The sequence below is a fragment of the Lactuca virosa genome, chromosome 1 (assembly GCF_052849685.1).
Source record: "Lactuca virosa cultivar CGN04683 chromosome 1, Lactuca_virosa_CGN04683_v6, whole genome shotgun sequence".
Lineage (NCBI taxonomy): Eukaryota > Viridiplantae > Streptophyta > Magnoliopsida > Asterales > Asteraceae > Lactuca > Lactuca virosa.
In genome coordinates, this window is record NC_136426.1 from 194,327,282 (window position 1) to 194,399,370 (window position 72,089).

Here is a 72,089-nt window from a genome sequence, read left to right on the forward strand (position 1 = left end):
CTTACTTGCTAAAGATCTTGGCTTTATGGGACCAAATTACAGCATCTCTGCTGCTTGTGCGACATCCAACGTTTGCTTCTGTGCTGCTGCTAATCATATCCGTGAAGGGAAGGCTGATTTGATGATTGCTGGTGGGGTCGATGCTCCCATTATTCCTGTGGAATTGGGGGGTTTTGTTGCTTGTCGAGCGTTGTCTCAAAGAAACGATGATCCCCAGACTGCTTCAAGACCATGGGACAAAGACAGAGATGGGTTCGTTTTGAGCGAAGGTGCTGGTGTTTTGGTAAGTTTAGCACCCATCTTTTCATTAGATACACTTCTATCTTTTTAGTTGATCATGTTGGCTATATGTGAACGTTAATCTCCTTTGTTTGTAGGTAATGGAGAGTTTAGACCATGCAATGAAAAGGGATGCTCCAATACTTGCGGAATACTTAGGAGGTGCGGTTAATTGTGACGCTTATCACATAACTAATCCGAGACTGGATGGGCTGTGTGTTTCATCTTGCATTCGAAGCTGCCATGTGGATGCTGGTGTGTCTGCAGAGGAGGTACTTAAGTTTTATGTTACTTATCTTTCCTTTAAGAAGGTTGAAAATTAAAAGAGCTTCATACATTATCTTGTCGATCGAGCTAAATCTTGTTGTTAGGTAAATTACATCAATGCACATGCAACTTCAACAGTGGTAGGAGATCTGGCAGAGATTAATGCTCTCAAGAAGGTGTTTAAAAGCAAGGAAGGGATCAAAATGAACGCTACTAAGGTGAGAACGTCCATAGTCAACATTGTCTCCTTAGTGTCAGCTCGATATTGACATTATCTTATTTTGTATTTTTGTTCAGAGTATGATTGGGCACTGTATGGGAGCAGCTGGAGGTCTGGAAGCCATTGCTACAATCAAAGCTATTCAAACAGGATGGTTGCATCCCACCATTAATCAATTTGTATGTGCTACTTACATTCATGTTTGTTTGCCTTTTATCATTTGAGTTTGATCTTAACGGCCTCATTGCAACTGTAGAACCCAGAACCTGCAGTTGAATTCGACACAGTTGCAAATGAAAAGCAACAGCATGAAATCAACGTTGGTGAGTTGGTTTCTCTTTATCCATGGTTCAGATGTCATGTTTAATAAAGTTAACTTATTCAATCGCTTTTGTTATGCATGCAGCAATTTCAAGTTCGGTTGGTATTGGTGGACACAACTCCGTAATAGCATTCTCTGCATTTAAAGCATGATATGTTCATCCATAATTTGTCAAATACATCATGGCCTTTGAGGCACTTGATAAACTTGTCCAATGTGTCGGTGCATATTTACAGAATATAGATTTTTCTTAAGTATATGTAATTATGATGTTGATTCAACCTCACGGATATAGGGATGTTACTCGGATCGGTCCATAATTTGATTCTCCCTACGTCCCAAAATTATAGTCCATCTTTCCTTTTTGGTTTGTCCCAAAATAATAGTCCACTTTTAAAAATAAATAACATTTTTACCAAAATACTCCCTCATTATTACTTAACCAACTAAGCATTTAATGGAACATTAAATGCAAAATAAGGACAAAACTGTCATTTTATTAAATAAAGTTAATGGTAATTAATGTTTTTCTTAATATGTGTTTTTTGTCTGTGGACAATAATATTGGGACGGAGGGATTATTTGCCAAAGAAATTTTGGATGAAATTTAGCGACAAATTTGTTCACCATTTTGGTATTTTCTCGGAAATTTATAATCAAAATATTATTTGCTAAAATAGTTATATAAACAATTTTTTTTTTGAAACAACAAACAAATTAAGCAAAAGCCTGACAATATTTCAGCGAGTACCCCGAGTACCCCAGGTTTGAGCTCGTTTATAGGGCAAACACAACCCCATAGAGATTTCAAAGAAAAATTAATACATTCTTTATCAAATACACACCTTATTTAATTTTTTAATATTTAATTATTAAACACACAACTTTTACTAATTATTGTACCCATGATTTGATATTTTATCAAATAAAAAAGATCGTATAATAAATAAAAAGTGTATGAATCTTTATAATGCATTTATAATGCTATAATATTTCCATTTCAATTTGCCAAGTTCTCAAAATTCAGATTATGAAAAGGGATGTCGTAATCATAATCGAATTTTAGAACGCAAATAATGGACCCATATATAGAATTTCCTTATGTTGAGCAATTCCAACATGAAATTCATATATATATCCTTGATTAAATACGATTAAAATCTCAATCTAAGCTTTTAGAATTGAAATGAAGTATAATTTCCTCTCCCTTAATTATAGCAAAACAACTTTTTCAACCCCTGCAACCTCACGAATTGAAACTTTTGTTTTCTATAATTAACATTGCTAACTTGCAACCTTTGTCATAATTATCATGCTCCCACTAACATGATGATTATTAGCATAACACTTATGCTCCCACTAGCTTTGACATGTACTCAGAAATCAGCTGACTTTCTTACCAAAGTTCAGATTTCTGATACTAGATTGTTTTGATAAAACTTTATCAAAATCATACACCTCTCTTAGATAGCGCACATGTGTGTCTAAACAATTTTAGAACTATGAAAAGGGATGCTGTAATCATAGTCTCAATTGTTTAGACATTTACCACTTCTCACAAGTCCATGTTAGTGTGCCGATAAACCACACACGCTCCACTAACGACTTTGAGAATGCAAATATCACAATTGCTATCTAGCTAAAATCTACTTAGTGAAAGTGTTTCCTCACCATCATTTTCATGAATTGGAGAGAAACCTTATGACACTTAGATTTAATAGTGTATGTGTTCTTATCCATGTGAATTTGTCAAAACCATAATCACAAGACAAGGTTAGTGACAAATCCAAACTCATATTGATTAAACTTGTGCAATCTTAAATTCTTGCCATTTGGCAGCTCAGGTGCCTGCCATTGCTTCCAAGTAGTTGTGCAACCAATTGAGAACTCTCAGAACTCCTATGCAAAGCCAACTTGAATAGGCACAAAAATTTCAACATGATAGGTTATAAACCTCAAGTCGTGTGCTAGTGAAGGACTTTAGGTTTTATTCTTGATTAAGTCTTGAAACTTTCAAGAGCTTTAAGACTCCCACTGTCCTCTTGACATATAAGACTCCCTTGTCAAATATTCAAGAGATAGGGCGGATTCTTTATCAAGACTAACACTTTACACAATTGGCCTAAGTTGGTCTCTGTTTTATCCAAAACATCACAACTTACCAATTTCAAATGTACAAGAGTAGATAACCTTTTGACTCTTACATTTGACTAGTGTTAACAAACCCTCTTTAAGATATGTCACTCAAGTTACAATCTTGGAGTATGACTCTAAGAATTGTTTTGGAACGAAGTATGACTCATCTTTTTGATTTAACCATTTCAACAATTCATGACTCCTCTTCTTAGTCATAAGAATGCACTAAGATGAATTTAGAGGACCAATTGTGATATGGTATCTTAATCATTAAAATGATCATAAACATGATACTAAAGTACTCTCCCATCTTTTCAGATTTGAGAAACTTTTATCTTTCTGCCATACTTTGATTCTTCTTATTCGTTCTGTCTCACATTGAAACTTCTCCAATGCTACAGACTTATACTTAAACTTATAAGTATAACCATATTTACTGAACTTAAGTAAATCATGACGAATAGTCTTCTTGATCTTTTGTGGTGGACTTAACCAGTGCACAAGAATGTGTACTCGATCCCTTAGTCCTTTCCTTATTCACATAAGGAATTAGTCTTAATTTTCCAAGCTGAAAGTTCTCATTCATCATACTATACAACTTGCATGATTCCAAATTTCGGTCCAATTGAACCTTGGGTGATGAGAATCTTTCTTTATTTGGTAATATTAGACACTACCACAACCGAAAGAATCAAATCCATTTTTCCAATATTGCTATCAATGGAATCTTATAAGCAACAACTTTTCACAAATGTCATTGTAAGGATACTTAAAATAAATAAAATCAAAACATTTTTTCTTTTATTTTAAAACTTTGCGGAAAAACTTATCCTTACAATCCATATGAAAACCTTGTTGTTATCTATTCCTAAGCAATATAAATATCATAACTCTTAAGTAATAGCCCAAAATTCTGATCACCGAACCATGCGATTGAAATCTATCTTCGCGATCAGAATCAGCATGTACTTAATAGAGTTAGACAATGGACTTTACCTGAAGTAGAGCCAAACTTATTGACTTTAACATCCTTAGGTAAATTTGGCAGCTTCGTAACCAATGCCCCTTCCTTTGGCAATAGTTACCTATGGACCCTTGATAATGGGACTATCTCAGACTTCGCCTCTCTCTTTACCATTGGGTCAACCGAGTTGACTATGGCCGATCCCTTTCCATTGGGAAGAGAGAGCTTTACTGGATATCCAATGTCATCATTGTCAATGTCCATAGCGTTTTAGGAAGTTGATCTTAGCAAATAGATAAGATCATTAAGGGTCTTGTCTTAGTCTGTTTCATAGGATACCCAAAAGAACTCACTATGTGACTTAGAAAGTAGTTGAGCCACCAACTTTCTCAAGACTTTGACACCCAACTCTCCCGGCTTGTCAATATGTGACTACATCTCCAAGATGTGATCACACCTAGACCTTGCCTTGCCAATAGGGCTTGAGTGACCTTAAACTTTTTAGTAACTTGTAGGTTAGGGAGAATAATTGGAGGAGGTGAAAGAAGTATGATATCCATGGGACATCATCTTCATTTAGGAAAGCTTGTTTCAAGAGATATGGGAAGATCATAAATGTCTAGACCAGACATCTTTTTGGGAGATATGCAAGATAGTTGATTTAAAGTCCTTAATATGACACCCAATATGAAATATTAAGGCTAGGACCCAACAAACGATTTTATAACTTAGAAGAGAGATGCCATAATCCAAACTATAAAATATTTGAAGGTAGGTAAATGACAATTCACCAATTTCCACCATGAAAAATGAAATAATTTATTAGGTTTTAATTGGATTTGAAAGTCCTAGATCTTTGAGATTCATTGAACTGTTCAAAGGCATGTTTCAATCTCGAGTGTGCCCTTCAGGTTTTGTGACTGGGATGCCGAGGATCACAAAACAAGGTGTGAATAACCATGCAAATATACTTGGTACCCTTAATATTTACCCCTTAATCAGTGTGCCGGTTAACCACACACGCTCCACCGATACTATGATAAATATTAAGTTACCCTTTGCCTACCTTGTTAAGTCCAGGTTAGTGTGCCGGTTAACCACACACGCCCCACTAACGACTTAAGCAAAGTGCAAAGTGTAATTTCATGGGTTAGCACCAAATTCACATTTTCCTAAGTAACTAAGATTGGGTATTAATAAGAGTTTAGTTACTTAGTATTTATCATTAATACTTTTAATGAAAGGAGAATTATAGTCCTTGTCCTACCCGTTCGGCTAACGACCCTCCACCAGTCAAGGAAGCGGTGGGTGAGAGTGGACACCCATTAAACTGCCATTTTATAGGCAGTAACCTTATACCCCCCTTATAGACCGGCTTCGTGAATGAGGCCTACTAACGGTAACACTGACTTTACTCTTATACATACATATAAATATTATTAACTTATAATATTATAAAGTATAATGGTTGAATTTTAACTTTTAAAATTCTAAGGGCTAACTTGGAATTAAAGTATTCATAAGTGAAAACTTTTCAAATTCCAAAACTTGAGGGCAAGTTTTGAAACTATTCAAAACTAATTAATTCCATAACTTATGAGTTTAAAGTAGTTTTAATTAAAAAAAATAAATAAATAAAATAAATAAATAAATAAATAAACTCTTCACGTTCCATAACTTGAGGACAAGTTATGGAAGACTTTAAACTAATTAATAAAAAAAATAACTTTTTTTTATTGTAACTTATGGAACTAATTAAGGTTACACTTTTTTTTTAATTTAATGAAGAGACTCTTGAACCTCCATAACTTGAGGACAAGTTATGGAGTCATAAAACCATTTAATTAGAACTAGACTCTTCATTTTGTAACCTTTGCCAACTTTTATGAGTTTTATGATTCTTAAATGTGACTTTTCATATAACTTGAGGAAAAGTTACAAAAACACACTTTGGAATCAACTCTTAGATTAAATGGATTGAAAACAACTATTTCACACAACTTTTCTATTAATCTAAGAACCTCATAAGAACAAGATAATTCAAATCATCAATCTTCAAGAAATTAGCATGAACATACAAACTAATACAAATCTTAAAATTATGACAATTATCTTAGAAATTGGATTAGCCTGAACATTACCACATCCAAAACAAGTTTATAAGTCCAAAAACATCTTAGGGTAATGTTCCTAGTCCAATTCCAGCCAAAACAATCGAATATATGCATCCAACTCGATTTTTCAGCTACTTTTGCAAGTATAACAAGAAAACAAGCCTAGGCTCTGATACCACTGTTGGGTTATGAGCATTCTAACACTCCTAAGTGTACATGCAACCCTAAATACCTTGGATCTATGTTTTCTCTATTATACATACAATTATGAACATCCAAGGTATTATCCTAATCTAGCATACAAAATAATAAATATAACAAGATAGAATACATACCTCTTTGATGTAGAATGTCTTCACGAAGCTTGAGTGCCTAGTGCCCCAAGTGTGACACCTCAAATGGTTCACACAACACCAAATACACTTGGAATAACTTGAGAGAAACTTGAACACTCCTTGAAATCGTCTAGCCCTCACACTCACACATTAGTGCACGATTTCTTGAGCCATGGGATTCTTTTATATGGTGGCTATTAGGGTTACACCATGTGACTCATAACTTTACCCATTCCTTATGCTCCATGGATTTTAACCTCCATGGAGTATCCATGGGTCACCCCATGGACTTAGTCCAACATAAGGAATCTTGGATCACAAGCCCACATATATAAGAATGAATGATTTACACAATCAACCCATATATTTAATTAGTCTCCTTTTGATCACTTAATTAATTCCAAATTAATTCTTGATCAATACTAATTAAATAACCTTATTAATATATTAGAAATTGTAATATATTAACCAACCTTAAGTGTTATTTCTCTCATTATAGTCTATCCAAATGCATGATGCCATGCAACCCAAATGGACCATGTCGGGTCGGGTCAAGTCTTACCAATTATAGTTATGGACTTAGACATTAATCCAACACTAAGGACTTACATGCATGAACTAGGAACCCCAAAAACGTGTAAGGATGAGACAAACATGAGTTTACGGTTTGGGAAGGTCTCCCAAAACCGTAAACACCTTCTAAGAGTGTTTAAGTGCCTTAAACACCTTCCTATGCTTGTATAAGTGACTAGAACCTTGCATGCATAGCCTAGAACCACCAAAACACAAGAGAAATGGACCAACATGAGTTTACGGCCGTAAACTCCCAAGGGAGTGGTCCAAAGACCGTAAACTCCAAAAAGTGTCCATTTCTAGCCCCAATCACTTCCTAAACCATGGATTCGAGTCTAGCATAATTCCTTGAGTAGTTTAAGACCTTTGAACACCCAATGGCACCATTACCATGAGTTTACGGCCGTAAACTCATGGGGACAATGGTCCAGAAACCGTAAACACACATTAGGGTGACCATTTGAAGTGTAAACTCCATAGTGAGGCCCTACACTCCCTAGATGCAACCTTTGGCACTTCTAGCACTTGAAACAAAGTGTTTTCATGCATTAGAGTGCCTTTACTAACTTAATTAGTGAATAAATAACTAATTAGATTCATTTATACATCCCTATGTGTTGCATAGGATATGTGTGTGTGTTCAAGTCCTCACTTGACACCTAGCATCCTACCCGGCACTTCCATCCACTTCACTCACTGCAGGTGAGTTCATACCCCTTAATTAACCTTTTAAATGTTTTTAAATGCTTTTATGGGGGGGAATACAAGTTGAATCAAATAAGTTATAACTTGCAACCAAAAAGGATTTTCAATATTTTCGACTGCTTTGTCAACCAAACTGCTTCAAATGATTATCAAATTCATTTTTATGTTAAATTGTTATAAAACTATTTTCAAACTCTTGTAAACTCTTTTTATTCTCAAACAATATATACACTAATATATGTATATAAGTAAGACTTGAAGGACTTAGGACTAATAGCTCACCTTATTTCCTGTTCTTGTTTGATTGTGGGCTTAGGGTATTTTGTTATTAGTCCGACTCTCGTTGAATTCTTAGTTATATAACTTATATATTTGTGACAGATATAAAAGTTTTCATATCAGTCCAATGCCTTTGGGTATCAAAGGCATGCAACCAACATTACTATTTAACTATAATAGGTATAGTTAAGGATTACTACTCAATACTACTATTGCCATGACAACTACCAGAGTCAGTGCGGTTATGAGTTAATACATGCTAAATACTATATACAAAGAGAATACTATATACAAAGAGAATACTATACATTATGCAAGAGAACACTCTATACATTACACTAGAAAGTACATTATACATTACACAAGAGAACTTACTAAAATAGAATGTGACATACTATTTCTCGATACGACACGTCTTTGTGCTATCACCGCGTAACCAGAGTCTCCTGGAGGGAGAGCGGACATTATGTGTATAGATCTATACGGGACAGACACTCCCACATCCCGACTGCTAGCTACAGTCCGAGCCGTCTAGGCCCAGGGGTGACAAAATGTCACATTACTACATATGACTCGGAGGGTCAACAGGATTCGATCGTCAGTCAGCATGGTTACGTACGAGTTTACATTCAAACCTTTAATTAACACCTTAAGAATTAAAGGCAAAACAGACTCCCTGAGGTGTGTTGTACATTTAATACTACCTGGAGCCTGCACTTCATTACATGTAGCCGACAGCGATGCTGTTGGGGTAAAACATTATTTTTCCCATCACTGTACATGAATAAAGTCTAAAACTATATTTTCATACTAATAGTTACTGGGAAAACTTGTACATTTTCAAAGGAACAAACAAACCATCGGGTCTTGGTAGAAGACTACTTTTTACTGGAAAACATAGGGTTTTCTAGGATTTATACTATTTTCAAACATCGAAATTCTCTTTTATACTATATTGTCGAGAACATTTTTATACAAGCAATGACACTAAATACTTATGAACTCACCAGCTTTATGCTGATAAACTCTTTCAAAATAACTTGTATTCTCAGGTCATCAGTAGACAGGTACAGATGCAGCTTTTGAGAAGATGGAGCGCATACAAGACTCCTCTTTATTTTGATTATATTTTTGGTGTCTAACAAACTGTACAGAACACGTTTGTATTACAATTATTATCTTAATGCAATGGATGTTGTTGCTTGTCTTTACTATTATGCATTGTTATGATACTGTACATGACATCCTCCACCCCAGAACGTATTCCGCCGTTCTCGGTTTTGGGGTGTGACAGATTGGTATCAGAGCATTGTTTATAGTGAATCGAGTATATCAACCCATAAAAGATATACGAACTATAAACACATCGGGATTAAAACACTCTGAACAAGAATATATACTTTTAAATAATAAAATATTTAACTAAGTATATATCTGTACAATCCATTCATACAAAGGGTCAGTATCATACTAGAACAGAACAAAACTATTAAGATTGTTGAACAGCACAATTGGGCTTAGAGACATATGGTCAAATCTGGGTGGATGTAGCCTGATCAACTACATTTTCCTAGGAGTGACTAGCATGTGCCTAAGAATGGTTGTGGTGTTGCAGCAAGTCTAAAAACATACCAATACTACTACAAGAACATCTAAATAAGAATACTATAGGAGTATTTTGCATTCTATTAACTACATATGTGAGAACTAAAAGGGTCGTTACTAGTAGGGCAATAGTTGCTAAGTGGATACACCACGGTTACCTGTGACTAAGGCGCTATAGACTTAGAATCTATGACCTTTGCTTCATTTCCTGTTCTTGTTTGATTGTGGACTTAGAGTTAGGGTCACTTATTCGAAGGTCTATCCTGCTTCGGTTACATGTAATTGGTATGCACTATGCAAGCATTGGGTCGACTAATAACGATCATCTTATAAGTATCCTAGATTAGCACGTCTATTAACTATTCTCCCCTCTTCTCGCGTAGATAACATGGCTGGTTTCCATCTCCCTGGCGATCCGTACTATCCGAACCAAGGCATTGGAGGATGGCTCGAGGAAGAGCCAGAAGATGATCACCCGATCCCTTTGGATGATCACCGTGCCGAAGACTTTTCGGATAGCTCCAACTCCGAACCAGAAGTCAACAACCTACCCCCAGTAGCTCCAAACCCCAACCCCCATCCTGAGTTTCAAGGTCCCACTCCTATGTGGACAACAACCTTGAATCGATGGAGTGATGAGCAGGGTCAGCCCTTACCTTTCAACGGAGACCGAAGCTTCTACAACATAAGCGAGGGGGGATCAGCTGACCGAGTCCTGCCCATCATGGTCCGAAGGATTGCTAGGAACGTCGAGCAAGGTTATGCGACCATCGGCAGAGTTGTGGAAATTGACGCCAACTCTAACCTCAACACTGTCCGTATCCGTCAACTCGAAGAAACTATGAATAGGACTAGGAGGGCCAATGAGGTTCTGCAGCAACAGCTAGCTGCATCCCGAGCTGAAGTCATGGAACTCCGGGCGCGTCAGAGGACTCAAGAACGACATCTTCAGGAGGTTGCACGCCAACTGGCTGACCTTAGGGTTCGCCCAAGGGATACCAGTCGCCAATAGAAGATGTCAACTCATCTTTCTCTTTTGATTTAGGAATAGCCTTCTTTTCTATGCTCGGTAGAGCACTTGTCTGTAAACATTCCTAACTTTGAAAGTACTCTAGCTAGACTACTAAACTGCCAACATTTTCCTTTATGGTTTGATGTAAGACCTACTGCTAGGTTATTTTTCCCGAACCCATTTGACATCATTAATACCAGTAATATTGGCAGTTATCTAATCTATGGGAATGTTGGTACTCTTGCGTTTCCCTAACCTATTAGTACATTTCTATTTGATAGTTGGACTATGGAGATTTAGTCCAAGAAACACTCTTATCATGTTTACAATCGATTCTTACTACTGTCATCATTTTCATGAACTTTCAGTACAGGATGCCGCCTCGCAAGCGTCCAGTCAGGAAAACACCCACAACTCAAGCTCTACCACCTCCACCACCGGTCCCTCTACAATTCGACCCGGTGATGTTCCAAGCGGCTGTGACCGCAGCTGTAACCACCGCCATGGCACAAGTCAATTCGGGTGGCGCCAGCGGAGGTGGAATGGGCACCGACTCTAGCCACGGTGAAACCCACCTACGTGTTCGGGAGTGCACTTATAAAGACTTCATCAACTGCAAACCTACCTGCTTCAATGGAACCGGAGGGATCCTTGCACTGTCCCAATGGTTTGAAAGAACCGAGGCAGTATTCGAAATGTGCTCCTGCCCCGAGGGAAGCAAGATAAAATTTGCTACTTGCACCTTCACTCAAAGGGCCCTGACATGGTGGAATAGCCATGTCAAATCACTCTCTCTAGTCGCAGCCAATGCCATGGGCTGGGACACACTGAAGGACCTCATGATGAGGGAGTACTGCCCGAGGGACGAGGTTCAGAAGCTTGAGGAGGAACTCTGGAACCTCAAAATGCAGGGTACTGACATCGTAGCCTATACGGCCAGGTACTGCGACTTGGTGGCTCTATGCCCTAACATGGTGCCAACCGAAAGCAAAAAGATCGAGCGATACATCTGGGGTCTGGTACCCCCATACCGAGGGAACATTCTATCATCAAAACCTGACACCTTCGAAAGTGCCAAGGAATTGGCCCAAAGGCTGATTGATCATGAAGTTACCTCTACACCATCAGTTACTGCAACCACCACCCCTGCACCAACCCACACCTCCGACAACAAGAGAAAGCGGTGGGATCGAAAGAAAGGAAAATCAACCAAATCCTCTTCCAATAACCAACAAACGGTGGCTGTCCATGCTGCCACGACTCCTACTGCCCCTGTACCCGCCAAAACATATGCGGGAAATCTACCCAAGTGCAATAAGTGCTCTTTCCATCATAACGGCCCCTGCCATGAGATGCACTGCACCAATTGCGACCGGAAGGGCCATACCGTCCGGTTTTGCAGAGCACCTCCCAAACCCATTTCCCAAATCCCCAGTTCGGGAGCAAGCCAAGCCTGCTATCGCTGTGGCGAAGTCGGACATTTCAAAAGAAACTGTCCAAAGGCTGGAAACGCGGGAGGAGCAGGTAGACTACTTGCTATTGGCCATAATGAGGCTGTAGCAGACCCCACCGTAGTCACGGGTACGTTCCTTCTCGATAACTCTTATGCTTGTATTCTATTCGATAGTGGGGCAGAAAGAAGTTTCGTAAATCAAAACTTTAAACACTTACTCAAACAATCACCGCAATCATTGAAAGAAACCTTCGTCGTAGAAATGGCTAACGGCAAGACAGAAAGTTCTAACGAAATCTACATAGGTTGTACCCTCACGCTAGATAATCATTCATTTCCTATCAACCTCATACCCGTTGCAATCAAGAGCTTCGATGTCATCATAGGCATGGACTGTTGAGTCTCCATCGTACCGATATCTTGTGCTTCGACAAGGCCATCCGTCTGAATCTACCCAACAACGAAACCTTGATGATCTAAGGAGACAAACCCAGTACAAGCCTTCGTATCATCTCGAGTATTCAAGCCCAGAAGTACTTGCGTAAGGAATATCGTGCATTCCTGGCGCATGTCGTGGATACGAGCCGGAAAATGAAAGACCCGAAAGATCTTCCCATAGTACGCGATTTCCCCGACATCTTCCCCGAAGAACTACCGGGCTTACCTCCGCAACGTCAAGTCGAGTTCCGGATCGACTTAATCCCGGGAGCGACCCCCGTAGCCAAGGCGCCCTACCGTTTAGCGCCTGCTGAGATGCAAGAACTGTCCGGCCAACTTAACGAACTGCTCAGCAAGGGCTTTATAAGACCAAGCTTCTCACCCTGGGGAGCACCAGTCTTGTTCGTAAAGAAGAAAGACGGATCGTTCCGCATGTGCATCGACTATAGAGAACTCAACAAGCTGACGGTCAAGAATCGTTACCATCTTCCTCGTATAGACGATTTATTTGACCAATTGCAAGGGGCGAGTTACTTTTCCAAGATTGATCTAAGGTCCGGGTATCACCAGTTACGCATGCTAGAGGAGGATGTCCCGAAGACCGCCTTCCGAACTCGTTACAGACACTACGAGTTCGTAGTGATGCCCTTCGGATTAACCAACGCACCCGCAGTCTTCATGGACTTGATGAACAGAGTGTGCCGTTGTTACTTGGATCAGTTCGTCATCATTTTCATTGATGACATCCTTATCTACTCTCGAAGTAAGGAGGAGCATAGCGATCATTTACGAAAAGTCCTAGAAACCTTACGATCCGAGAAGCTATACGTGAAGTTCTCTAAGTGCGAATTTTGGATCCGAAGAGTCGAATTCTTAGGACACGTGGTTAGCAAAGAAGGAATCCACGTGGACCCATCCAAGATTAAAGCTATTGAGAACTTGTCAGCACCGAAGACGCCTACAGAAATTCGTCAATTTCTAGGCCTCGCTGGCTACTACCGAAGGTTCATTCAGAATTTCTCCCGGATTGCGAAGCCTCTTACGGCATTGACCCAGAAAGGCGTGACTTTTGACTGGGAGGAGAAACAAGAGGAGGCATTCCAAACCCTGAAGCGAGCCTTATGAACCGCACCGATACTATCCCTCCCCGAAGGGATAGAAGACTTCGTAGTATATTGCGATGCATCCAATCAGGGGCTCGGCTGTGTTCTGATGCAACGAGGTAAGGTCATCGCCTACGCCTCAAGACAGCTGAAGACACACGAGGTCAACTACACCACGCACGACCTCGAACTAGGAGCAGTCGTGTTCGCCCTAAAGATCTGGAGACACTATCTGTATGGTACGAAGAGCACCATCTATACCGACCACAAGAGCCTCCAACACATCTTCAACCAGAAAGAGCTCAACATGAGACACCGATGATGGTTCGAACTACTAAATGACTACGAATGTGAAATTCGTTATCATCCGGGTAAAGCCAATGTAGTAGCAGACACTCTAAGTCGGAAAGATTATTCTGGTCGAAGAGTCAAGTCATTAACAATGACTATCCATTCGCATCTCCCCGCCCAAATAAAGGAGACTCAGCTCGAAGCCTTGAAACCGAAAATGTAGCGGGAGAATCCCTGCGAGGAATGGATAAGAACCTACAAGTTAAGGGTGACGAAGTCTTATATTTCATGGACCGGATCTGGACACCGAAACACGGCGGCTTCAGAGACTTGGTCATGATGGAAGCGCACAACACTCGATATTCCGTCCACCCGGGTTCAGATAAAATGTATCTGGATCTCAAGAAATTATACTGGTGGCCTAACATGAAAGCGGATATCGCTACCTACGTAAGTAAATGCCTTACTTGCGCCAAGGTCAAGGTCGAATACCAGAAACCATCAGGTCTACTCCAGCAACCGGAGATACCTGAATGGAAGTGGGAGCGGATCACTATGGACTTCATTATCAAGCTACCCAAGACAACGGGTGGGCTTGACGCCATATGGGTCATCGTCGATAGATTGACCAAGTCCGCCCACTTCCTACCCATCAAAGAAACTGACAAGATGGAGAAACTCACAAGAACATACATCAGGGAGATCGTACGACTGCATGGTGTTCCTATATCTATTATCTCCGATAGAGATAGCAGATTCACTTCGAGGTTCTGGCAGTCCCTACAAAGCTCCCTAGGAACGAGGCTGGACATGAGTACAGCCTACCATCCTCAGACTGACGGACAAAGTGAGAGAACCATCCAAACTCTGGAAGATATGTTGCGAGCATGTGTGATCGACTTTGGTAAGGCTTGGGATACCCACTTACCCCTCGTCGAATTTTCATACAACAACAGTTATCACACGAGCATCAAAGCTGCTCCATTGGAAGCCCTCTACGGCCGGAAGTGCAGATCCCCTATGTGCTGGGCCGAGGTGGGTGACACTCAATTAGCTAAAGGACGAGTTCCTGACAGCGCTCTCACGGGTCCGGAGATCATTCGGGAAACAACAGAGAAGATAGTCCAGATTCGTGAGCGATTGAAAGCCTCTAGAGACCGACAGAAGAGCTACGCGGATAAACGAAGGAAACCTTTGGAATTCCAGGTGGGAGACCGAGTCCTTTTGAAAGTCTCACCCTGGAAAGGCTTGATACGCTTCGGAAAGCGTGGAAAGCTAAATCCAAGATACATAGGGCCTTTTGAGATTCTCGCTAGAATCGGCCCCGTAGCTTACAAACTCAAGCTACCCCACGAACTTAGTAATGTGCATCCCACCTTCCACGTCTCGAACTTGAAAAAGTGCCTATCAGACGAGACTCTCGTAATCCCACTCGACGAGATCGAAATCAACGGGAGCCTCAACTTCATGGAAGAACCTGTGGAGATTATGGACCGGGAGGTCAAACGAACGAAACAAAGTCGCATCCCAATTATGAAGGTTCGCTGGAGCGCCAAGCGAGGACCGGAGTTCACTTGGGAGCGCGAGGATCAAATGAAACTTAAATATCCTCATTTCTTTGCTTAGTTATGTTGTAATAACTTAACTGCTTAAATTCTAAATTTCGGGACGAAATTCCCTCTAACGGGGGGATGATGTGACAACCCGAAGTTTTCTTTGTATAATTTCCACAGTTAAATACGTCAAATAATATTCAAAAACATTTCAATGCATTTTTGGCCGGATTTAAACCCGTTTGATGTTTTATTTTATTTTTCGTCAACCGATTTATTAATTGGAAGTGACGTAATTAGTGACGTGTAATAAACCGGACAACCCGACACCTTAGCTAGGTGTTTACGGCCAAACATGGGGTGTTTGGGCCGTAAACACCCTTTCCCTATGAACTCATGCTTATAGCATGGGTTTACACTCTTGTCCTCACTTTTACCACCTTCCACTCAAGAACACAAGTTTTTCTCTCAAGTATCATCATCTTCTTCTTCCAAATCCGCCCAAAAATGTAAGTTTTCTTCCTAGACCCTTTTAAACAACACTTAATCTAGTGTTTCTACACCTTCTCATCCAAATAATTCTGATTTTTACATAGATCTTCAAAGAATCTTCAAATCTTCAAGAACACCAAGAACACATTTGTGTTTTTGGGTCCTAAAACACCTCTACAAACTTCCTATAAGTAAGTATACTTCATCTAACTAGTTATTGGCTTAGTATTCATGTATTAAACACCCAAAAACCCCAAGAACATGGGTTTACGGTTTTAGAACATTCCCAAACCGTAAACACCCCAAAGAGGGGTTTTGAAGCCCCAAACTCCTTCCAATGTTTGAGTAATGAACTAAGGACTTACATGCATGAACTAGGAACCCCAAAAACGTGTAAGGATGAGACAAACATGAGTTTACGGTTTGGGAAGGCCTCCCAAAACCATAAACACCATCTAAGAGTGTTTAAGTGCCTTAACCACCTTCCTATGCTTGTATAAGTGACTAGAACCATGCATGCATAGCCTAGAACCACCAAAACACAAGAGAAATGGACCAACATGAGTTTACGACCGTAAACTCATGTGTTTACGGCCGTAAACTCCCAAGGGAGTGGTCCAAAGACCGTAAACTCCAAAAAGTGTCCATTTCTAGCCCCAATCACTTCCTAAACCATGGATTCGAGTCTAGCATAATTCCTTGAGTAGTTTAAGACCTTTGAACACCCAATGGCACCATTACCATGAGTTTACGACCGTAAACTCATGGGGACAATGGTCCAGAAACCGTAAACACACATTAGGGTGACCATTTGAAGTGTAAACTCCATAGTGAGGCCATACACTCCCTAGATGCAACCTTTGGCACTTCTAGCACTTGAAACAAAGTGTTTTCATGCATTAGAGTGCCTTTACTAACTTAATTAGTGAATAAATAACTAATTAGATTCATTTATACATCCCTATGTGTTGCATAGGATCCGTGTGTGTGTTCAAGTCCTCACTTGACACCTAGCATCCTACCCGGCACTTCCATCCACTTCACTCACTGCAGGTGAGTTCATACCCCTTAATTAACCTTTTAAATGTTTTTAAATGCTTTTATGGGGGGAATACAAGTTGAATCAAATAAGTTATAGTATCAATCACATGTGATTTATAACTTGCAACCAAAAAGGATTTTCTATATTTTCGACTGCTTTGTCAACCAAACTGCTTCAAATGATTATCAAATTCATTTTTATGTTAAATTGTTATAAAACTATTTTCAAACTCTTGTAAACTCTTTTTATTCTCAAACAATATCTACACTAATATATTTATATAAGTAATACTTGAAGGACTTAGGACTAATAGCTCACCTTATTTCCTGTTCTTGTTTGATTGTGGGCTTAGGGTATTTTGTTATTAGTCCGACTCTCGTTGAATTCTTAGTTATATAACTTATATATTTGTGACAGATATAAAAGTTTCCATATCAGTCCAATGCCTTTGGGTATCAAAGGCATGCAACCAACATTACTATTTAACTATAATAGGTATAGTTAAGGATTACTACTCAATACTACTATTGCCATGACAACTACCAGAGTCAGTGCGGTTATGAGTTAATACATGCTAAATACTATATACAAAGAGAATACTATATACAAAGAGAATACTATACATTATGCAAGAGAACACTCTATACATTACACTAGAAAGTACATTATACATTACACAAGAGAACTTACTAAAATAGAATGTGACATATTATTTCTCGATATGACACGTCTTTGTGCTATCACCGCGTAACCAGAGTCTCCTAGAGGGAGAGCGGGCATTATGTGTATAGATCTATACGGGACAGACACTCCCACATCCCGACTGCTAGCTACAGTCCGAGCCGTCTAGGCCCAGGGGTGACAAAATGTCACATTACTACATATGACTCGGAGGGTCAACAGGATTCGATCGTCAGTCAGCATGGTTACGTACGAGTTTACATTCAAACCTTTAATTAACACCTTAAGAATTAAAGGCAAAACAGACTCCCTGAGGTGTGTTGTACATTTAATACTACCTGGAGCCTGCACTTCATTACATGTAGCCGACAGCGATGCTGTTGGGGTAAAACATTATTTTTCCCATCATTGTACATGAATAAAGTCTAAAACTATATTTTCATACTAATAGTTACTGGGAAAACTTGTACATTTTCAAAGGAACAAACAAACCATCGGGTCTTGGTAGAAGACTACTTTTTACTGGAAAACATAGGGTTTTCTAGGATTTATAGTATTTTCAAACATCGAAATTCTCTTTTATACTATATTGTCGTGAACATTTTTATACAAGCAATGACACTAAATACTTATGAACTCACCAGCTTTATGCTGATAAACTCTTTCAAAATAACTTGTATTCTCAGGTCATCAGTAGACAGGTACAGATGCAGCTTTTGAGAAGATGGAGCGCATACAAGACTCCTCTTTATTTTGATTATATTTTTGGTGTCTAACAAACTGTACAGAACACGTTTGTATTACAATTATTATCTTAATGCAATGGATGTTGTTGCTTGTCTTTACTATTATGCATTGTTATGATACTGTACATGACGTCCTCCATCCCAGAACGTATTCCGTCGTTCTCGGTTTTGGGGTGTGACACATTCGGGAAGAATAACCTAGTTTATTCTGGAAGTCAAAACATGCAAAATGAAACACAAGAATAATTGAATCCGATATGGTATCAAAACCTATGAATATAAATAAGACACTTTTATTTATCACCATACTGATTACTCATTATTCATTGTTTCGGTTTTATCAACTTTATAGTTGAATTAAAAAAACATTAGTTGTCCCATGCTCCAAGCAAGTACACTATGTTTTTCAAAACAATAGCTTTGCCATACACCAAGTATGCACTCTATGTTTGTCTATGATCCTTACTTTGTGAACTAGATCGATTGAACATACTTTCAATGATTCTCTTTTCACACTCCCAACTCCTTATCGAAAAATGTAAGAGTTCCAAATTCTTATCATTTACTGAAATCTGTTTAGATTTTAAACTTGTATGCACTAACCCTCTTGTAATGAATATGTACAAGGTCATAAAGACTTGTCAACAGTCATTACAGGGCATTCCGATGAAGATCAACTCCATGGAAACTAAATCAAATGACATTGCTTTGAATATCCTTCTTGCATTAAGTTTTCTAATCTTACACAGATAACTTCCACCTATGGAGACAACTCCATATTCCCATTTTGACTACTACTTCTGAACAAGAGTTGTCTCTTTTCAGACTATGTCAATATGGTCCTCTAGAATAACACTATACTTCCAACTGTCCCTGAGCAACCAATCTTTGTAAACCTTAGATTTTCCTCGACAATTGCTTAATCACTTTATTCATATCCACTTCTATACCTTTTCCCCTTCTTAATGCCCCAAGGCATTTGGAAAATTTATAAAGGATAAATATTATAGCACATGTAATCGATATTGTACCCAAAGCAAATGGGACACGATTCATGATGTCTCACAAAAAGACATGATTCTAGACCAATCTTTTGCTACAATATCTTTTGTTTGCCATGTTCTCAAAATTGACTATGAAGAGGGATGTCGTAATCATAATCGAATTTTGAGAATGGAATATATAGAATTTCCTTAAGTTGAACCAATCCAACATGAAATTCATATATATATTCTTGACTAAAGATGATTAAAATATCTATCTAAGCCTTTTAGAATTGAAATGAAGTATAATATCCTCTCCCTTAATTATAGCAAAACAACTTTTTCAACCCCTGCAACCTTATGAATTGAAACTTTTGTTTTCTATAATTAACATTGCTAACACGCAATACTTATCATAATTATCATGCTCCCACTATACATGATGATTACTCTACATCACACTTCACTAGCTTTGACATGTATCCAGAAACTACCGGACTTCTAGAAATCAATACTTTCTTGACTTTCTTTCCAAAGTTCAGATTTCTGATACTAGATTGCTTTGATAAGACTTTATCATAATCATACACCTTATCTTAGATAGCTCACAGGTGTGTCTAAACAATCTCAGAACTATGAAAAGAGATGTCGTAATCATAGTCTCAATTGTTTAGACCTTTGCCATTTCTCATAAGTCCATGTTAGTGTGCCGGTTAACCATGCACGCTCCACTAACGACTTTGAGAATGCAAAGATTACAATTGCTATCTTACTTAAAATCTACTTGGTGGAAGAGTTTCCTCACCATCATTTTCATGAATCGGAGAGAAACCTTGTGACCCTTAGGTTTTATGGTGTATGTGTTCTTATCCACGTGAATTTGTCAAAACAATAATCACAAGTATAGGTTAGTGACAAATCCTAACCCATATGGATTGAACTTTTGCAATCTTAACCTCTTGCCACCTGGCAGCACAAGGGCCTGCCATTGCTTCCAAGTAGTTATGAAAACAATTGAGAACATGTAGAACTCAAATGTATACCCAACTTAGCTGGAATGGGCACATAAATGTCAACAAGATAGGTTATAAACCTCTAGTTGTGTGCTAGTGATGAAATACATGTTTTATTCTTGATTAGTTCTTGAAACCATTTTAGGATCTTTTAGACTCCCACTGTCCTCTTGACATATAAGACTCTCTTGCCTAATACTCAAGAGATAGTGTGGATTCTAATTAAGAGAAAGACTTCACATAATTGGCCTTAGTTGGTCTTTGTTTTATCCAAAACATCAGAACTTACCAATTTCAAATGTACAAAAGTAAGAAAACATGTTACTCTACATTTGACAAGTGTTCTAAACTTTCTAAAGATTATGTCACTCAAGTTACAATCTTGGAGTATGACTCTAAGACTTGTTTTGGAACGAAGTATGACTCATCTTCTTGATTTGACCACTTCAAGAATTCATGACTCCTCTTCTTAGCTATCAGAATGCACTTAGAGGATAAATTGTGGTTAGGTCTCTTAATCATTAAGATGATCATATAACATGACACTAAAGTACTCTCCCATCTTTCTAGATTTGAGAAACTTTTATCCTTCTGCCTAATTTGATTCTTCTTATTCGCTCTGCCATATATTTGAAACTTTTCCAATGTCTCAGAATTATACTTAAGCTTATAAGTATAACCATATTTACTAAACTTTAGTAAATCATGACGAATAGTCTTATTGATCTTTTGTGGTGGACTTGATCAGTGCACAAGAATGTGTACTCCATCCCTTAGTCCTTCACTTGACTCACATATACATGTGAACAAGGAATTAGTCTTAATTTTCCAAAGATGAAAATTCTCATTCATCATACTATACAACTTGCATGATTCCAAGTTTCTATCCAATTGACACTTGGGTGATGAGAATCTTTCCTTATTTGGTAAATTATGACACTACCACGAATGAAAGAATCAAACCCATTTACCAATATTGCTTATCAATGGAAACATATAAACAACAATTTTTTCACAAATGCCATTGTAAGGATACTTAAAATAAATAAAACAAATTTTTTTTTTATTTTAAAAACTTGCGGAAAAACATATCCTTACAATGCAAATACATATGAAAAACATTTTTTTGTCTATTCCTAAGCAATATTTATCATAACTCTTATGCAGCAGCTAAAAATTCTGATCATCGGACCATGCGATCGAAATACATCTTTGCGATCAGAATCAGCATAATCATACTATAAGCTCCCTTTGATTCTTCCAAAACATCAAAATGTAATTACATTACATCATGTATTAAGAATCTCAAAAAGAGACTTAATAGAGTTAGATAATGGAGTTTACCCGAAGTAGAGTCAAACTTTTGACTTTACCATCCTTATGAGGTTTCAGGTAATTTCGGCAGCTTCGCAACCAATGCCCCTTTCCTTTGGCAATAGGTACATATGGACTCTTTGGGAATGGTACATGGGACTATCTCAGACTTAGCCTTTCTCTTTACCATTTGGTCAACCGAGTTGACTATGGCCGATCCCTTTCCATTGGGAAGAGAAAGTTTTTCTAGATTTCCAGTGTCACCATTGTCAATGTCCATGAAGTTTTGGGAAGCCGATCTTCTAATCAAATTTTCTTTACCAGTGTTCCAAATCATTGTTGATTCAGCAGCACCAAGAAAATAGATAAGATCATTAAAGGGTCATATCGTGATCTGTCATCAGGGAGTGACTGAAGAACCAAATCAACAGCCAGCTACCTCGAGACTTCGACACCCGACTCTCCCGGCTTGTCAATATGTGACTTAATCTCCAAGACCTAAGCACATATAGACTTGCTTGCCAATAGGGATTGAATGACTTAGAACTTATCAAGTCTTGAAACTTGTGGGATAGGAAGATTTATTGGAGGAGGTGGAGGAAGTGAAGTATGATTTCCAGTCCCACTAATGCATAACAAAGGGATTGATCTTTCACCTTGGTTGCCATTTGGGATATCATCTTTATAAGGAAGCTTGTTCCTAAAGATTTGGGAAGACCATAGCTGGCTAAACTAGACATCTATAAGGGAGAAGTTCAAGTTAGTTGATTTAAAGTCTTTAATATAACACCCAATATGAAATATTAAGGCTAGGACCCAAGAACCTATTTATAACTAGAAGAGGGATGTCGTAATCCAAATTATAAAATAGTTGAAGGTAGGTAAATGACGATTTACCAATTTCCACCATGAAAAACGAAATATAATTAAGTTTTAAGTGGATTTGAAACTCCTAGATCTTTTGAGATACATTGAACTTTCAATGGCATGTTTGAATCTCGATTGTGCCCTCTCAAGTTTGTGACTGTGATGCCGAGGATCACAAACAAGGTGTGAATAACCATGCAAATATACTTGGTACCCTTAATATTTATCACCTAATCGATGTGTCGGTTAACCACACACGCTCCACCGATCTATGATAAATTTAAGTTACCCTTTGCCACACTTGGTCAGTTCCAGGTTAGTGTGTCGGTTAACCACACACGCTCCATTAACGACTTAACAAGGTGCAAAGTGCAATTTCATGGGTTAGCACCTTTTCACATTTTCCTAAGTAACTAAGATTGGGAATTTATAAGTGTTTAGTTACTTAGTATTTATCATTATACTTTTAATGAAGGGAGAATTATATTCCTTTCCTACCCGTTCGGCTAACGACCCTCCACCAGTCAAGGAAGCGGTGGGTGAGAGTGGGCACTCATTAAACTGCCATTTTATAGGCAGTAACCTTATACCCCCTTATAGACCGGCTTCGTGAATGAGGCCTACTAACGGTAAGACTGACTTGCTCTTATACATATATTTATTATTAACTTATAATAATATAAAGTATAAGGGTTGAATTTTAACTTTTAAAATTCTAAGGGCTAACTTGGAATTAAATAATTTATGGGGAAAACTTTACAAATTCCAAAACTTGACGGCAAGTTTTGAAACTATTCAAAACTCTTGGATTTTCATAACTTATGAGTTTAATTAAACTTAAACATTTTATTTAATGAATAGACTCTTGAACCTCCACAACTTGATGACAAGTTATGGAGTCATAAAACCATTTAATGAGGGCAAGACTCCTCATTTTGTAACCTATGACAATTTTTATAAGGTTTAAGATTCATAAATGTGACTTTTCATATAACTTGAGGACAAGTTACAAAAACACATTTTATGAACTATTTCTAGATCAATTTGGATTGAAAACAACTAACACACAACTTTTTTCATTAATGTAAATTAACTCATAAAACAAGGTAACACAAAAAAAACTTTTCATGTTCCATAACTTAAGAACAAGTTATGGAATTCTTTAAAACATTAAGACCAAGTTTTGTAACTCCATAAAAAACTTTGAATCAATTTTTTTTTAAAACCTTTTCATATCCATAACTTATGGAGGTTTGAAAAAACTCTTTAGATCAAACTTTTAAAACTAATAAAATAATCATATCATAAAATTTGACAAACGTCATGTTTTTTTTTTCAACTTTGAAAATAAAATATTTGCATCAATATAACAGAAAACAACCCATGGCTCTGATACCACTGTTGGGTTTTAGTATACTACAACATCCTATGGTGCACATACAACCCTAAATACCTTGGATCTATGTTTTCTCTATTATACATGCAAATATGAAGTTTCCAAGATATTACCCTATACTAGCGTACAAATATCATATACTTGGGTAATAAAATAGATAGAATACATACCTTTTTGATGTAACTTGTCTTCATGAAGCTTGAGTGCCTAGTGCCCCAAGTGTGACACCTCAAATGGTTCACACAACACCATGAACACTTGGAATAACCTTGAGAATAAGGATACTTTGGTTCTCCCTAGTGAAATCGGCCTTGCCCTTTTGTGTACACACACTAGTGCTAATTTCACCAACCAAGGACATCTTTATATAGTGTGGAGATTAGGGTTAAACCCATGACCCTTCATTTCATATGATCCATGGGTTAAACACTCCATGGACTATCCATGAAAGCTTAGCCCAACCTAAATGAACTTGGCCCATCACACATATATATGTAAGAGTCCATATTTAATTAGTTCCTTTTTTATCACTTAATTAATTATAAATTAATTCTTGATCAATACTAATTAAATAATATGATTATATATTAATATATTCGAACTTATAATATATTAATATAAATCACTAGTATCCTTTTTTTTCCTCATCTTGTCTATCCAATTGTCCCGATGCCATGCAACCCAAATGGACCATGCCGGGTCGGGTCAAGTACATACCAAATATAGTTATGGACTTAGACATTAATCCAACAGTTTGATATTGCCTACTACTTCATACATTCCACCTTTACCTCCCAAAAGCAGACGGATGCCATGATGAACTACAAATAAAAAGAAAGCACACCCATATGTATCAGAAAATAGGGCGAAGATTACCAATAAGAGAGTGCTTATGAATTGTAGCATTTGCAAATCTAAGGGTTATACCACATCAATATGTCCAAAAAAGAAAAAAAAAAGGGTATTGTAGACACTTATCCTATTTGTTACTCCCGTTGAAAATTATTAATTCATGCGAGTTTTTCATATTTAGGTACTTCAAATTTCAACATAAAAAGGAAGCTTAAAACGAGAAGGAAGAAGATTATGGATGAAACAAGGGATGAAGAACCACTTATCCTTGAAGATATGTATATAGCTAGGATGTTTGATGAAGAATTGTCTATTATTGATGATATGGATATGGCTAGGATGTTAGATGAGGAACCACCTATTATTAAAGATGTTGATGAGATATTTGATGAGGAAGCACATGTTCTTGAAGGTATGGATAAGATGTTTGACGAGGAAGAACAAAATCTTGAAGATACAGATGGGTTTTTTTTGATGAGGAAGCAAAAAATCTTAAAGATATGGATGAGATATTTGATGAAATATTGGTTGACGTTGTACCTTATGTAGTGGACCAGCTTTTACTAACACAAATGGAGGAACAGGGCCCGGAAGTGGAGGTACCAATGCACCCTATAGTCAAGAAAATAAGGAAAAAGTCTGAAAGAATACTTACGATAAAGCTAAGCAAGGAAACCCAAAATACTCACGGTGATCCAGTGTAACGCCCGTAGATTCGGGCTAGTCAATTTAGAGATAATAGGGGTCAAAAACGACTTTTTGACAAAAGATTATTTAGAATAAATAATTTTAACCAAGTTGTAGAATATGTCTCAAGCGTTCCGTACATATAAAGAACGCCGAAATCCAAGTTATAACGAAGAAGTTATGACCCGTCGAAGTTTTTCGGCAAAACCGACACGGCACCGGGAGACGTAAATAGTGAATTTACGATGGATGACTTTTTAGCCTTAGAAATCTAGAAAAAAGTTGTAGTACACGTTAAACCGAGAACATACAAAAAAAACGCCCAAAAACGCCCAAATCTGATTTCGTATAAGGAAGTTATGAATTTTCTAAGATTTGGCATAGCAGTGCACGACCCGAAACTTGAATTTTAGTTCGAGCGGTTTTAGGCCTACGCGACCTAAATGAGAGTTGAAGATCTCATTAATAGGAACTCAACGAGGAAAAGACAGACGAAAACGGAGTCCGTATGAAGGAGTTACGAATTCTTCGCGGTCATTTAACAGTCTAATCTCCCCCTACTGTTTAATTTAAGATCGGTCGAGAATTAGCCGACGGAGTCAAAATGAAAGTTGTAGATATTATTTTTACCTATACGTGGATATAAATAACGTCGAAAACGGAGCTCGTATGCGAAGGTTACGGGGTTTAGAAGTCGGCAGGGTGCTGCTGCAAAAGGGGTGACGTGGCATAATCTTGGCCATTGCTTTCTCCCCAAGGCTTGCCACTAGATGGTGACATGTGGCACCAACTTCAGTCATACTTCACCCTATAAATACAACTCATTTCACCCTCATTTCTTCACACCTCCACCCTTCTCTCTCTACTCTCTCTCTCTCTCTCTAAACCTCCAAAACTCCCCTAGCGCTAGAAGAAAGCCCCGGAGCGCTCGACGGCTCCGAGAAGAAGAGCTTTCGGCTCGGAAGTTCTGCCCCTGCAGAGCGCGGCTTCTAGCCAAACCCCCTCGTAGGTAAGATATGCCTACCTAATTTTTAATATAGCTTTTATTTAAATATAGTAACGTTATTAGGACCTTATAATAATTATTTGAGCTATTATTATGGGTTATATAAGTGTCGTTATAATATCTTTTTAACCACTCGCCGTACGGGGAATCCGGTTTGAAGGGCCACCTGAGTTGTTGGATTTCAAAAGTGTTATATGCCCTAAATAATCCTACCCTCCGGTGTTTTATGTTTGGCCCATGTCTACACATAGTGGTTGGAAAATATTGTTTAAACGCTTATATAATAATAATAATAATAATAATAATAATAATAATAATAATAATAATAAGACTAATAATTAGTAATGGTAAATATTATACTAAAATCTAGTGGTAATAATACTAGGTTTCGTCGAAGGAAATTATTTTAAAGTAAACGAAGCGCTGTCCGAGTACCGAGTCACCACCTTATCAAGTGATTGCATAGTCCCTTTCATCTTACACATAGATATGAAATATTTAATATAAATTACATGCTATTTTATATCTACAAAATATGTTGGGTAAAACATGGGTAGATGAAATAGTTGCTGTTTAACAAAAACAAGATGATGAGAGGTGATATAGACCATGAGATAAGGGTGAGAGGTAAACCATGAGAGAAGCCTTTTACCCATGTGTTGGCCTCGTCATTCAGCAGAGTATGGATGACAACCACAGACTATTCTAGACAGTCCAGTGGACACTAGCAGGCTCGCAACCTGTAGGTGTTTTGAACTGTGTGCTCACCAGCTGTACTCTAAAAACCCATTGACATGTGTTGTGAGAGGAGTCTCGAAAACGACATTGTCGATAGACGAGATTAACCCTGGCGACTATGCAACGTAGTGCCTAAACCCCTTGACATGTGTTGTCAGAGGAGTATCGGAATCGATACGGTCGATAAAAGAGAATAACCCTGGCGACTATGAGACTTAGTGCCTATTGAGTAAACCATGGCATCGATGGACTTCGTGCCGATTCCTTAGGATAATCCTTAGGAATGAATGAACGATGAATAGCTGATTCTTATGGTAGATCCTTAAGAGTAAATAAGATAATGTGGATGGGTAATTGGGTTGATTGTTTGATGTTTAAACATAATAATTATATTATTGTGGGTTGAAAACCCTATGTACTCATCAGGTTTCCCAACCTGACCCACTCAAGCTTATTTGTATCATAGGTGTCAATATGAAGCTACTTTACACTGAGAGATTTAAAAGAGATGTAGATCACTAGTGTAAATGAATGTAAGTTCTGTTTATGCTTATGTTTCTGTATTGACGATGACATCCCAAATGTTTTAAAATGAATAAAAATACATTTCTTCGGAAATGCTTTGATAATGTATTTATCATGTTTTACTGGGAACTAATTCCACAACATTTTTATTAAAAGAAGTACTCTGATTTTTATAAAGTATAAACAAAATCGGTCTTTTCGGGCCGTGAAAATGGGGATGTCACATCCAGTTAATTTGGATTGAATGTGTCGTCGCCTACATACTTTTTCTTTCCACTAGGGATATTTTTTTGTCTAGTCCCATGTTTTTTTTGTAGTGTAACGTCTATTTTTTGTTTTGTTCAATATAAAACCTAAGGAAACTGCTATACATACTTGTGGTCTCCAAACTTTTTTTTATATATATACTTAATGTTTTGTTCTATATGGACAAATTTTGTGTTGTTCTATATCTATTTATCATATTATGTTTATGAGGGCTATGTGACTTTTGTGGTGGTTGAGACTAGAATTAGGGCACAAAAGAGATTTACAAGGGGTGGAAAATGGTATATTTTAAACACTTAAATAAGTTGAATGAGTCTTAGGTCAATACACAACATTTAAGACATGTTATCATGCCAACATGGCTTCAAAACCGGGAGGACCTTTTAATCCCGTAACCAATGATGTTTTAAACACAAAATACAATAGTTCATTACCTTTTGACAATGTTCATTTAGTTTAATGATATTTTTAAAATAGTTTATATAGTTTGTTATCCATATATGTCGTTTCCCTTTTTAAAAATAATGAAAAAGGTCGATTTTGGGTCTGATATTAAAATTTGGGCCAATTTTATACACAAAGAAAGTTGAATGAGACACATTTTGGATCAGTTCCAGGACAAATGGCCAGGTTATCCTCGATCTTGGTCTTAACACACATAGACAAAAAAGATGACAGATAATTCAAACCCGCACATTATGGATAGTAGCATAAAGTAGTTTGGATTCCTTTCCTTCAAAACTTAATACTTACTAGCCTTCTGTAAATGTTTCGTTCTTTAGCTTCTTACAAGTTGTTTACAAAAATCCAATTATTACAAAAAACCCTAATCGATGTCAAAACAAATGCATTTAACAGCGTGTTTGACTTATTCTTTTTAGAAAACGTCATTCGATTAAAAGAAACATTATCGAAATTGTTAGAAGAAATAATAATCATATTATTTATTGGTTGCAAATGGTTAGTATTATTTAATTCTTGTTAGAACCCCTTCTTCCCCATGTACACTTACCTATGTAAATCAATTAGATCTCTTTTGCATTATGTCTACCCGTATCTCTACAATTGAACATGGAGCTCATATGGGCCCATAAACATAGTAATGCAACTAAAATGACATTTGGCCTAACCATATAGGGTGGTTGAAAATGTGTGATTTTCATAAGAGGTTAATGGTTCAAGTTCAGTTGTGTACAAAAATAAGAGTTTATGAGTACGATTTAAACGATGTATGTTAGCACTTCAATAAAAAAAACGCAAGTGCGATCCATACAAGCATTTAGGTTGCCAAAATCCGACAAATCCACCAACAAAATTTAACCTCATTTCTTTTCATCAATGGAGTGAATAGGTATTACCAAATAACTTCTAGCCCCAACGGTATCATGTGTTTGTGTGTGTGTTTATCGATGTGAGCCATTGTTAGTCATCTTCTCAAATAAAAGGAACCGAAAAACTAAATTAAAGTACTTTATTAGTATAATTTTGTTATGAAAAATCAAAATAAACATTTGGATTAATACTTTATATTCGACAGGAACCATATAATAAATAAAGGGTTTTAAAATTATTTTTGGCTAAACAACTATTTTCAGCGTAGCAAATGCAATCTTACAGACTTTAATATTATGAGAGTTAATCATTTATAAAAGCTGTTCCAAATTGATTAACACGATCTACTATATAGCATGTGCTAAGGTTAGCAACTTTTCTTTGTTACAAATTCGGCCCATATGTTAATTTTGTTTTTAGAAATTTGGTTTCAGCTTCTCTATAAATTGTTTCATTTTTTTTCAACTTTATTTTTAACATGTTTTTAATTAAACTAGTTTTATTTAAAAAAATTTATTTGACTTTTTAATATATACATTTCTATGTATGCTTTTTTTGTTTTTTTTTTTTTTGTGTGTGCGATTTTCTCATGGTAATTCTTGATTAAACAACGTACACTTATCTGTTAGGTGCATCTAAATTTAAAACCTAATAAATAAGGCGGGATTTCATTAAACATTTGGATAATTTCACTCAATAGTCACCCGCATTAGAAATAATTAACGTGAAAAAAAGTATTATATAACTTTGTCAATAATTTCAGCCCAATCATTAAAACACTAACTGCAACCATAAGTTGAAAACTCAGCTCATAATTTGTCGAAATTCCGTACAGCTACAAATTTGCTTCACTCCTTACCAAATTCATCGCAGTAAATTGTGGGATTTGAATTTAAAATACGGATACCATCAATTCATATGATGTATGTGGATTATTATAGAAATTTTATCTTGAATTACTTTTAAAGATGCCACATCAGTATTACGAGCATGACGTTCTTCAACATGCATATTAGAGCATCCATAATAGTGAGTTCAATAGGAGAGTTGAATGAGGTGGCAATTCCATGTATCATTCAATGGATGAAATTCTTTAGCATTCAATGAATTTGGAGTTCAATAACCATTGAACTCTTCAATGGAAAAAATTAAACCTTTTAATTGTTAAATATTTATTATAAATTACATTTTGTAACATTCTATTGAACTCTGTAGAGTTCAATGCATTGCAGAGAAAAAAAATAATAGAGTTATATTGATTGTAGTAAGATGACCTGACAATCCGTTGAAATCTGGGTTCAATGCATTGTGGATGCCCTTATACACAATTAGAATCTATGACAGAATTGTATCACTAGCCAACAATCTTTTTTTCTATTACCGAGTACTTCCTATTATACTTACTCCTTCTGTCTTTTAGAATGAGTCTTGTTAAAACACGGTTACAAAGTATATCTTAGAATCTTTTTGATATTTCATAAATTTAAAACTAAATAAAGGTTTTGTTTTGAAATTTGTTTTGGGCCCCTACTTTTAGTGGTCGTATTCCCGAGTGGATGATCTTATGCTGTTACAAATATATGATTTTTCATCTTAAGTTGATTCTCTCCCTCACTTTTTCTCTCTTTTATATATACACAAACTGACAAACACGCATAGCGATACCAATTACCACACTCTGAACGAACTTCTTGAAACCTGATATAAAATTCTCTGATCATTTTAACAATTTAACAATCTTGATCATACATCAAGCTCTATACAGTTATGGAAGCTCATGCTCTTTTCCTGTCGTCACCTTCTCCGTGGGTATCCCTAGCTGGCCTACCGAGAAAGCAATCTCTTTTCATTATTGACAAATTACCAGCACGAACCACTGCTATACGTACCCATCTATTATCTAACCATGCTTCTGTAACAGCTCCTAAACGGGAAAAAGATCCGAAAAAACGGGTAGTTATAACGGGTATGGGTCTTGTCTCTGTGTTTGGGAACGACGTTGATACATACTATGATAGACTATTAGCTGGAGAGAGTGGAATCAGTTTAATTGATCGATTCGATACCTCCAACCTCCCCACACGTATTGGTGGCCAGATTCGAGGATTCCAAACACATGACCTCATTGATGGCAAAGTTGACCTTGGACTTGATGACTGTCAACGATATTGCATTGTTGCAGGGAAAAAAGCTCTTGAAGATGCAGCTCTTGGAGTCAATGAACGCTCAAAGGTTCTTCATTCATCCAATATTTCATGTCTTCAAATATAAAGTCCAATGGTTAATTTACGATATTTTCTGACATGTGCAGATTGATAAGGAGCGTGCTGGCGTGCTTATTGGATCAGGAATGGGAGGTGTTAGGGTATTTTCTGACGCTGTAGAGTCTCTAATAGAGGGAGGTTATGAAAAAATATCACCTTCATTTACACCTTATTACATAACAAACATGGGTTCAGCGTTACTTGCAATTGATCTTGGATGTATGGGACCAAGCTACTCCATTTCAGCTGCATGTGCGACATCTAATTTTTGCATCTATGCGGCTGCTAATCATATCCGTGAAGGTGACGCTGATTTGATGATAGCTGGTGGCGTCGAAGCTTCATGTATTCCTGTTGGATTTGGAGGTTTTGCTGCATGTAATGCACTGTCAAAGAGAAATAATGATCCCCAGACTGCTTCTAGACCATGGGATAAGGATAGAGATGGAATCGTCATGGGTGAAGGTGCTGGTGTTTTGGTAAACTTACCACCCATGTTGGACTTCACTATCTACAAAATCCTATTAAAACCACAATCATAATGATGATAGAGAAAAGCAGATCACAATTCATCTTTCTTGTGAAAACTTTTTTTCTAGCTGTTTCTACTTGAATATCAATCTGATTTTGTATATATTTATGTTTCTTTTCTGTAGGTGATGGAGAGTTTAGAACATGCAATGAAAAGGGATGCACCAATACTTGCTGAATACTTGGGAGGTGCAGTAAATTGTGATGCTTATCATGTAACTAATCCACGATCTGATGGGCTTGGTCTTTCGTATTGCATACAAAGCTGCCTTATGAATGCTGGTGTGTCGGTAGAAGAGGTATGTTTCACTTAATTTCTCCGAGTTTTTTTTTTCCATCATGTCATATTTTAGGGAAATTTAAATTAACTATGAGCACCCACTATGCCATTTTCTCAAAGGTGCATAGGAACCATGAACGGATGAACCGCTTCATAAATTCAATACTCATAGTAGAATGCTTATGCTTATGTGACATAAAACAGTCCATATGTACTAGTGCATCAAAGAAGAAATATGTGGTTCAAAAGTTGATGCATTCTATTTACACTTACATTTATGCAAATGTATTTAATATAATAGGGCTCATAGGTCACACAACTCATAGAATTAATAAGAAATTTACACAAATGGTCCTTAAAACATACAACACGACCCCTTACCTTATAGACTATATTATATTTTTATGGTTTTGTATTTTGTATTTTTATATTCCATGTTTACCAAATTTGTATATACACTTAGAAATACATGTATCAGCCACGATTGCGAACGGATTGTCAGTCGAAAAAACTCTTATTGCTAATTGTGAGCGACAGATTTAGTGACGGAGTAACGACTACACAAATTACTCAGGGAATCTTTGAGAACGTTTGGATTCCGTCGTTAATCCATCGCTAATTTCCGTAGTTAATCCGTCGGTGATTAGCTCATGCAACTAGTAAATTTCGTCGTTAATCCGCCGTTATTATGTGTAAACTAGAGACAATCTAATCCGTTGAATATGTTTCTCTAACCGAAATTCAAAAATGAAATTCAATAACCAAATCATTATTTACGACTACCAAATAAATATTAATATTCAACTAACAAACAATTTCAAGTATCAAAACCAAATCATAAAAGTCAAAAGTGTCAAATTCTAATTAGACGGGTAAGTTATTTCCTTGGATAATCTTTAAGATTTCGGTATGCATCTTGGCGAATTCTTGTCTTTTGGCCTCAATTTTTTCACGTTCCACCTTAAGCTCTTATTTCGTCTACTCACTGATCAATAATTTACAAATATGAAAACAAAACACTATAAACATATAGTAGCTACTATTAAAAAATATTAATAAAAAGTCCTAAAGAAGATATAAAATTATCATTATGGTATAGAATCAGATAGCAACGGGGAGAAATGTTTACATGATTATGTAAAACATGACACATGTACGATCCACAAAGTTTAGGCCTCCAGTTATTCCCTAATTTGTAGAATTAACAACAATAATAATTGTAAGACACATGAGTTGAAAAACAGAAATATATGGTTTTTAACTAGGATTATTTACATATGCAGATTCCAAACACGGCGAACCTTACCCTCCAAAAGATGTCATGATAGAAATATATAGTTTTTTATAGCATATCTTATTAAATTATTTTGCAAAATCAAACATGTCATGATAGAATAATGGGGTTAAGTGCAAGAAATGACAACAAACTATTATTGATTTTTTTTATCATATATAGAGCGACCAAATGTGTACACGTGGGATAATTGGATGGCGAATTTTCACCTAAACCTATTTGAAAACAGAAATTGTGAAATTCATGAATAAATGGAACACTAAGTATCACTCCTTCATTAGACCCGTAGAATGCTAACCAACATCAGCAACATCAATTTGAAAGTAAATTTATGATTAAAAAAGTAGTTATATATTATATATTATCAAAAAATTCCAAAGTTATATATACAAGAAACCAATTTGAGGCCAGATAATCATTGAACAGAAACCGATTGTGATCTTGGATAAGTACCCATGTTCCTACAGAAAACATTAACAAAAACCCAAAATTACTTGACTAAGCATCAAAAATAGGAGTTTGTAGTAGAAATTGAGGTGGTGAAGCTGGTAGAAAATAATGGTGAGGTCCTTCAAGAACTAACACTCTAAACATATAAATACAAATCAAATAGGAGAGTTATCACTCCGAACATATACAAATACAAATAAAAAAGGAAAGTTAATTTTTCATTAACTCTCTAATGGATGGATTAGGCCCGTTTATTATACTGATTAGAATCCCTAGTAATTAGGGTTGTAAAGGAATTGAACATTCAACGAACTGCTTCATGAACAGTACGGCGGAAAGTTTGTTTATTTAATAAATGAACGATCATGGACACGAATTCTCTTTCGCTTAGTTAAACGAACGAACATGAACAATGGTCTCATTCGTTAGATTATGTTCGTGAACGATCGTTTATGTTCGTTCACATAAGTACCTTTTATGTTCATATATGCTTAGTTGTGTTTGATTACATTACTATATTATATGTTCATTTATGTTCATATATATTCAATTATGTTTGTTTATCTTTGTTCATTTATATGTTCGTTCGTTTATGTTCGTTTAGCATGTTCATGAACACAAACGAACGAACATGAACAACGTAATTTGTTAAACGAACGAATATGAACAAGAAAAATCATTCGTTTATCAGTTTGTGTTCGTTCATTTATTCCACTAACTTAAACAAACGAACATAAATAAGCCCTTGTTCGTGTTTGTTCGGTTGGTTTATAGTCCTACTACTTATTTAAATATCAAACACTTAAACTATGTATAAACTCATATATTCCATAAATTTCTATCTTGAGTTGAGTCTTCTAGTATTATAAAAAACTATTGTTGTTTAGTAAATCCAAGCAATGTAAAAGTTGCTTTCAACGATTTTGTTTTTTTTTCAACATTACAATGGGTATACCCATCATATGTCAAGTTCTTCTTTAGCTTCACCAAGGTTGTGAAAAGGAAGAAGAATCTCAGTTTCATATCATTGACCATCTTGCTTTTGAATAAAAGCATTCAAATTCACTCAAATTACCTAACTAGGTGGTGGTTGTTTAAAATAATGAAACAATTCCTCTCTCTTCTATAAGATAATAAATGAAATTGAACTAATGGGAAGAGTGACATTTTGAGAAAACATAAATTCATAAAATGCCACTTTTCATTGATTAGTGATTACAAGATGTAGTTGGGGGGAGGGGTTTATGATTATGAGAAAACAGAAATTCATACTCTGGATGAAGAAAGAAAGAATCCTACTTATAGTGAAGAAGACCAAAATCATAATTACAAATAAGAGATATGTGCTTATGAGGGCATAGAGCTTATGGAACTTATTAAGTAATGATGTCGTTCTAGCCCACATTAATGAAAAACAAGTCACCTAGATGACTTAATCACTTTCAATCGAGATAGAGCATTGGAGTTGTCTAACCATGAATTTCAGACCAACGCGACCTTGAACACACAAATGTACTCGTCTTTTGGTAACCTAGACATCTCCTTCTCTCTCACTCTATGTTCACACAAAGGTAATTGTCGTTACCTATAGACCTAAAAAACATGAAGAAACAAAAAAGATCACATATCGAGAGCAGTTCCAAATCTTTGACAAAAAAAACTTAATATCAAACAATTACAACAAAACACTCCTTAAAGTAACAAAAAACATACCAGTTCCATCATTCAACTTGTATGATCCATACTTTTCTTATAACTAGAGAGCAAGAATCCCACTCCCTTAGAAATTATTGAAAAGCTAGAATAATGTCTGATTAAAATATACAAATCGAAAGAGAGGAAACCACATATCAACAAAAGAAAGAAAACCAGATAAAGAAAGGGTGAATATGTGTGTGTGAATAGGTTGAAGTCGACAAAATGGTTGTAGAGGTAGTCAGAATCGATAATAACGGGGGTTGGGGCACCTGGAATCGATGATGATGGGGTTGGGGAGGCCATAGTTAATGTTTGGGCTGGGTGCCAATTGAAATTAGGTTAAGAATATAGCTATTTGAGACTTGGGAGGGATGCATCGGGGGAACGAAAATGGCAAACATGAAATTACAATAGCAACCGACTAAGCGTATATTTTCAAGAAGAAATAATAGAGGTATTACTACCATTGCTATACCCTTTCTAAAAGCTATGTTTTATTATTTGTCACTTAATATACTTTACATCGCTAATCTTTCGTTGATTTAGGTAGGGATTTAATTTGCCGTTGATTTCGTACCTGAAAGTCTAGTTGCTAGTATCGACAATAGCTTATACATATATATATATATATATATATATATATATATATATATATATATATATATATATATATAAAATTTATACCTTCAAATCGATGCTAGTATTGAATATTAATTATTATAATTACATAAAAGGATAAACACATAATTCACATTAGATTATTACAAGATTAACAAAAAATGAAATTCCAAAACAATAAAACAAAAACATAGCTTACTCACACTAAATCTTGATTGAGAATTTGAACAATTTATTATATTATGAATCGGATGGTGGCATAGTCCACTTCTACAAGCTTTAAAAAGATTACAAGTGCCCATCTCGTTGTGATTTTGGTTTGAATGCCTCTAACAACAATGAGCTAAATGTTTTGAAATGTCTCATTTCATAGTCAAATTTAAAGCCAATGAATAAGTAACATGGGGAAGTGGTACAAATCCAACATTATATTATTGTTTATACGTTATAGCAGTGTACATGTAATTGACAATGGAGAGAAGATAATCCTCTATATGTTGAAAAACTGAAAAGGCATATGAGCATGTAAATCATTCCTTTTACCACTTACTACCTGTGTATATACGTTGAAAATGATGGACAACATATGTACTATATGTGGTTGTATCAGAGTTTGAAGCTTTGCAAAGCTACAACAAGAGCATTTTGAAACAATAAAAAACATTTTTCCTATGTACAAACACTTCACACACACACACACACACAGGGTTTTAATCCTGCAAAGTTGCAATATATGTAGGAGATAGCCCATAGTTTTAGTGCATCTTTCAATTAAAATTACTTTCAAATTATATTCCTAACCTAATTTTGATTTATATTTCATTCCAACGATTTATATGAATTTTGTTCACTAAATATTCTATGTCATTGTCTCCAACATTACAACACCGTTCATTGATCAGTTCATAACTAGCATGTCACACACATCATCATTCTAATCTTCTTTAAAACTGCCTAATGACTTACTAATAAACATTAAGATGGTATAATCTGCTTGTAGAGAAATTTAGTCAAGAAGAAGATGAAAGACTCGATTGAAAATATTTAAAAGGTTTAAGGATAGTCGATATAAAAATATTGTTATAAATCTAGTTTATGTATAGAATAAAAATGTTTAACTTGTTCTTGGTATTTTATTTGAAATATAAGAAATATAGGTTAAAAAATAAGCATGCGACACCAATTTACAATTTCTGAAAATATTTCTGGATAATGATGATAAGTTTATGAAACTTAAAGGTCTATATATGATTTGGCATGCTACAAAAACCCATGGTAGTGTTGTGAAGCTCAATATGAGGTCTAACATTGGTGATGTTCGAATATCTCAAGAAACTAAATATTTTTTGTAGGTAAACTACGTTAATGCACATGCCACTTCATCCGTGGTTGGTGATCCCATTGAATTAAAATCGCTTATGAACGTATTCAAGAACACTTCATGGACGAAAATCAATGCCACCAAGGTAAACACAATGATCGTCTAAATTATCTCTATAATATGAAATCCATATTGAAATTATCTTCTTATATGTTTTTCAGTCAATGATAGGTCATTGCATGGGCGCAACTGGAAGTCTAGAAGCCATTGCTACAATTAAAGCTATTCAAACAGGATGGTTACATCCTACCATCAATCAATTCGTATGTGATACCAATATTCCAATCGTTTTACATTGCTTTTTTATTCTTAAATTCTCATGTTTTGGTTGCAAATGTAGAACCTAGAACCAAGGGTGGAGTTTGACACTGTTGCAACTCAAAAGCAACAACATGAGATTAATGTTGGTGAGCTTTTTTTTTACCTTGCGTTTGGATTCCATGATTTTTTAATTTCACTAAACCAATGTTTTGGATATGCAGCTATTTCAAATTCAATGGGTTTTGGTGGACACAACTCTGTTGTAGCATTTACTGCATTCAAACCTTGATACAATCATTGACAATATCTCCATTATCAATAGAGAATAGTTTATGGTGTTTAAGGAATGTATCGATTTGTCAAAATATGCAATAGAATTTTAAAATAATATACAATTTATATAAGTAATAAGAGCTCAAAGCCATATTCTTTTTAGCATTATAAACTAATATCATTATCTATTTTATGAACAAAGTTTAATATATTGAGAGAAAACACAATCTTGGAGATTGGAAACAGGATGTTTAATACAAATAGAAAAAAAAAACAAACCTAAACAATACAAATGAAAAAATATCTAAAATATGAGCATAATAAAAACTTCAAAAACACAAGAAAAAAACTAAATACAAAAAAAAATTAATTGTAAGAAAATGAAATTTAGAGAGATTTGACTTTTAGTCAAATATTGATCAAAAGGGAAAATGGCCATTAATGAGAATTTAGTAAGTTTATGAAGTTTTGAGTTCATGAAAATGACCAAGATGAGTTTATGTCACTAAGATGAGGTTAAATGAGTAAGTTGAAGAGAGAATGCATAAGAAGATGCATTTCGGCCAAAAAGGGTAAAATGATAAATTTTATGTTTTAGGGTCAACTTTATGACTTAACAGATTAAGACCCGTGTTAAGTCAGGAAGAAATGAATTACCAGATTTGTAGAGCATATGAACACTTTTTTATATAAAGATCATGGAAAACGTGTTAGAAACGAAGAAGTTATGCGTATTAGAAGATAGGATAAAAGTTGACCCCAAAGTTGGAATGAAATCAACAATGTAGTTTGCTGGCCTCCACTGCGTGGTGAATAATTTTCTACGGTGCGGCAACATATGTACGTTACCATTTACCTCAAAGTGAAATGGCCACCATGACGTGGTGAGGCCTTCCATTACAACACAATGTCGAAACAGATTAAATACTTGATAAACCTCCCTTCTCACCAAAACACTCCCTATTTGTTATAGAAAGGAGCTCCAAAGATTCTAAGGAAAGAGGATGATCAAGTGGCACGAAAAAGTGCTAGAGGAAAGGGTTTAACATCAAAAGCCCCTAAGGTAATCATCTCCTCTATTTTCAAGCTAGTAGGGCTTTAATGGTGATTTATAGAATTTAACTAGAAAGGAGAGATTGCTCTTAGGAAGCTTGTTATTGATGTCATTAAAAGTGTTTAAGAGATTTGAACAAGTTTTCTATGTGATTTCTTAGGTGTAATCTGTATAAAAGGACAACAGAAGAAACAATTTTAATCCTTAATAGGCCCAAAAATCGAATTTATGCACAACCTATCAATTGCAGCACTTGTAGATCTTAGAAACCCTTGTACATCTTTGATTGATTGATGAGAGATTAAGAGTCCAACATATCACTCCGCTTTCGTAGTCGCACCCAAGGAACTCAGATCAACAACATCCGACAACAACCCATGCAACGAACACCATGAACGAAGGCTCCAAAATCCAGATATGTTGGAACAGTAGGTACCACTTCGTGGTAATGAAGATACCACAATATGGTGTCATGATTTTGAGGGTTTCAGGAATGAAGAGGTATGATCGAATTTTTCCTAGGGTTTTGAGTAAAACTCATAATCATAATTCCTCCCTAGGAGCCTTATATTTTTAGGGAAGGATAGATAAACCTAATAGATAATTATCTAGTAAACTAATAATTATCCATATAAATGATAATTATCTAACTGCTTAATTATCCTCCAGAACATTCCAGAAGTTCTACATTTCATTTAATTAATTGAATCATATTAATTAATTAACAAATCAAGTCCCTATATTTTCCCATGTCATTTGTTTCTTATCTATGTCCTTGTGTGTAACCCAAAAGGACCCTACTATTAATAGTAATATTACCAATTTCTTCTAACTGTGTTGGGACTATGGGAACCATTCTCCATCACTCCCACTTACACAAGTTACCAACACTATTTGGTCTAATATTCACTAGTAATAAGTAGAGCGTATACATTCAAATGTACTTGCCATACTCACAACATAAAGTCGTGATATATACCTTAGATAAGTGATCAAATAATCATTTGTTTCTTCAAAATATATATATATATATATATATATATATATATATATATATATATATATATATATATATATATATATATATATATATATATATATATATATATATGAACGTGATACATGAATATAGTCAATCTCAAACATTCAAGATTCTGTTTCTCGAAACCGACTTGTGTCAACCAAAAGCAAACTGCCACTACAAGAAAAAAAGCAATTAGCGGCGACACGTCGCCGGTAAAGAGTCGTCGCTACTACTCTGTCGCCATTGATCAAATTGTCGCCACTAAATAGAATTTTCGCCGCTAATTCACATGTCGCCGGTAATACTTTGTGTTGTCGGTAAAGATATAATCGCCGCTAATGCACATGTCGCCGGTAATAGTGCCGCCGGTAATAAAAAATTTTCATTTTTTTAATCAGCGATTTTGGGTATAATTAATTCCAAATACTGTTATAATTAATTCCATACCAAACATTACATAACAACATCCAATTAAATACCAAATATTGTTATAATTAATTTCATACCAAAATAAAACAATCAAAAGTTTTGCAATTCTAACAAGTAGCAAAGTAAGTTTTATAATTCTAACAAGTAGCAAAGGGTGACAACAAGTGTAACATACAAATAAAATTCATCCCTACATACCATCATCTTCGTTCCCATCGTGTCCTCCTTGATTATTTTGTGATTGAAAAAACGAATAAAGCTCCTCCCTATATGTCGGGTCGTTGAGCATTGTCCGAAGATTTTCCAACTATATAATAAATAACAACATATATAAACTTATAAGTTAAATTATCAAACATTGCCATTTTTAAACTAAGACAAAAAACCAAAGTACATTGCTATTTCTTGCATTTGGGACAAAAACTCAAATACCAAACGTTTTAGCAAATAATCACTACAAAACCAAAATGACCAAATCCACATGCATTTTATGATGTCAAACAACATTGCTATTTTTAAACTAAGACAAAAAACCAAAGTACATTGCTATTTCTTGCACTTGGGACAAAAACTCACATACCAAAGCTTTTAGCAAATAATCACCACAAACCCAAAATTACCAAATGAACATGCATTTTATGATCCCAAAGTACATCATTATTTTTAAACTAAGACAAAAAACCAAAGTACATTGCATTTATTGAAATTACCAACAAAAATTAACAAATCAACATGCATTTATTGAAATTAAATAATATTGTTTTACCTATGATGGTTGTGATGGTTGTGGTGGTGGTTGCGATGGCTGTGAAATCCGCGGGAGAGCAGAAGGTTTACGGCCGATTCCTCTGACATGGCCACGTCGCTTTCCTAATGGGTTTGTTCTAAGAGCTCTTCCCCTAACCGATTATGTATTTCCCAAAAGTGAGTAACAATAAAGTATAAATAAACACTTAATTATATGATAAAATTATAATTAAATATTTGCATATTGTTGTTCCAAGTCCATTTATCAAAAGGGACCATATGCCACGTTGTTTTTCCAACTTCTTGTGCAAACATCTCTTTGGGCTCTCCTACGAGATCATATGTTATATCCCTATCATATTCCATGGTAATCGGTTTGCCCTTATTCTGTAAGAGCGCTCTTTCAAGCTTTATATTTTTGCCTTTGCCTCAGACTTTCCTACGTACACAATGCTCAACTACAAATATAACTAAAAATTATTAGAAACGATATTTAATTTATAATAGAAATTCATAATAAAACTTACAGCCCTGCTCATGATGACTAGAACCTCTACCACTTGGGAAAGGTGAGTCTTCAGCTCCATCACCCCCGTGTCCACGACCCATGATAGCAGCCATGGTATACACAAACAAAAACCATATTGACATCATTTCCTGAAAAATTATAAGATATACAGATGCAATTTTTATGACAAATACATATTACATAGAAATAAACATTTACATAGGAATAAAGATTTCTATTTAAACTAGGAATAAAGTTTTGTACGACTTACTGAAACCATTTATCACATTTTTGACACGCACATCTGATTTTACCATTACTATCAAGGTGTGACTTAGACTTCTCGATAAAAGCTTTGAGTCCAGCTTGGAACTCGAGATGGTTTCGATGTGGATTACCATTCCAGCTTTTATCAATAGACATGATGTTACTGAAACATAATTTCGGGTTTAGACTTTAGTATACACAGTTAGCATTGTTTTTTTTACAATCCACATTGTTTTTTTTATAATTATAGCGTTGTACTTTAAACAATTATATGTGACTCACAAAAGTAGATATTACAGTTTAAAAAAATAAAAAATAAAAAAACTAAATTCAAAATTTTTTATTTATGCGTTTTTAATTAATTTTAATTACAATTACTTGTAATTTATATAGGAAAAAGTTGTAAGTATTAAATAAAAGGGTCAAAGATCCAACGAATCAAAATTTTCCACACGTTTGTTTTATTTATAGTAGATGTACAAACATACACATGATTATTGAAAAAAAAATTTAACGCCTGGTTCCTGGTATGCATTTAACTTTATTATTTATTCATTTTGGAAGGGCTACTCGACGAGTTGGTGGCCCTAACTCGTCGAGTAGAAGACATAATATGCGCGGGTTTTAAGTGAGCTACTCGACGAGTCGAGGTCCTGACTCGACGAGTAGGACAATCTGGATGAAACGCTAATCTTTAGGGCTTGCACCCTATTTAAGCATCATATTTGGCCTCCATCCCAGCCTCTATCACATCCATACCCTACTCTCGAAACCCTAATCAACCTTGAGTGATCTTGAGCTATTTCATTGCCATTTTTGTGATTTAAAGCTAGAAGAAGGAAGCGAAGGCTTGGAGTTGCAGAAGGAAGGTTGAACATCCAGAGCTAAGGACTCATTTCGGTCTTGATAGAGGTATAAAGCTTATACTTTGGCTTCTGTTCACTTAGATATTCATTTGAGCTTGTATGTTGTCATTTTTCGGCCATTTCCAAGGTTATTCCGAGATTTGAACTCTTGGGGATGAAAGGACTTCAGATCTGGGCACTCTTGAGCTTTAGAAGCTCAAAGTTGCCACCTTTCTTCAACCATATCCCTATTCCATGACTTAGACCTTCATTTTAGCTTGTAATGGGTGTTTTAGCTTCATAACACAATGCATGCACGTAAAGTTAGCAACTTTACGTTTAATATTAGTCTAAGGAGTCCAGATCTACAAGTTGGAAGCATTGGAATGGATTAGAATCGACTGAATGGATTTGTAATATGGAGGACTCGACGAGTCGGATCGCGAACCCCTAACCCGTTTCTGGTTTTTGAGTGAAACCATTGAGTCTAGGAGATGACTCAGTGAGTTGGACAAGATTAGGACTCGAAAGCTGAAGAACTTGACGAGTCCAAGGAGGGACTCGACGAGTTAAGTTGTTGTGTCCCGATTATATGACTGGAAGAACTCAAAAAAGTCTGGGAAGGGACTCGACAAGCTGACTTGGTTGACCATAAGTCTGAGTAGTACATGAACTCGCTGAGTTGGGAGATAACTCGACGAGTTGGGATTAACTGAGAGTTGACCTTGACTTTGACTTTGACTTGGATGTTGACATTGACCAAGGGTAAAATGGTCATTTTACCCTGAGAAGGATTATCAGATTTTGACTAAAACATAATAGATTTTTTTTAACGACAGAAAAATTACTATTTATTCCTAAAATCTACTATTGTTTATATTTTAGCAAAATTATAATATGTTTTTTGAAGTGCTTTTTATGGGAATTTTATGACTCTATTTTACAAAACACATTCTTTAATGGGTATGGAATCGATTCAAGGTTATAAAGAGTTAAATAATATAATAAAATAATAATAGGTGGAAATGTGATTAACTAGATTTGTTGGCCAACTTTTTGGATCTTGGAAATAATGTATAAAACACATTCTTTAATGTGTTGAAACTAACAATTTTTATTTATTGGCTAAAACAATAAAAAGGTTTCAACAAATAAATAATAGATAAATATGCCACTAATAAATCAATAACTAAAAGGGTATGTATACAAAATTGGGGTATGTATAACAGTCCCTTTATTTTATTACAACCTAATCATTATTGACTTATTATTTGATTACCTTTTTATTACTAACTTTATTAATATTTATAATTTTAAACTTTATTCATATTTATTATTTGATAATTACATTTTTAAACTTATTTTTTATAATTCTTAACACATTCGGTTCCTCGTTAAGTCGGTTGAGCATGATATTATTTAACAAATTATTTGAGTTACATTATTGAACGGGTAAACAAAGAATTACGTATTGTTTTAATATAACTTTTTAAAAATAATATAAACTTGTGTTGTTTATCAAAGATATATAATTAATGTTTTAAATAAATATTATCAATGTTTATCAAATTTAAACCTTAGTAGAAGAAAAACTATGTATTTTAAGTTGGGTTTTATATCCCATGTCTCGTATAATATTTTTTTTCTTATCGTGTGTGTTGTTTCGTATGAGATTTTTTTTCTTTGACTTCTTGATCGGCACATAACAAAAAAAACAATTAAATATTTAAAGTTTTTAGTGCTGTAAAGAGAAGTGATCACAAACTAAAGTTACTTATATAGCTCACAAATAATGAGAAACGATTATTCCACACCCCCACCGAATTTTTTTTATACATATTTTAGAGACTCAAAAAAAAAAAAATTATTAAAAGGAAAGCACTAACTTAACATATAGCTTAATACAAATTTAGTTCTAGAAAGCAAATACATATTATTTGCCTCCTAATTAATATCAAAATCAAAAAAAGATTGTCAAACATACCAACATTATTAAATTGTGTTTTACATACTAAATGCCAGTCACGTTTTAACATAAAAAAAAAAAAAAAAAGTAAAGTTTGAAACTGAAAAATAATATAAAAAAAAGGGCCTTGGTAATAAAATGTATTGAAATAAAAAAGATCAAGATTAGACTGGTGAGTAGGGAAATATAGATGATGTGTAAAAGAAAATCTCCATATTATATAGAAATGGTTTCGTAGCTTCACGCTCTTCAAACGTTAGACTGGCACCCAATAATGGAAGCTCAAGCTATTCTGCTGTTACCAGTTCCTTCGGCGCCGACAATCTTCAAAAGCTCTTCACCGATAATTGTGAAATCACAAGCACAAATCCGTGCCACACGTCGCCAGTTACTAGCTTCCCACCCTTCAGCCATCGCACCCAAACGGGAAAAAGATGCTAAAAAACGGATTGTTGTAACCGGTATGGGTCTCGTCTCCGTCTTTGGGAATGACGTCGGCACGTTCTACGATAGCCTCCTAGCGGGTGAGAGTGGAATCAGTTTAATAGACAAATTTGATGCTTCATCATTCCCAACACGGTTTGGTGGCCAAATTCGTGGATTCAACTCAAATGGGTATATAGACGCCAAAAGTGACAATCGACTTGATGATTGTCAAAGGTATTGTATTGTTGCTGGGAAAAAAGCTCTTGAAGATGCTGGTCTTGGGAGCCATGAACGCTCCAAAGTTTGTAATTCCTTCCATTTTTCATGTTTCTAAACATTTGATACATTGTGTTACAGTAATCTTTGATGGTGTGCAGATCGATAAGGATCGTGCTGGTGTGGTTGTAGGATCAGCATTGGGAGGTGTTACGATCTTTTCTGATAACGTCGACTCTCTGATGGAGAGAGGTTATAAGAAGATTACACCTTTTTTCATACCTTATTGCATACCAAACATGGGCCCGGCCTTACTTGCTAAAGATCTTGGCTTTATGGGACCAAATTACAGCATCTCTGCTGCTTGTGCGACATCCAACGTTTGCTTCTGTGCTGCTGCTAATCATATCCGTGAAGGGAAGGCTGATTTGATGATTGCTGGTGGGGTCGATGCTCCCATTATTCCTGTGGAATTGGGGGGTTTTGTTGCTTGTCGAGCGTTGTCTCAAAGAAACGATGATCCCCAGACTGCTTCAAGACCATGGGACAAAGACAGAGATGGGTTCGTTTTGAGCGAAGGTGCTGGTGTTTTGGTAAGTTTAGCACCCATCTTTTCATTAGATACACTTCTATCTTTTTAGTTGATCATGTTGGCTATATGTGAACGTTAATCTCCTTTGTTTGTAGGTAATGGAGAGTTTAGACCATGCAATGAAAAGGGATGCTCCAATACTTGCGGAATACTTAGGAGGTGCGGTTAATTGTGACGCTTATCACATAACTAATCCGAGACTGGATGGGCTGTGTGTTTCATCTTGCATTCGAAGCTGCCATGTGGATGCTGGTGTGTCTGCAGAGGAGGTACTTAAGTTTTATGTTACTTATCTTTCCTTTAAGAAGGTTGAAAATTAAAAGAGCTTCATACATTATCTTGTCGATCGAGCTAAATCTTGTTGTTAGGTAAATTACATCAATGCACATGCAACTTCAACAGTGGTAGGAGATCTGGCAGAGATTAATGCTCTCAAGAAGGTGTTTAAAAGCAAGGAAGGGATCAAAATGAACGCTACTAAGGTGAGAACGTCCATAGTCAACTTTGTCTCCTTAGTGTCAGCTCGATATTGACATTATCTTATTTTGTATTTTTGTTCAGAGTATGATTGGGCACTGTATGGGAGCAGCTGGAGGTCTGGAAGCCATTGCTACAATCAAAGCTATTCAAACAGGATGGTTGCATCCCACCATTAATCAATTTGTATGTGCTACTTACATTCATGTTTGTTTGCCTTTTATCATTTGAGTTTGATCTTAACGGCCTCATTGCAACTGTAGAACCCAGAACCTGCAGTTGAATTCGACACAGTTGCAAATGAAAAGCAACAGCATGAAATCAACGTTGGTGAGTTGGTTTCTCTTTATCCATGGTTCAGATGTCATGTTTAATAAAGTTAACTTATTCAATCGCTTTTGTTATGCATGCAGCAATTTCAAGTTCGGTTGGTATTGGTGGACACAACTCCGTAATAGCATTCTCTGCATTTAAAGCATGATATGTTCATCCATAATTTGTCAAATACATCATGGCCTTTGAGGCACTTGATAAACTTGTCCAATGTGTCGGTGCATATTTACAGAATATAGATTTTTCTTAAATATATGTAATTATGATGTTGATTCAACCTCACGGATATAGGGATGTTACTCGGATCGGTCCATAATTTGATTCTCCCTACGTCCCAAAATTATAGTCCATCTTTCCTTTTTGGTTTGTCCCAAAATAATAGTCCACTTTTAAAAATAAATAACATTTTTACCAAAATACTCCCTCATTATTACTTAACCAACTAAGCATTTAATGGAACATTAAATGCAAAATAAGGACAAAACTGTCATTTTATTAAATAAAGTTAATGGTAATTAATGTTTTTCTTAATATGTGTTTTTTGTCTGTGGACAATAATATTGGGACGGAGGGATTATTTGCCAAAGAAATTTTGGATGAAATTTAGCGACAAATTTGTTCACCATTTTGGTATTTTCTCGGAAATTTATAATCAAAATATTATTTGCTAAAATAGTTATATAAACAATTTTTTTTTTGAAACAACAAACAAATTAAGCAAAAGCCTGACAATATTTCAGCGAGTACCCCGAGTACCCCAGGTTTGAGCTCGTTTATAGGGCAAACACAACCCCATAGAGATTTCAAAGAAAAATTAATACATTCTTTATCAAATACACACCTTATTTAATTTTTTAATATTTAATTATTAAACACACAACTTTTACTAATTATTGTACCCATGATTTGATATTTTATCAAATAAAAAAGATCGTATAATAAATAAAAAGTGTATGAATCTTTATAATGCATTTATAATGCTATAATATTTCCATTTCAATTTGCCAAGTTCTCAAAATTCAGATTATGAAAAGGGATGTCGTAATCATAATCGAATTTTAGAACGCAAATAATGGACCCATATATAGAATTTCCTTATGTTGAGCAATTCCAACATGAAATTCATATATATATCCTTGATTAAATACGATTAAAATCTCAATCTAAGCTTTTAGAATTGAAATGAAGTATAATTTCCTCTCCCTTAATTATAGCAAAACAACTTTTTCAACCCCTGCAACCTCACGAATTGAAACTTTTGTTTTCTATAATTAACATTGCTAACTTGCAACCTTTGTCATAATTATCATGCTCCCACTAACATGATGATTATTAGCATAACACTTATGCTCCCACTAGCTTTGACATGTACTCAGAAATCAGCTGACTTTCTTACCAAAGTTCAGATTTCTGATACTAGATTGTTTTGATAAAACTTTATCAAAATCATACACCTCTCTTAGATAGCGCACATGTGTGTCTAAACAATTTTAGAACTATGAAAAGGGATGCTGTAATCATAGTCTCAATTGTTTAGACATTTACCACTTCTCACAAGTCCATGTTAGTGTGCCGATAAACCACACACGCTCCACTAACGACTTTGAGAATGCAAATATCACAATTGCTATCTAGCTAAAATCTACTTAGTGAAAGTGTTTCCTCACCATCATTTTCATGAATTGGAGAGAAACCTTATGACACTTAGATTTAATAGTGTATGTGTTCTTATCCATGTGAATTTGTCAAAACCATAATCACAAGACAAGGTTAGTGACAAATCCAAACTCATATTGATTAAACTTGTGCAATCTTAAATTCTTGCCATTTGGCAGCTCAGGTGCCTGCCATTGCTTCCAAGTAGTTGTGCAACCAATTGAGAACTCTCAGAACTCCTATGCAAAGCCAACTTGAATAGGCACAAAAATTTCAACATGATAGGTTATAAACCTCAAGTCGTGTGCTAGTGAAGGACTTTAGGTTTTATTCTTGATTAAGTCTTGAAACTTTCAAGAGCTTTAAGACTCCCACTGTCCTCTTGACATATAAGACTCCCTTGTCAAATATTCAAGAGATAGGGCGGATTCTTTATCAAGACTAACACTTTACACAATTGGCCTAAGTTGGTCTCTGTTTTATCCAAAACATCACAACTTACCAATTTCAAATGTACAAGAGTAGATAACCTTTTGACTCTTACATTTGACTAGTGTTAACAAACCCTCTTTAAGATATGTCACTCAAGTTACAATCTTGGAGTATGACTCTAAGAATTGTTTTGGAACGAAGTATGACTCATCTTTTTGATTTAACCATTTCAACAATTCATGACTCCTCTTCTTAGTCATAAGAATGCACTAAGATGACTTTAGAGGACCAATTGTGATATGGTATCTTAATCATTAAAATGATCATAAACATGATACTAAAGTACTCTCCCATCTTTTCAGATTTGAGAAACTTTTATCTTTCTGCCATACTTTGATTCTTCTTATTCGTTCTGTCTCACATTGAAACTTCTCCAATGCTACAGACTTATACTTAAACTTATAAGTATAACCATATTTACTGAACTTAAGTAAATCATGACGAATAGTCTTCTTGATCTTTTGTGGTGGACTTAACCAGTGCACAAGAATGTGTACTCGATCCCTTAGTCCTTTCCTTATTCACATAAGGAATTAGTCTTAATTTTCCAAGCTGAAAGTTCTCATTCATCATACTATACAACTTGCATGATTCCAAATTTCGGTCCAATTGAACCTTGGGTGATGAGAATCTTTCTTTATTTGGTAATATTAGACACTACCACAACCGAAAGAATCAAATCCATTTTTCCAATATTGCTATCAATGGAATCTTATAAGCAACAACTTTTCACAAATGCCATTGTAAGGATACTTAAAATAAATAAAATCAAAACATTTTTTCTTTTATTTTAAAACTTTGCGGAAAAACTTATCCTTACAATCCATATGAAAACCTTGTTGTTATCTATTCCTAAGCAATATAAATATCATAACTCTTAAGTAATAGCCCAAAATTCTGATCACCGAACCATGCGATTGAAATCTATCTTCGCGATCAGAATCAGCATGTACTTAATAGAGTTAGACAATGGACTTTACCTGAAGTAGAGCCAAACTTATTGACTTTAACATCCTTAGGTAAATTTGGCAGCTTCGTAACCAATGCCCCTTCCTTTGGCAATAGTTACCTATGGACCCTTGATAATGGGACTATCTCAGACTTCGCCTCTCTCTTTACCATTGGGTCAACCGAGTTGACTATGGCCGATCCCTTTCCATTGGGAAGAGAGAGCTTTACTGGATATCCAATGTCATCATTGTCAATGTCCATAGCGTTTTAGGAAGTTGATCTTAGCAAATAGATAAGATCATTAAGGGTCTTGTCTTAGTCTGTTTCATAGGATACCCAAAAGAACTCACTATGTGACTTAGAAAGTAGTTGAGCCACCAACTTTCTCAAGACTTTGACACCCAACTCTCCCGGCTTGTCAATATGTGACTACATCTCCAAGATGTGATCACACCTAGACCTTGCCTTGCCAATAGGGCTTGAGTGACCTTAAACTTTTTAGTAACTTGTAGGTTAGGGAGAATAATTGGAGGAGGTGAAAGAAGTATGATATCCATGGGACATCATCTTCATTTAGGAAAGCTTGTTTCAAGAGATATGGGAAGATCATAAATGTCTAGACCAGACATCTTTTTGGGAGATATGCAAGATAGTTGATTTAAAGTCCTTAATATGACACCCAATATGAAATATTAAGGCTAGGACCCAACAAACGATTTTATAACTTAGAAGAGAGATGCCATAATCCAAACTATAAAATATTTGAAGGTAGGTAAATGACAATTCACCAATTTCCACCATGAAAAATGAAATAATTTATTAGGTTTTAATTGGATTTGAAAGTCCTAGATCTTTGAGATTCATTGAACTGTTCAAAGGCATGTTTCAATCTCGAGTGTGCCCTTCAGGTTTTGTGACTGGGATGCCGATGATCACAAAACAAGGTGTGAATAACCATGCAAATATACTTGGTACCCTTAATATTTACCCCTTAATCAGTGTGCCGGTTAACCACACACGCTCCACCGATACTATGATAAATATTAAGTTACCCTTTGCCTACCTTGTTAAGTCCAGGTTAGTGTGCCGGTTAACCACACACGCCCCACTAACGACTTAAGCAAAGTGCAAAGTGTAATTTCATGGGTTAGCACCAAATTCACATTTTCCTAAGTAACTAAGATTGGGTATTAATAAGAGTTTAGTTACTTAGTATTTATCATTAATACTTTTAATGAAAGGAGAATTATAGTCCTTGTCCTACCCGTTCGGCTAACGACCCTCCACCAGTCAAGGAAGCGGTGGGTGAGAGTGGACACCCATTAAACTGCCATTTTATAGGCAGTAACCTTATACCCCCCTTATAGACCGGCTTCGTGAATGAGGCCTACTAACGGTAACACTGACTTTACTCTTATACATACATATAAATATTATTAACTTATAATATTATAAAGTATAATGGTTGAATTTTAACTTTTAAAATTCTAAGGGCTAACTTGGAATTAAAGTATTCATAAGTGAAAACTTTTCAAATTCCAAAACTTGAGGGCAAGTTTTGAAACTATTCAAAACTAATTAATTCCATAACTTATGAGTTTAAAGTAGTTTTAATTAAAAAAAAAAAAATAAATAAAATAAATAAATAAATAAATAAACTCTTCACGTTCCATAACTTGAAGACAAGTTATGGAAGACTTTAAACTAATTAATAAAAAAAATAACTTTTTTTTATTGTAACTTATGGAACTAATTAAGGTTACACTTTTTTTTTAATTTAATGAAGAGACTCTTGAACCTCCATAACTTGAGGACAAGTTATGGAGTCATAAAACCATTTAATTAGAACTAGACTCTTCATTTTGTAACCTTTGCCAACTTTTATGAGTTTTATGATTCTTAAATGTGACTTTTCATATAACTTGAGGAAAAGTTACAAAAACACACTTTGGAATCAACTCTTAGATTAAATGGATTGAAAACAACTATTTCACACAACTTTTCTATTAATCTAAGAACCTCATAAGAACAAGATAATTCAAATCATCAATCTTCAAGAAATTAGCATGAACATACAAACTAATACAAATCTTAAAATTATGACAATTATCTTAGAAATTGGATTAGCCTGAACATTACCACATCCAAAACAAGTTTATAAGTCCAAAAACATCTTAGGGTAATGTTCCTAGTCCAATTCCAGCCAAAACAATCGAATATATGCATCCAACTCGATTTTTCAGCTACTTTTGCAAGTATAACAAGAAAACAAGCCTAGGCTCTGATACCACTGTTGGGTTATGAGCATTCTAACACTCCTAAGTGTACATGCAACCCTAAATACCTTGGATCTATGTTTTCTCTATTATACATACAATTATGAACATCCAAGGTATTATCCTAATCTAGCATACAAAATAATAAATATAACAAGATAGAATACATACCTCTTTGATGTAGAATGTCTTCACGAAGCTTGAGTGCCTAGTGCCCCAAGTGTGACACCTCAAATGGTTCACACAACACCAAATACACTTGGAATAACTTGAGAGAAACTTGAACACTCCTTGAAATCGTCTAGCCCTCACACTCACACATTAGTGCACGATTTCTTGAGCCATGGGATTCTTTTATATGGTGGCTATTAGGGTTACACCATGTGACTCATAACTTTACCCATTCCTTATGCTCCATGGATTTTAACCTCCATGGAGTATCCATGGGTCACCCCATGGACTTAGTCCAACATAAGGAATCTTGGATCACAAGCCCACATATATAAGAATGAATGATTTACACAATCAACCCATATATTTAATTAGTCTCCTTTTGATCACTTAATTAATTCCAAATTAATTCTTGATCAATACTAATTAAATAACCTTATTAATATATTAGAAATTGTAATATATTAACCAACCTTAAGTGTTATTTCTCTCATTATAGTCTATCCAAATGCATGATGCCATGCAACCCAAATGGACCATGTCGGGTCGGGTCAAGTCTTACCAATTATAGTTATGGACTTAGACATTAATCCAACACTAAGGACTTACATGCATGAACTAGGAACCCCAAAAACGTGTAAGGATGAGACAAACATGAGTTTACGGTTTGGGAAGGTCTCCCAAAACCGTAAACACCTTCTAAGAGTGTTTAAGTGCCTTAAACACCTTCCTATGCTTGTATAAGTGACTAGAACCTTGCATGCATAGCCTAGAACCACCAAAACACAAGAGAAATGGACCAACATGAGTTTACGGCCGTAAACTCCCAAGGGAGTGGTCCAAAGACCGTAAACTCCAAAAAGTGTCCATTTCTAGCCCCAATCACTTCCTAAACCATGGATTCGAGTCTAGCATAATTCCTTGAGTAGTTTAAGACCTTTGAACACCCAATGGCACCATTACCATGAGTTTACGGCCGTAAACTCATGGGGACAATGGTCCAGAAACCGTAAACACACATTAGGGTGACCATTTGAAGTGTAAACTCCATAGTGAGGCCCTACACTCCCTAGATGCAACCTTTGGCACTTCTAGCACTTGAAACAAAGTGTTTTCATGCATTAGAGTGCCTTTACTAACTTAATTAGTGAATAAATAACTAATTAGATTCATTTATACATCCCTATGTGTTGCATAGGATATGTGTGTGTGTTCAAGTCCTCACTTGACACCTAGCATCCTACCCGGCACTTCCATCCACTTCACTCACTGCAGGTGAGTTCATACCCCTTAATTAACCTTTTAAATGTTTTTAAATGCTTTTATGGGGGGGAATACAAGTTGAATCAAATAAGTTATAACTTGCAACCAAAAAGGATTTTCAATATTTTCGACTGCTTTGTCAACCAAACTGCTTCAAATGATTATCAAATTCATTTTTATGTTAAATTGTTATAAAACTATTTTCAAACTCTTGTAAACTCTTTTTATTCTCAAACAATATATACACTAATATATGTATATAAGTAAGACTTGAAGGACTTAGGACTAATAGCTCACCTTATTTCCTGTTCTTGTTTGATTGTGGGCTTAGGGTATTTTGTTATTAGTCCGACTCTCGTTGAATTCTTAGTTATATAACTTATATATTTGTGACAGATATAAAAGTTTTCATATCAGTCCAATGCCTTTGGGTATCAAAGGCATGCAACCAACATTACTATTTAACTATAATAGGTATAGTTAAGGATTACTACTCAATACTACTATTGCCATGACAACTACCAGAGTCAGTGCGGTTATGAGTTAATACATGCTAAATACTATATACAAAGAGAATACTATATACAAAGAGAATACTATACATTATGCAAGAGAACACTCTATACATTACACTAGAAAGTACATTATACATTACACAAGAGAACTTACTAAAATAGAATGTGACATACTATTTCTCGATACGACACGTCTTTGTGCTATCACCGCGTAACCAGAGTCTCCTGGAGGGAGAGCGGACATTATGTGTATAGATCTATACGGGACAGACACTCCCACATCCCGACTGCTAGCTACAGTCCGAGCCGTCTAGGCCCAGGGGTGACAAAATGTCACATTACTACATATGACTCGGAGGGTCAACAGGATTCGATCGTCAGTCAGCATGGTTACGTACGAGTTTACATTCAAACCTTTAATTAACACCTTAAGAATTAAAGGCAAAACAGACTCCCTGAGGTGTGTTGTACATTTAATACTACCTGGAGCCTGCACTTCATTACATGTAGCCGACAGCGATGCTGTTGGGGTAAAACATTATTTTTCCCATCACTGTACATGAATAAAGTCTAAAACTATATTTTCATACTAATAGTTACTGGGAAAACTTGTACATTTTCAAAGGAACAAACAAACCATCGGGTCTTGGTAGAAGACTACTTTTTACTGGAAAACATAGGGTTTTCTAGGATTTATACTATTTTCAAACATCGAAATTCTCTTTTATACTATATTGTCGAGAACATTTTTATACAAGCAATGACACTAAATACTTATGAACTCACCAGCTTTATGCTGATAAACTCTTTCAAAATAACTTGTATTCTCAGGTCATCAGTAGACAGGTACAGATGCAGCTTTTGAGAAGATGGAGCGCATACAAGACTCCTCTTTATTTTGATTATATTTTTGGTGTCTAACAAACTGTACAGAACACGTTTGTATTACAATTATTATCTTAATGCAATGGATGTTGTTGCTTGTCTTTACTATTATGCATTGTTATGATACTGTACATGACATCCTCCACCCCAGAACGTATTCCGCCGTTCTCGGTTTTGGGGTGTGACAGATTGGTATCAGAGCATTGTTTATAGTGAATCGAGTATATCAACCCATAAAAGATATACGAACTATAAACACATCGGGATTAAAACACTCTGAACAAGAATATATACTTTTAAATAATAAAATATTTAACTAAGTATATATCTGTACAATCCATTCATACAAAGGGTCAGTATCATACTAGAACAGAACAAAACTATTAAGATTGTTGAACAGCACAATTGGGCTTAGAGACATATGGTCAAATCTGGGTGGATGTAGCCTGATCAACTACATTTTCCTAGGAGTGACTAGCATGTGCCTAAGAATGGTTGTGGTGTTGCAGCAAGTCTAAAAACATACCAATACTACTACAAGAACATCTAAATAAGAATACTATAGGAGTATTTTGCATTCTATTAACTACATATGTGAGAACTAAAAGGGTCGTTACTAGTAGGGCAATAGTTGCTAAGTGGATACACCACGGTTACCTGTGACTAAGGCGCTATAGACTTAGAATCTATGACCTTTGCTTCATTTCCTGTTCTTGTTTGATTGTGGACTTAGAGTTAGGGTCACTTATTCGAAGGTCTATCCTGCTTCGGTTACATGTAATTGGTATGCACTATGCAAGCATTGGGTCGACTAATAACGATCATCTTATAAGTATCCTAGATTAGCACGTCTATTAACTATTCTCCCCTCTTCTCGCGTAGATAACATGGCTGGTTTCCATCTCCCTGGCGATCCGTACTATCCGAACCAAGGCATTGGAGGATGGCTCGAGGAAGAGCCAGAAGATGATCACCCGATCCCTTTGGATGATCACCGTGCCGAAGACTTTTCGGATAGCTCCAACTCCGAACCAGAAGTCAACAACCTACCCCCAGTAGCTCCAAACCCCAACCCCCATCCTGAGTTTCAAGGTCCCACTCCTATGTGGACAACAACCTTGAATCGATGGAGTGATGAGCAGGGTCAGCCCTTACCTTTCAACGGAGACCGAAGCTTCTACAACATAAGCGAGGGGGGATCAGCTGACCGAGTCCTGCCCATCATGGTCCGAAGGATTGCTAGGAACGTCGAGCAAGGTTATGCGACCATCGACAGAGTTGTGGAAATTGACGCCAACTCTAACCTCAACACTGTCCGTATCCGTCAACTCGAAGAAACTATGAATAGGACTAGGAGGGCCAATGAGGTTCTGCAGCAACAGCTAGCTGCATCCCGAGCTGAAGTCATGGAACTCCGGGCGCGTCAGAGGACTCAAGAACGACATCTTCAGGAGGTTGCACGCCAACTGGCTGACCTTAGGGTTCGCCCAAGGGATACCAGTCGCCAATAGAAGATGTCAACTCATCTTTCTCTTTTGATTTAGGAATAGCCTTCTTTTCTATGCTCGGTAGAGCACTTGTCTGTAAACATTCCTAACTTTGAAAGTACTCTAGCTAGACTACTAAACTGCCAACATTTTCCTTTATGGTTTGATGTAAGACCTACTGCTAGGTTATTTTTCCCGAACCCATTTTACATCATTAATACCAGTAATATTGGCAGTTATCTAATCTATGGGAATGTTGGTACTCTTGCGTTTCCCTAACCTATTAGTACATTTCTATTTGATAGTTGGACTATGGAGATTTAGTCCAAGAAACACTCTTATCATGTTTACAATCGATTCTTACTACTGTCATCATTTTCATGAACTTTCAGTACAGGATGCCGCCTCGCAAGCGTCCAGTCAGGAAAACACCCACAACTCAAGCTCTACCACCTCCACCACCGGTCCCTCTACAATTCGACCCGGTGATGTTCCAAGCGGCTGTGACCGCAGCTGTAACCACCGCCATGGCACAAGTCAATTCGGGTGGCGCCAGCGGAGGTGGAATGGGCACCGACTCTAGCCACGGTGAAACCCACCTACGTGTTCGGGAGTGCACTTATAAAGACTTCATCAACTGCAAACCTACCTGCTTCAATGGAACCGGAGGGATCCTTGCACTGTCCCAATGGTTTGAAAGAACCGAGGCAGTATTCGAAATGTGCTCCTGCCCCGAGGGAAGCAAGATAAAATTTGCTACTTGCACCTTCACTCAAAGGGCCCTGACATGGTGGAATAGCCATGTCAAATCACTCTCTCTAGTCGCAGCCAATGCCATGGGCTGGGACACACTGAAGGACCTCATGATGAGGGAGTACTGCCCGAGGGACGAGGTTCAGAAGCTTGAGGAGGAACTCTGGAACCTCAAAATGCAGGGTACTGACATCGTAGCCTATACGGCCAGGTACTGCGACTTGGTGGCTCTATGCCCTAACATGGTGCCAACCGAAAGCAAAAAGATCGAGCGATACATCTGGGGTCTGGTACCCCCATACCGAGGGAACATTCTATCATCAAAACCTGACACCTTCGAAAGTGCCAAGGAATTGGCCCAAAGGCTGATTGATCATGAAGTTACCTCTACACCATCAGTTACTGCAACCACCACCCCTGCACCAACCCACACCTCCGACAACAAGAGAAAGCGGTGGGATCGAAAGAAAGGAAAATCAACCAAATCCTCTTCCAATAACCAACAAACGGTGGCTGTCCATGCTGCCACGACTCCTACTGCCCCTGTACCCGCCAAAACATATGCGGGAAATCTACCCAAATGCAATAAGTGCTCTTTCCATCATAACGGCCCCTGCCGTGAGATGCACTGCACCAATTGCGACCGGAAGGGCCATACCGTCCGGTTTTGCAGAGCACCTCCCAAACCCATTTCCCAAATCCCCAGTTCGGGAGCAAGCCAAGCCTGCTATCGCTGTGGCGAAGTCGGACATTTCAAAAGAAACTGTCCAAAGGCTGGAAACGCGGGAGGAGCAGGTAGACTACTTGCTATTGGCCATAATGAGGCTGTAGCAGACCCCACCGTAGTCACGGGTACGTTCCTTCTCGATAACTCTTATGCTTGTATTCTATTCGATAGTGGGGCAGAAAGAAGTTTCGTAAATCAAAACTTTAAACACTTACTCAAACAATCACCGCAATCATTGAAAGAAACCTTCGTCGTAGAAATGGCTAACGGCAAGACAGAAAGTTCTAACGAAATCTACATAGGTTGTACCCTCACGCTAGATAATCATTCATTTCCTATCAACCTCATACCCGTTGCAATCAAGAGCTTCGATGTCATCATAGGCATGGACTGGTTGAGTCTCCATCGTACCGATATCTTGTGCTTCGACAAGGCCATCCGTCTGAATCTACCCAACAACGAAACCTTGATGATCTAAGGAGACAAACCCAGTACGAGCCTTCGTATCATCTCGAGTATTCAAGCCCAGAAGTACTTGCGTAAGGAATATCGTGCATTCCTGGCGCATGTCGTGGATACGAGCCAGAAAATGAAAGACCCGAAAGATCTTCCCATAGTACGCGATTTCCCCGACATCTTCCCCGAAGAACTACCGGGCTTACCTCCGCAACGTCAAGTCGAGTTCCGGATCGACTTAATCCCGGGAGCGACCCCCGTAGCCAAGGCGCCCTACCGTTTAGCGCCTGCTGAGATGCAAGAACTGTCCGGCCAACTTAACGAACTGCTCAGCAAGGGCTTTATAAGACCAAGCTTCTCACCCTGGGGAGCACCAGTCTTGTTCGTAAAGAAGAAAGACGGATCGTTCCGCATGTGCATCGACTATAGAGAACTCAACAAGCTGACGGTCAAGAATCGTTACCATCTTCCTCGTATAGACGATTTATTTGACCAATTGCAAGGGGCGAGTTACTTTTCCAAGATTGATCTAAGGTCCGGGTATCACCAGTTACGCATGCTAGAGGAGGATGTCCCGAAGACCGCCTTCCGAACTCGTTACAGACACTACGAGTTCGTAGTGATGCCCTTCGGATTAACCAACGCACCCGCAGTCTTCATGGACTTGATGAACAGAGTGTGCCGTCGTTACTTGGATCAGTTCGTCATCATTTTCATTGATGACATCCTTATCTACTCTCGAAGTAAGGAGGAGCATAGCGATCATTTACGAAAAGTCCTAGAAACCTTACGATCCGAGAAGCTATACGTGAAGTTCTCTAAGTGCGAATTTTGGATCCGAAGAGTCGAATTCTTAGGACACGTGGTTAGCAAAGAAGGAATCCACGTGGACCCATCCAAGATTAAAGCTATTGAGAACTTGTCAGCACCGAAGACGCCTACAGAAATTCGTCAATTTCTAGGCCTCGCTGGCTACTACCGAAGGTTCATTCAGAATTTCTCCCGGATTGCGAAGCCTCTTACGGCATTGACCCAGAAAGGCGTGACTTTTGACTGGGAGGAGAAACAAGAGGAGGCATTCCAAACCCTGAAGCGAGCCTTATGAACCGCACCGATACTATCCCTCCCCGAAGGGATAGAAGACTTCGTAGTATATTGCGATGCATCCAATCAGGGGCTCGGCTGTGTTCTGATGCAACGAGGTAAGGTCATCGCCTACGCCTCAAGACAGCTGAAGACACACGAGGTCAACTACACCACGCACGACCTCGAACTAGGAGCAGTCGTGTTCGCCCTAAAGATCTGGAGACACTATCTGTATGGTACGAAGAGCACCATCTATACCGACCACAAGAGCCTCCAACACATCTTCAACCAGAAAGAGCTCAACATGAGACACCGATGATGGTTCGAACTACTAAATGACTACGAATGTGAAATTCGTTATCATCCGGGTAAAGCCAATGTAGTAGCAGACACTCTAAGTCGGAAAGATTATTCTGGTCGAAGAGTCAAGTCATTAACAATGACTATCCATTCGCATCTCCCCGCCCAAATAAAGGAGACTCAGCTCGAAGCCTTGAAACCGAAAATGTAGCGGGAGAATCCCTGCGAGGAATGGATAAGAACCTACAAGTTAAGGGTGACGAAGTCTTATATTTCATGGACCGGATCTGGACACCGAAACACGGCGGCTTCAGAGACTTGGTCATGATGGAAGCGCACAACACTCGATATTCCGTCCACCCGGGTTCAGATAAAATGTATCTGGATCTCAAGAAATTATACTGGTGGCCTAACATGAAAGCGGATATCGCTACCTACGTAAGTAAATGCCTTACTTGCGCCAAGGTCAAGGTCGAATACCAGAAACCATCAGGTCTACTCCAGCAACCGGAGATACCTGAATGGAAGTGGGAGCGGATCACTATGGACTTCATTATCAAGCTACCCAAGACAACGGGTGGGCTTGACGCCATATGGGTCATCGTCGATAGATTGACCAAGTCCGCCCACTTCCTACCCATCAAAGAAACTGACAAGATGGAGAAACTCACAAGAACATACATCAGGGAGATCGTACGACTGCATGGTGTTCCTATATCTATTATCTCCGATAGAGATAGCAGATTCACTTCGAGGTTCTGGCAGTCCCTACAAAGCTCCCTAGGAACGAGGCTGGACATGAGTACAGCCTACCATCCTCAGACTGACGGACAAAGTGAGAGAACCATCCAAACTCTGGAAGATATGTTGCGAGCATGTGTGATCGACTTTGGTAAGGCTTGGGATACCCACTTACCCCTCGTCGAATTTTCATACAACAACAGTTATCACACGAGCATCAAAGCTGCTCCATTGGAAGCCCTCTACGGCCGGAAGTGCAGATCCCCTATGTGCTGGGCCGAGGTGGGTGACACTCAATTAGCTAAAGGACGAGTTCCTGACAGCGCTCTCACGGGTCCGGAGATCATTCGGGAAACAACAGAGAAGATAGTCCAGATTCGTGAGCGATTGAAAGCCTCTAGAGACCGACAGAAGAGCTACGCGGATAAACGAAGGAAACCTTTGGAATTCCAGGTGGGAGACCGAGTCCTTTTGAAAGTCTCACCCTGGAAAGGCTTGATACGCTTCGGAAAGCGTGGAAAGCTAAATCCAAGATACATAGGGCCTTTTGAGATTCTCGCTAGAATCGGCCCCGTAGCTTACAAACTCAAGCTACCCCACGAACTTAGTAATGTGCATCCCACCTTCCACGTCTCGAACTTGAAAAAGTGCCTATCAGACGAGACTCTCGTAATCCCACTCGACGAGATCGAAATCAACGGGAGCCTCAACTTCATGGAAGAACCTGTGGAGATTATGGACCGGGAGGTCAAACGAACGAAACAAAGTCGCATCCCAATTATGAAGGTTCGCTGGAGCGCCAAGCGAGGACCGGAGTTCACTTGGGAGCGCGAGGATCAAATGAAACTTAAATATCCTCATTTCTTTGCTTAGTTATGTTGTAATAACTTAACTGCTTAAATTCTAAATTTCGGGACGAAATTCCCTCTAACGGGGGGATGATGTGACAACCCGAAGTTTTCTTTGTATAATTTCCACAGTTAAATACGTCAAATAATATTCAAAAACATTTCAATGCATTTTTGGCCGGATTTAAACCCGTTTGGTGTTTTATTTTATTTTTCGTCAACCGATTTATTAATTGGAAGTGACGTAATTAGTGACGTGTAATAAACCGGACAACCCGACACCTTAGCTAGGTGTTTACGGCCAAACATGGGGTGTTTGGGCCGTAAACACCCTTTCCCTATGAACTCATGCTTATAGCATGGGTTTACACTCTTGTCCTCACTTTTACCACCTTCCACTCAAGAACACAAGTTTTTCTCTCAAGTATCATCATCTTCTTCTTCCAAATCCGCCCAAAAATGTAAGTTTTCTTCCTAGACCCTTTTAAACAACACTTAATCTAGTGTTTCTACACCTTCTCATCCAAATAATTCTGATTTTTACATAGATCTTCAAAGAATCTTCAAATCTTCAAGAACACCAAGAACACATTTGTGTTTTTGGGTCCTAAAACACCTCTACAAACTTCCTATAAGTAAGTATACTTCATCTAACTAGTTATTGGCTTAGTATTCATGTATTAAACACCCAAAAACCCCAAGAACATGGGTTTACGGTTTTAGAACATTCCCAAACCGTAAACACCCCAAAGAGGGGTTTTGAAGCCCCAAACTCCTTCCAATGTTTGAGTAATGAACTAAGGACTTACATGCATGAACTAGGAACCCCAAAAACGTGTAAGGATGAGACAAACATGAGTTTACGGTTTGGGAAGGCCTCCCAAAACCATAAACACCATCTAAGAGTGTTTAAGTGCCTTAACCACCTTCCTATGCTTGTATAAGTGACTAGAACCATGCATGCATAGCCTAGAACCACCAAAACACAAGAGAAATGGACCAACATGAGTTTACGACCGTAAACTCATGTGTTTACGGCCGTAAACTCCCAAGGGAGTGGTCCAAAGACCGTAAACTCCAAAAAGTGTCCATTTCTAGCCCCAATCACTTCCTAAACCATGGATTCGAGTCTAGCATAATTCCTTGAGTAGTTTAAGACCTTTGAACACCCAATGGCACCATTACCATGAGTTTACGACCGTAAACTCATGGGGACAATGGTCCAGAAACCGTAAACACACATTAGGGTGACCATTTGAAGTGTAAACTCCATAGTGAGGCCATACACTCCCTAGATGCAACCTTTGGCACTTCTAGCACTTGAAACAAAGTGTTTTCATGCATTAGAGTGCCTTTACTAACTTAATTAGTGAATAAATAACTAATTAGATTCATTTATACATCCCTATGTGTTGCATAGGATCCGTGTGTGTGTTCAAGTCCTCACTTGACACCTAGCATCCTACCCGGCACTTCCATCCACTTCACTCACTGCAGGTGAGTTCATACCCCTTAATTAACCTTTTAAATGTTTTTAAATGCTTTTATGGGGGGAATACAAGTTGAATCAAATAAGTTATAGTATCAATCACATGTGATTTATAACTTGCAACCAAAAAGGATTTTCTATATTTTCGACTGCTTTGTCAACCAAACTGCTTCAAATGATTATCAAATTCATTTTTATGTTAAATTGTTATAAAACTATTTTCAAACTCTTGTAAACTCTTTTTATTCTCAAACAATATCTACACTAATATATTTATATAAGTAATACTTGAAGGACTTAGGACTAATAGCTCACCTTATTTCCTGTTCTTGTTTGATTGTGGGCTTAGGGTATTTTGTTATTAGTCCGACTCTCGTTGAATTCTTAGTTATATAACTTATATATTTGTGACAGATATAAAAGTTTCCATATCAGTCCAATGCCTTTGGGTATCAAAGGCATGCAACCAACATTACTATTTAACTATAATAGGTATAGTTAAGGATTACTACTCAATACTACTTTTGCCATGACAACTACCAGAGTCAGTGCGGTTATGAGTTAATACATGCTAAATACTATATACAAAGAGAATACTATATACAAAGAGAATACTATACATTATGCAAGAGAACACTCTATACATTACACTAGAAAGTACATTATACATTACACAAGAGAACTTACTAAAATAGAATGTGACATATTATTTCTCGATATGACACGTCTTTGTGCTATCACCGCGTAACCAGAGTCTCCTAGAGGGAGAGCGGGCATTATGTGTATAGATCTATACGGGACAGACACTCCCACATCCCGACTGCTAGCTACAGTCCGAGCCGTCTAGGCCCAGGGGTGACAAAATGTCACATTACTACATATGACTCGGAGGGTCAACAGGATTCGATCGTCAGTCAGCATGGTTACGTACGAGTTTACATTCAAACCTTTAATTAACACCTTAAGAATTAAAGGCAAAACAGACTCCCTGAGGTGTGTTGTACATTTAATACTACCTGGAGCCTGCACTTCATTACATGTAGCCGACAGCGATGCTGTTGGGGTAAAACATTATTTTTCCCATCATTGTACATGAATAAAGTCTAAAACTATATTTTCATACTAATAGTTACTGGGAAAACTTGTACATTTTCAAAGGAACAAACAAACCATCGGGTCTTGGTAGAAGACTACTTTTTACTGGAAAACATAGGGTTTTCTAGGATTTATAGTATTTTCAAACATCGAAATTCTCTTTTATACTATATTGTCGTGAACATTTTTATACAAGCAATGACACTAAATACTTATGAACTCACCAGCTTTATGCTGATAAACTCTTTCAAAATAACTTGTATTCTCAGGTCATCAGTAGACAGGTACAGATGCAGCTTTTGAGAAGATGGAGCGCATACAAGACTCCTCTTTATTTTGATTATATTTTTGGTGTCTAACAAACTGTACAGAACACGTTTGTATTACAATTATTATCTTAATGCAATGGATGTTGTTGCTTGTCTTTACTATTATGCATTGTTATGATACTGTACATGACGTCCTCCATCCCAGAACGTATTCCGTCGTTCTCGGTTTTGGGGTGTGACACATTCGGGAAGAATAACCTAGTTTATTCTGGAAGTCAAAACATGCAAAATGAAACACAAGAATAATTGAATCCGATATGGTATCAAAACCTATGAATATAAATAAGACACTTTTATTTATCACCATACTGATTACTCATTATTCATTGTTTCGGTTTTATCAACTTTATAGTTGAATTAAAAAAACATTAGTTGTCCCATGCTCCAAGCAAGTACACTATGTTTTTCAAAACAATAGCTTTGCCATACACCAAGTATGCACTCTATGTTTGTCTATGATCCTTACTTTGTGAACTAGATCGATTGAACATACTTTCAATGATTCTCTTTTCACACTCCCAACTCCTTATCGAAAAATGTAAGAGTTCCAAATTCTTATCATTTACTGAAATCTGTTTAGATTTTAAACTTGTATGCACTAACCCTCTTGTAATGAATATGTACAAGGTCATAAAGACTTGTCAACAGTCATTACAGGGCATTCCGATGAAGATCAACTCCATGGAAACTAAATCAAATGACATTGCTTTGAATATCCTTCTTGCATTAAGTTTTCTAATCTTACACAGATAACTTCCACCTATGGAGACAACTCCATATTCCCATTTTGACTACTACTTCTGAACAAGAGTTGTCTCTTTTCAGACTATGTCAATATGGTCCTCTAGAATAACACTATACTTCCAACTGTCCCTGAGCAACCAATCTTTGTAAACCTTAGATTTTCCTCGACAATTGCTTAATCACTTTATTCATATCCACTTCTATACCTTTTCCCCTTCTTAATGCCCCAAGGCATTTGGAAAATTTATAAAGGATAAATATTATAGCACATGTAATCGATATTGTACCCAAAGCAAATGGGACACGATTCATGATGTCTCACAAAAAGACATGATTCTAGACCAATCTTTTGCTACAATATCTTTTGTTTGCCATGTTCTCAAAATTGACTATGAAGAGGGATGTCGTAATCATAATCGAATTTTGAGAATGGAATATATAGAATTTCCTTAAGTTGAACCAATCCAACATGAAATTCATATATATATTCTTGACTAAAGATGATTAAAATATCTATCTAAGCCTTTTAGAATTGAAATGAAGTATAATATCCTCTCCCTTAATTATAGCAAAACAACTTTTTCAACCCCTGCAACCTTATGAATTGAAACTTTTGTTTTCTATAATTAACATTGCTAACACGCAATACTTATCATAATTATCATGCTCCCACTATACATGATGATTACTCTACATCACACTTCACTAGCTTTGACATGTATCCAGAAACTACCGGACTTCTAGAAATCAATACTTTCTTGACTTTCTTTCCAAAGTTCAGATTTCTGATACTAGATTGCTTTGATAAGACTTTATCATAATCATACACCTTATCTTAGATAGCTCACAGGTGTGTCTAAACAATCTCAGAACTATGAAAAGAGATGTCGTAATCATAGTCTCAATTGTTTAGACCTTTGCCATTTCTCATAAGTCCATGTTAGTGTGCCGGTTAACCATGCACGCTCCACTAACGACTTTGAGAATGCAAAGATTACAATTGCTATCTTACTTAAAATCTACTTGGTGGAAGAGTTTCCTCACCATCATTTTCATGAATCGGAGAGAAACCTTGTGACCCTTAGGTTTTATGGTGTATGTGTTCTTATCCACGTGAATTTGTCAAAACAATAATCACAAGTATAGGTTAGTGACAAATCCTAACCCATATGGATTGAACTTTTGCAATCTTAACCTCTTGCCACCTGGCAGCACAAGGGCCTGCCATTGCTTCCAAGTAGTTATGAAAACAATTGAGAACATGTAGAACTCAAATGTATACCCAACTTAGCTGGAATGGGCACATAAATGTCAACAAGATAGGTTATAAACCTCTAGTTGTGTGCTAGTGATGAAATACATGTTTTATTCTTGATTAGTTCTTGAAACCATTTTAGGATCTTTTAGACTCCCACTGTCCTCTTGACATATAAGACTCTCTTGCCTAATACTCAAGAGATAGTGTGGATTCTAATTAAGAGAAAGACTTCACATAATTGGCCTTAGTTGGTCTTTGTTTTATCCAAAACATCAGAACTTACCAATTTCAAATGTACAAAAGTAAGAAAACATGTTACTCTACATTTGACAAGTGTTCTAAACTTTCTAAAGATTATGTCACTCAAGTTACAATCTTGGAGTATGACTCTAAGACTTGTTTTGGAACGAAGTATGACTCATCTTCTTGATTTGACCACTTCAAGAATTCATGACTCCTCTTCTTAGCTATCAGAATGCACTTAGAGGATAAATTGTGGTTAGGTCTCTTAATCATTAAGATGATCATATAACATGACACTAAAGTACTCTCCCATCTTTCTAGATTTGAGAAACTTTTATCCTTCTGCCTAATTTGATTCTTCTTATTCGCTCTGCCATATATTTGAAACTTTTCCAATGTCTCAGAATTATACTTAAGCTTATAAGTATAACCATATTTACTAAACTTTAGTAAATCATGACGAATAGTCTTATTGATCTTTTGTGGTGGACTTGATCAGTGCACAAGAATGTGTACTCCATCCCTTAGTCCTTCACTTGACTCACATATACATGTGAACAAGGAATTAGTCTTAATTTTCCAAAGATGAAAATTCTCATTCATCATACTATACAACTTGCATGATTCCAAGTTTCTATCCAATTGACACTTGGGTGATGAGAATCTTTCCTTATTTGGTAAATTATGACACTACCACGAATGAAAGAATCAAACCCATTTACCAATATTGCTTATCAATGGAAACATATAAACAACAATTTTTTCACAAATGCCATTGTAAGGATACTTAAAATAAATAAAACAAATTTTTTTTTTATTTTAAAAACTTGCGGAAAAACATATCCTTACAATGCAAATACATATGAAAAACATTTTGTTGTCTATTCCTAAGCAATATTTATCATAACTCTTATGCAGCAGCTAAAAATTCTGATCATCGGACCATGCGATCGAAATACATCTTTGCGATCAGAATCAGCATAATCATACTATAAGCTCCCTTTGATTCTTCCAAAACATCAAAATGTAATTACATTACATCATGTATTAAGAATCTCAAAAAGAGACTTAATAGAGTTAGATAATGGAGTTTACCCGAAGTAGAGTCAAACTTTTGACTTTACCATCCTTATGAGGTTTCAGGTAATTTCGGCAGCTTCGCAACCAATGCCCCTTTCCTTTGGCAATAGGTACATATGGACTCTTTGGGAATGGTACATGGGACTATCTCAGACTTAGCCTTTCTCTTTACCATTTGGTCAACCGAGTTGACTATGGCCGATCCCTTTCCATTGGGAAGAGAAAGTTTTTCTAGATTTCCAGTGTCACCATTGTCAATGTCCATGAAGTTTTGGGAAGCCGATCTTCTAATCAAATTTTCTTTACCAGTGTTCCAAATCATTGTTGATTCAGCAGCACCAAGAAAATAGATAAGATCATTAAAGGGTCATATCGTGATCTGTCATCAGGGAGTGACTGAAGAACCAAATCAACAGCCAGCTACCTCGAGACTTCGACACCTGACTCTCCCGGCTTGTCAATATGTGACTTAATCTCCAAGACCTAAGCACATATAGACTTGCTTGCCAATAGGGATTGAATGACTTAGAACTTATCAAGTCTTGAAACTTGTGGGATAGGAAGATTTATTGGAGGAGGTGGAGGAAGTGAAGTATGATTTCCAGTCCCACTAATGCATAACAAAGGGATTGATCTTTCACCTTGGTTGCCATTTGGGATATCATCTTTATAAGGAAGCTTGTTCCTAAAGATTTGGGAAGACCATAGCTGGCTAAACTAGACATCTATAAGGGAGAAGTTCAAGTTAGTTGATTTAAAGTCTTTAATATAACACCCAATATGAAATATTAAGGCTAGGACCCAAGAACCTATTTATAACTAGAAGAGGGATGTCGTAATCCAAATTATAAAATAGTTGAAGGTAGGTAAATGACGATTTACCAATTTCCACCATGAAAAACGAAATATAATTAAGTTTTAAGTGGATTTGAAACTCCTAGATCTTTTGAGATACATTGAACTTTCAATGGCATGTTTGAATCTCGATTGTGCCCTCTCAAGTTTGTGACTGGGATGCCGAGGATCACAAACAAGGTGTGAATAACCATGCAAATATACTTGGTACCCTTAATATTTATCACCTAATCGATGTGTCGGTTAACCACACACGCTCCACCGATCTATGATAAATTTAAGTTACCCTTTGCCACACTTGGTCAGTTCCAGGTTAGTGTGCCGGTTAACCACACACGCTCCATTAACGACTTAACAAGGTGCAAAGTGCAATTTCATGGGTTAGCACCTTTTCACATTTTCCTAAGTAACTAAGATTGGGAATTTATAAGTGTTTAGTTACTTAGTATTTATCATTATACTTTTAATGAAGGGAGAATTATATTCCTTTCCTACCCGTTCGGCTAACGACCCTCCACCAGTCAAGGAAGCGGTGGGTGAGAGTGGGCACTCATTAAACTGCCATTTTATAGGCAGTAACCTTATACCCCCTTATAGACCGGCTTCGTGAATGAGGCCTACTAACGGTAAGACTGACTTGCTCTTATACATATATTTATTATTAACTTATAATAATATAAAGTATAAGGGTTGAATTTTAACTTTTAAAATTCTAAGGGCTAACTTGGAATTAAATAATTTATGGGGAAAACTTTACAAATTCCAAAACTTGACGGCAAGTTTTGAAACTATTCAAAACTCTTGGATTTTCATAACTTATGAGTTTAATTAAACTTAAACATTTTATTTAATGAATAGACTCTTGAACCTCCACAACTTGATGACAAGTTATGGAGTCATAAAACCATTTAATGAGGGCAAGACTCCTCATTTTGTAACCTATGACAATTTTTATAAGGTTTAAGATTCATAAATGTGACTTTTCATATAACTTGAGGACAAGTTACAAAAACACATTTTATGAACTATTTCTAGATCAATTTGGATTGAAAACAACTAACACACAACTTTTTTCATTAATGTAAATTAACTCATAAAACAAGGTAACACAAAAAAAACTTTTCATGTTCCATAACTTAAGAACAAGTTATGGAATTCTTTAAAACATTAAGACCAAGTTTTGTAACTCCATAAAAAACTTTGAATCAATTTTTTTTTAAAACCTTTTCATATCCATAACTTATGGAGGTTTGAAAAAACTCTTTAGATCAAACTTTTAAAACTAATAAAATAATCATATCATAAAATTTGACAAACGTCATGTTTTTTTTTTCAACTTTGAAAATAAAATATTTGCATCAATATAACAGAAAACAACCCATGGCTCTGATACCACTGTTGGGTTTTAGTATACTACAACATCCTATGGTGCACATACAACCCTAAATACCTTGGATCTATGTTTTCTCTATTATACATGCAAATATGAAGTTTCCAAGATATTACCCTATACTAGCGTACAAATATCATATACTTGGGTAATAAAATAGATAGAATACATACCTTTTTGATGTAACTTGTCTTCATGAAGCTTGAGTGCCTAGTGCCCCAAGTGTGACACCTCAAATGGTTCACACAACACCATGAACACTTGGAATAACCTTGAGAATAAGGATACTTTGGTTCTCCCTAGTGAAATCGGCCTTGCCCTTTTGTGTACACACACTAGTGCTAATTTCACCAACCAAGGACATCTTTATATAGTGTGGAGATTAGGGTTAAACCCATGACCCTTCATTTCATATGATCCATGGGTTAAACACTCCATGGACTATCCATGAAAGCTTAGCCCAACCTAAATGAACTTGGCCCATCACACATATATATGTAAGAGTCCATATTTAATTAGTTCCTTTTTTATCACTTAATTAATTATAAATTAATTCTTGATCAATACTAATTAAATAATATGATTATATATTAATATATTCGAACTTATAATATATTAATATAAATCACTAGTATCCTTTTTTTTCCTCATCTTGTCTATCCAATTGTCCCGATGCCATGCAACCCAAATGGACCATGCCGGGTCGGGTCAAGTACATACCAAATATAGTTATGGACTTAGACATTAATCCAACAGTTTGATATTGCCTACTACTTCATACATTCCACCTTTACCTCCCAAAAGCAGACGGATGCCATGATGAACTACAAATAAAAAGAAAGCACACCCATATGTATCAGAAAATAGGGCGAAGATTACCAATAAGAGAGTGCTTATGAATTGTAGCATTTGCAAATCTAAGGGTTATACCACATCAATATGTCCAAAAAAGAAAAAAAAAAGGGTATTGTAGACACTTATCCTATTTGTTACTCCCGTTGAAAATTATTAATTCATGCGAGTTTTTCATATTTAGGTACTTCAAATTTCAACATAAAAAGGAAGCTTAAAACGAGAAGGAAGAAGATTATGGATGAAACAAGGGATGAAGAACCACTTATCCTTGAAGATATGTATATAGCTAGGATGTTTGATGAAGAATTGTCTATTATTGATGATATGGATATGGCTAGGATGTTAGATGAGGAACCACCTATTATTAAAGATGTTGATGAGATATTTGATGAGGAAGCACATGTTCTTGAAGGTATGGATAAGATGTTTGACGAGGAAGAACAAAATCTTGAAGATACAGATGGGTTTTTTTTGATGAGGAAGCAAAAAATCTTAAAGATATGGATGAGATATTTGATGAAATATTGGTTGACGTTGTACCTTATGTAGTGGACCAGCTTTTACTAACACAAATGGAGGAACAGGGCCCGGAAGTGGAGGTACCAATGCACCCTATAGTC

At 36.5% G+C, this 72,089-nt stretch overlaps 3 protein-coding genes across 5 annotated transcripts in view; all 3 read left to right on the top strand.

The window, feature by feature from the left end:
* The window catches only part of LOC145163575 (3-oxoacyl-[acyl-carrier-protein] synthase I, chloroplastic-like), a 2,141-nt gene extending 794 nt beyond the window's left edge, over positions 1-1,347 (top strand). The window contains exons 2-7 of the mRNA XM_079082403.1: positions 1-283; positions 378-551; positions 651-764; positions 844-945; positions 1,023-1,089; positions 1,173-1,347. The exon at positions 1-283 is cut by the window's left edge and continues 149 nt beyond it. Coding sequence (XP_078938529.1) covers positions 1-283; positions 378-551; positions 651-764; positions 844-945; positions 1,023-1,089; positions 1,173-1,240 — 808 coding nt within the window. The 3' untranslated portion in view covers positions 1,241-1,347. The remainder of the gene's footprint in view (positions 284-377; positions 552-650; positions 765-843; positions 946-1,022; positions 1,090-1,172) is intronic.
* A 29,848-nt stretch (positions 1,348-31,195) lies between these two features.
* LOC145108043 (3-oxoacyl-[acyl-carrier-protein] synthase I, chloroplastic-like) lies at positions 31,196-38,775 on the top strand. 3 transcript variants are annotated; one of them, XM_079045041.1, is made up of 7 exons: positions 31,197-31,822; positions 31,902-32,333; positions 32,511-32,684; positions 38,078-38,191; positions 38,268-38,369; positions 38,447-38,509; positions 38,589-38,775. In XM_079045041.1, exons 1-7 carry the CDS (start codon positions 31,358-31,360, stop codon positions 38,631-38,633), a joined length of 1,395 nt encoding a protein of 464 aa, XP_078901167.1. In that variant the 5' UTR covers positions 31,197-31,357; the 3' UTR covers positions 38,634-38,775. The 3 variants fall into 3 exon arrangements, 2 of the variants coding, with proteins under 2 accessions (XP_078901167.1, XP_078901159.1); XM_079045033.1 differs by having other exon boundaries at positions 31,198-31,822; positions 38,447-38,513; XR_013708060.1 differs by lacking the exon at positions 38,589-38,775 and having other exon boundaries at positions 31,196-31,822; positions 38,278-38,369; positions 38,447-38,508.
* A 6,862-nt stretch (positions 38,776-45,637) lies between these two features.
* Positions 45,638-47,801, top strand: LOC145163580 (3-oxoacyl-[acyl-carrier-protein] synthase I, chloroplastic-like). Its single transcript, XM_079082405.1, has 7 exons — positions 45,638-46,207; positions 46,284-46,715; positions 46,810-46,983; positions 47,083-47,196; positions 47,276-47,377; positions 47,455-47,521; positions 47,605-47,801. The coding sequence occupies exons 1-7, from the start codon at positions 45,755-45,757 to the stop codon at positions 47,670-47,672; spliced, it is 1,410 nt and encodes a 469-aa protein (XP_078938531.1). The 5' UTR covers positions 45,638-45,754; the 3' UTR covers positions 47,673-47,801.
* Positions 47,802-72,089: the final 24,288 nt, after the last annotated feature.

Bases quoted from the DNA above. Each gene is read 5' to 3' on its own strand.
- LOC145108043 (XM_079045033.1), top strand. From the start codon at position 31,358: ATGGAAGCTCATGCTCTTTTCCTGTCGTCACCTTCTCCGTGGGTATCC. The intron at 31,823-31,901 runs GTTCTTCATTCA...TGACATGTGCAG, and splicing joins GAGTCAATGAACGCTCAAAG to ATTGATAAGGAGCGTGCTGG. The intron at 32,334-32,510 runs GTAAACTTACCA...TCTTTTCTGTAG, and splicing joins GTGAAGGTGCTGGTGTTTTG to GTGATGGAGAGTTTAGAACA.
- LOC145163580 (XM_079082405.1), top strand. From the start codon at position 45,755: ATGGAAGCTCAAGCTATTCTGCTGTTACCAGTTCCTTCGGCGCCGACA. The intron at 46,208-46,283 runs GTTTGTAATTCC...GATGGTGTGCAG, and splicing joins GGAGCCATGAACGCTCCAAA to ATCGATAAGGATCGTGCTGG. The intron at 46,984-47,082 runs GTACTTAAGTTT...TCTTGTTGTTAG, and splicing joins CTGGTGTGTCTGCAGAGGAG to GTAAATTACATCAATGCACA.